Raw genomic sequence first — 72,089 nt, forward strand, 5'->3', positions numbered from 1 at the left:
CATCTTCAACAACAGTCAAAACAAGCGATCGATTTTGTTGAACTCCCAACCAACAAATTGGATTATAATTTATCGGAACGAAAACTTGGAAATTTCATACATCGAGTACAAACGAGGCCTTCCAACGAGGCATTCAATCAAAACTAAACTAAACGAAAAAAATATTCCGCCGAGTAAATCGAACATGTCATTTTCAATAAAATATTAAAATGTGTAAGACGATTGAGTGGAAAACGAATTAATCAAAAAATTGTGGAACAGCAAATTTCCAACTGAATTTTCGCATAAAAAGTAGAACGTCTTCCCTCATAAATATTGATGTGTAACATACATTTCATGTTGACGGTTTTATGTGGTTTGATAAAGCGTTGATAAATTATAAAATTACACATGAATTACGCGCGCCGTTGTGCAACGGAATCATTTAAACTAAACGAGCGCTAACAAACTGCTTGTGTTAACAATTAATTCGATGTGAATATTAAATGATTTCGCATTTCATTAGTCGCTTGAAGAGAAAACAAAAATTGCAAAGTTCGTGATATCGATGCGCGCACGACACAGTTTTTCGAATGGCACAAAAATAATCAGGCAGCGGCAACAATGAGAAAATTCATATCGAATATTACTTTGTAATAAAGTTCGTTGAATAAATAATGTGTGGAAATAACAATAAATATTACGGTATAATTGCGTGCAATTAATTTTCGATTAGGAAATATTCGTAGCAGTGAATGGTATGATACGGCTCAAAAGGAGTTTCCAATAATGAATATGTTAATGCTTGAAACATTGGCCGCTTTGTAAATTCTTATGCTTCGAATGAAATCTCGAAGCCCAGACCACGCAAAAATGCTTATACAATGTGCAATCATGACGCAATTTCTTAACGGGAATTAGTACACAACGGATCGAAGGGTTCCTTTTCGCATACAAATCGTCGTTGCGTGCAATCAGCTGAGAAAATGCTCATGATTACAACATAATATGTATGAGATGCCAGGTGTGTCTTTTGCCATAAATCACTTATGACCGATGATTTCACATTTCGCGCAATGTTTCAACGAAGCCGGTTGCTGGACAGCACTGTACAGAAATTTCAGGACAAAGATGAAAGGGAAAACCACATTGCGGCACAATCGAGACATTTTGTCATGAATAAATTCGAAACGACAATCGGCGCAGTTCGATTGTCGCAAATGAGTTTTAATGACATTATCAACGAATATTACCATCGTCTTTAAATGAAGGCTTTACGTCAACTAATCGCCTGGATAAAAAGCATCGGCGTGACATGCTTCATACAAACGGAATTTCGTACAAGCAGCGCCCGTGTACTTCGTAGTGGAAAAAAAGTGAAGCTTGCTTGTCACCAATATTGATGTTCACGAACATCAAATTGTTTATGCGTTATTTCGCCCATTTTATGAACTGGAAATGAAAAGTTCTTCAATTTCTAGCAAATTTCACATATGAATTCATAAACACATCGAGAAAACACAACTTTTTTTCACATAAAAAGCAAAAGCAAGATGATTTTTTCGTTGATGGTTGTTCGATCCTGGATCGTTTGTGATTCATTAATGATTTGCAACACATCCATTTTTGATTTCGATATTCCAACTGAATACGATGTTTTGTATTCATTAAACAATTCCATTTTGATCAGAAAATAATTTTTTATTGAAATGGCTGTGACGAAAAACCACGCGAACGATTGCAAACGATAGCACAAACATTAATGTCTAGGAACATCAAATACGGAAGATTAATGATTTTATCATTCAATTTCTTCCTTTGGCGTCGATTTCGCAATACAATGGGACGGTTGATTAATTTTGTCATGTCGATTTAGGCCCCAATGCTTGATGCCTTCCAAATGTTTTTCGATTACACTGCGTTTGCCCTTATTGGAATGTTGAATGGCAAAATTTAAATTATCACGGAAATTAGTTTGTCTTCTTCGACATCGGTGGTGGGCACTGGGCACTTCGTCGGTCGATTCGGGGAACATCAGCAAACCGGCAGGCTGAAAATTATTTTATGTTCGATTAAATGCGTTCGATTAATTGTTTGTCGCCAATAACAAATTATATTACATTCAAAGTTGATTTTTGAAGATATCTTTTATAAATGTATACTTAAAAATCACAATAGAGATTTTATTTGGAATGAAACAATAAAATACAAAAAAATTACCGTTTTTATTCTGGAAAAATATAAAACTTGCAGATTAGATCAACACAAAATGTTTGTTTGCTTGTATTTTTATTTATTTTGTTTTGTTGCTTCACATCGGCGAATTAATTTGACATTTGTGTCGAACTTCAAGTCAGTGTTTCCCGATGAATTCGCTTTGACAATAATGTCAATTCGAATTTGATGTTCCTAGACATTAATGTTTGTGCTATCGTTTGCAATCGTTCGCGTGGTTTTTCGTCACAGCCATTTCAATAAAAAATTATTTTCTGATCAAAATGGAATTGTTTAATGAATACAAAACATCGTATTCAGTTGGAATATCGAAATCAAAAATGGATGTGTTGCAAATCGTTGATGAATCACAAACGATCCAGGATCGAACAACCATCAACGAAAAAATCATCTTGCTTATGCTTTTTATGTGAAAAAATAGTTGTGTTTTCTCGATGTGTTTATGAATTCATATGTGAAATTTGCTAGAAATTGAAGAACTTTTTATTTCCAGTGCATAAAGTGGGCGAAATAACGCATAAACAATTTGATGTTCGTGAACATCAATATTGGTGACAAGCAAGCTTCACTTTTTTTCCACTACGAAGTACACGGGCGCTGTACCCATGTGGCTGCATGTCACGCCCATGATAAAAAGCGGTGCTCATTTTTATCCAGGCGATGAGCCGTGGCGAATGTGCCAAATCACTTTGCGTTAAATATGAAATTCAACTGGTGCACTAGCGTTTCGTCGTTCAAAAGTGTGCGATCAAATGAAATAAAGAGGTTGGCTACGAATGTGATTCAATTAACAGTAACGAGCAAAGTAATACTTGATTTCGTTGTGCAGTTTCAAACAAAAAAAATTCAATATCAAACATGGTTCGTCGAGTGATTGGTAATCACGCGAAGCGAAGCCCATAGCGTGTCTATTCCAAATTTAATGCAATTAAAGTCAATTTATTTGCCATTTCCTTCTTTGGGTCGAGAAAAGTTGTGTGCTCGTGTGTGTGATTGGTTGCGGCTGCTTGACGTAAACGATGTTCACTTGAACTCGATACTTTTTTTTTCACTCTTCGTTCAACTAATTATATCCATTTTTGGAACCATCACATTGGACATCATTGAAATTTTTCATTTCTTCGCTCTTCGGTCGACTTGAGTTTCCAAACGAAATTTCGAATTGCGATTCCAGCCAAACCAAAATCAAACAACCATCTATACTGTGATTAGCTCCGTAAAAGTTTTACAAGATTTTTTTTTATTGGTTTAACTTTTGGCGTTTCAAAATTCATCCCGAATTATTTAAGTTCGGCAACTGTTGTTACTTTTTGCTGGTCGCGCGTAAAATTCTGGTTTTATTTGTGCTTGTTAGCGTCACAAATTATCGCTGCAAGCAAATATGATGAGCATTTCTAGATTTGTGTTGATGTGTTTACAAGTTAATTCAGCTCTCGATCTCTCTCTCTCTCTCTCTCTCTCTCTCTCTCACCTGTTCGGTCAAAACGGCGCAGTGGAAAATGTCTGCGATTCTTTTATGGTCTTAAGCTGACACCATCCTAATATAGTCATTTTAGTTGGAAAGATTCATTAAAATCACTGATTTTATGGCGTAATATAGCCGCTGCAACCAGCACAAACAAACTGGGTTCACGTGAAAGCATGAGAATGAGCAATGGTGAATTTGTTGTTCGATGTGCACTGCTGCATCGTTAAAATGTAGTTGAATTGAATCAGTTCAGTTCAGATGAGACGGTGTGTGGAAAAAAAATAACACAAACAATTTATGACGTCGTAAAAAAGGAGCAAATGCGGTCTTCATAAAATATTTTCTTAGGAAATTAGATTGGGAATTCGACTGGAGCTCTCCCCAATGCGAACGAACTAACTACATACGTATGTATACCAATGGAACATCCAGAAGTCTGAATATAATTTAAAATCGCTAATAATTTCTCCGCAGCGAAAATAAAGTGTGAATAATTTAAGGCGAAATTGAAAATTTTGTATGTTTCGAATGTGGCCAAATTGTTTTTTTTTTCTTCTCATTCTTGTAAATTTGCTTGCTGCCAATGAGCCAAAGCACCGACAATTCGCCAACAATCAACGCCGGACTCGATATACTTTATTCATGGTTCGCACATTCACATCGCAATAGCCGAAATGCATTCGGCAACTCTCAAACAACACACTAACAGGATAGAAATGCAGGCGAGAGAGTGTGTCTTGCCTTTAACTTTAGGCTAATTCAGATGTTTTTTTTTCGTTCGTAATTTAGTGTAATTTAAATGTCAGAACGGGTTATTAAGATATCATGAAAAGAAAATGAAGTTACCATAAATGATGTTGTTTTCTTAGTTTTGGTTGGATACATTGGGCGTATGTTAAGTTGTGGTCAAGCTGTGTGCAAGTAATTCGTTGATTGTTGTGTGTTGTTGATGTTAGTTTTTTTTCAGGGCCAAGGAAAGTGTTTTCATTTGACGGTTATAAGGTGTTTTATGGGCCACATGTTTCGCATTTATGAATAAAACATTTTTGATTTGTTCCTTTTCGTTTCTTAGGCGAAGCGCTGCTCTGTCGCTGAATCCGATAGATAAATTCCTTTAATGTTGAAATGCCGTTTCAGTTAGTTTTCTCTTCGCTCCAATATCTTGCATATTTAATCTGGTCTTCGCTTTGCTTTGGTTTCCATTTGAGATCGTAGCACGAGTAAAGTGCAAAATATTTCCATTGCATCGCAATTTGGGCGGCTGACAAAAGACGACTCAAGTCGGCCCAAGGAATTCCTCAAAAACATATTTCACTCTTCAGTCCATACCTTAGTTTTTATTTTTTACCTGCCACAAGATACATCGACTTTGGCCCGATCAACCGTCTCTCTTCCTCTCTCGCTCTCTCTCACTCTGTGTGAGTGTTGTGTTTTCAGACTTTGTTATTGCGGTGTTACTTTATTTACGTTTCGCACCTTCATTTCTCATTTCACGTCTTAATCGGTAGGCATGCATTCACATAAAGCGAACAGTAAAGAGCGGCATAAAAGGAAACCCCGGCTCACCGAACAACATGAGAGAGAGAGAGAGAGAAACGCCAAAGCAAAACGTGAAGAGAGAAAAAAAAAAGCTATTTATCAATCACACGCAAATTTTTATTTTAACTGATTTTAATTGAATTTGCCCGTTGAAGCCGTTGTTACCATTTCGAAAATCGGCCGACGTAAGCGGAATGGAAGACAACAGAGAAAAATATGAAATAATTAATATTTATGTAAATGTAATTTCTGTGCTCGTTCGAAATTTATTTATTTTTCTACAGCAACGAAATTCGTTGTTGGCCTTTTTTTCGTATCTCCTTAAATGGCATTTAAATTGAAAATTCCGAGCGAGTGCTCCGGTTTTGCTGTTATCTTTAATGCTCTTGTTGATCAGCGGATGGTTTTTTTTTTCGGTTTTCTGGTGAACAAGTCATAATTTGCTATTTTTATGCCATTCAACGGTGCATCGGAACCGAATTTTAAATGTTAATTTATTGGAATACATAAATTAATACGAGCTTTTGCACTGTCCTTCGTCGAATGTCTTCTCCATCTTCAGTGTTCCTTATTAGCTTGCCGGCAGATGACATTCGCTTCGTTAGCTCGTTGCGGTGGTGTGAATCGGCTTACTTTACTGCCACCGTTACCAAACATTGTCTCATTTTATTAATTACATACTATTAATGTGAGCGTGAAATATGGCTGGTTGTATTTTATAATCTTTTTGCTAACCATCGGTTGATGCTGTTATTGCTGCTGCTGCTGCTGCTGTTCATTTCATGCGATTTATGTTGGCACTCGTTTCGCCTCGTTTTGTTCTCGTCTGCTTTTATTGGTTGTCATTGTGTGCTCAGATTTAAACTGGGGAATCACTGAGCAATTATGTTTAACACATTACTCTCCCAACACATTTTTAAAAAAAGCCAACGTTGATTTAATGTCGGAAATTAGCAATAATTAAATTGATCAAAATGGCATTTGGAACATGTGACAGACGATTTGTGATGATATGCAACACAGAAGCACACTTTAAATGTACAGCTATTTGGCTTATTAGTTTTCAACACGAAACTATTTCAACATTAATGGCTTTACGTTTAGGTGGAAAATGGTGGCTTGTTTTCTTCTCGTTTTAAATGAAAGCTGTGGGCAAAGTATAACAAGTATAAGTTTTTTCCAGTGGAAAATGACATTTTCTAAAATTCTAATCGCTTTTTGATTCAAATCGATTGCATTGCATCGATTTTGAGCACCATTTGAAAGTCATAGAAAATCCGCCCAAAAGACAATAACAACGACAACAACACAAAACACTGTAATTACACCAACTTGGAATGTGTTCATTAAATTAGATTCGAATTCGAATCGGTCGCCATTTAATATACCATCATCATCATTAGTCATTCAGTATATTCATGGCAAACGAAATTGATGCGCATCTTTCACATTTAATCGAGGCCTCGCGCACGAAACGCGGCATAAAAAAAAAACCCCGAAAACGTGAAGGAAAAATTAATTTCTAAATCGCATTAATTACACCATATTCAATAGAGTCGTCATAAATTTAACTATTATTGACATTCCATGTATACAATCAGCCACAAGCCAACACAAAAATGTGCGTACGGCAGGTACGCTTGTTCTTCGATTATTTATGAAATTGAATTATGGGCGATTGAATATGGAAACAAGTTGGGATGCATTTTATATATAGGTAGGTATATGTATATCTGGTTATTCACTTGTTGTTTTTTTCTCTCTCTCTCTCTCTCGCCTGTGCATGAGAATGTTTGTGTGGAATTGAAATGCTGGCTACTTTAACGGCAAATATTTGCCGTCAAAACCATTTATAACTAGCGCACAGCATGAGTACGATATCTCGGAATATATTCCACATTATTTGGTTTTTCTTTCAGTTTTGAAGCGATGAAGCGACGAAGCGACGAAACGCCGATTGTCGAAATGAAAAACGAAAGAAAAAAAAAAACCAACGAACGAACCAGGCAAACACACAAATTAATTAACATAAATTCAAATAATCTCGAATTTATGTCTCTCTTTTGTCAGATTTGCTTTCATATTGAGCGCGCTCTTTTCGGAATATATTCTATTAAAAAAAAAAGTTTGGAACCCAATCCTGTTTTCACACCGAAATCATCAACGTTTAACACCAAATTTATTCATAATTTTTTTTTTTATTTATCGGGCAACCAGTGACGAAAGAAGCGGCTCGATTAAGCTATAAAATGCGTTCTTTTCTCGATTGTGTAAATGTTTATGTTACTGGTTGTAGATTCAAACACATTGAATCGTTGACCATAAGAAGAACCTCTGCAGTACAGTGAACCATGAATGAAAATTCGTTCACAAAAAGGACACTTTTTCTCGGATAAGATTTCATTTTCTCTTTAAACAGGAACTTGATACAATTCTGAAAAGAAATATTGAATCGCTCCTTAAATGCGCATGTTCTGTCCCATCCTGAGACCTTCGGAGCACGGTGTTTGTTTTGATGTTTCGCTGAATGGACCTGCTAATTTATTTGTTTTGTCCATCTATTCGAAATGACTTTCATTCAACAGACAAAAAAAGCGCAATAAATAGCACCTTACATGGATTTTTCGAAATATTTTCGGACATTGTGTTGCGTGTGAAAAGAAAGTCGATTTCGGCATTGTGCCGCATTTCGGTTTGTCTATTCAATTTCCAAACGGCATATTGTCCGTGCATTGAAAATGTCTTTTCAATCGATAATTTAAACACACATTCTAGTTCATTATTGAGGTATTATTGCTCGAATCGTATTCAATAAATTTTCTTTTCTTCAACCAAAATCCCAAATAAAGAATCATTAATGCAGCACAAATCTCCGTTGATATTCTTCCAATAATGACGCGACAGAAAAAAAAACACACTACTAACGAATATCATAATCATAAACATTTTGATGTCTCATTTCATCGGCACAAATACATTTCAACACATTATACCAAATCCGTGATGCTCATACATACCTTAGCTTCTTGGCTTTATTCCTCAATAGTCTGATGTGTGGACTTGGGTTCAAGAGAAGAAAAACCAACAGATTAATACCATTCAGTGTGTGAGTGTGTGTGTGTTACTATGCAAAGGCAAGAACCGAAAAGTGTGAAAGAAAAATACAAATTCATGTCAGAATCTATAAATAACTCAGCAAAAAGAATTCAATGTTTATGAGCTAAATTTAATGGTTCATAAACTATTGCTCAAGAGCGAGAAAGCGAGAAAGAGAAAGAGAGAAAAAAGAAGAAGAATTGGTGTAAAGAAAACGCGTTCAGTGTTGTTTGAATCATTTAAATTATTATTTATGACTACGGGAAAATGTAATAGAAAAACTGTGCCAGACTTTGTGGAGCAGTTTTACGTCGATAGTAAATTATTATGCTCAGGTGCTTTACATATCTTCTTATTTCTTTTTAGTTTCCAAAGACCTTGTTTGTTTCGGGCAGCGATTAAAAAAAAAAATCGGGAGAAGAAAAAACACATTTCAACAATGGAAAAAAGTATCTTGAAAACAGGTTGCAAGTTATGATGTAGTTTCGCCTTTCCTTTTCTTACCTCATCCAATACAACGAACATCCTAATAAATTTGCTAGAAAAAAAAAGACATTCAATTCAATAGTAAACGAAATGAAAAGAAATTCGAATTGTTATTTCATTAGTTTTATACTTTATTGGTATCAATCAATAAACTTTCTCTCTTTGTCGCATATTCTGAGTGTATTTTTTGTTGTTGATTTTTTGTTTTTAGTACAGAAACACATTTGTTTTGCTTCCAATGCTAAAATGATAATAGGTTTTTCATTTGCTTTAACTTTATATAATATTGTAAATTGGTTTTTTGTTGTCTAATGTAATAATTCTACTGCTTTCACAAAAAAAGACTGTTTCATGTCTACATTAGGTTTTCTTTTTCTTCTTCGATGTTTCGGTTTCTATTTGTAATTGGCTACAATCAATGGGTGTTTACAGATAAAACCAAGGAATAAATACATACTGTTGTTTCTCTCATCAATGGGCAAATATTTTATTTACAAATATAGTTTTTTATGAACAGACTCTTGATATGATGCCTCTTTTTTTCTCTTCTTTCTCGTGATTATATCGAATTTGCTGCATGAATGCTCGTGTTTAAAATGCAAAAAAAAAAGATAAAATGAAAGGTTTCTCTCGTGCTTCAAACGACTGCTACAGTCACACAGTGTGAAGACAACAGAGAGATAAATTGAAATAAATGCAGTAGAGTGTAAACGCTTAAGTCAATTCGATATTTTACATTTTATTCACTGTTCTTGTACAATGTACAATTATTCTATAGTGTTTATAAGTAATAGGAAATTAATAGGAAATCATATTCACAGAATGCTTGTTTTTATTTATTTTTTCAATTAATCTTCAAATAAATACTAATTCAATTTCGAATGTTTTTATATTTATATTGCAATTGAGTTGTTTTATTTTTTGTTTTTGTTTTTTTTGTCTTCTTTCATTTCATATACGATTTACCAAGTTAAAGTTATTGAGAACAGAGAAAAAAGTCAGAATCGAGTTCAATGTGAGGTGAGCGCACAAATGAATCGATGTTCTCCACGCCACTGTTCCATTTATAGAACTTTAGTTGGGTAGATATAGTCTTAGTTTAAACTTACATGCACCAGAAAAAAAAAAACAAAATACTACTCTACATTCTTACACTGGTGAATAGGAGCTTCAATATATAGCTATTTACATTACATGTCTCTGGATTGTGATTTTTTTTACAACGTTTTCCTCCCCACTCCCTTTGTTTTTCTCTAAATCTCTACTTCATTTACCCCAACGAAAAAGAAAAGTGTAATCGATTGACACAGAGTGGATCGATTTCAATTCCACACTTCTTAAGTTAGTTGATAAAAATCCGGTTTCTCGCGATTTAAAGAGTCCAAAACATTTTTCCAGAGAGGAAAAAAAAATAAACACTAAAACGAAAAACGTGAGAGTTTCTTTTGCAACAAGATAAAAAAAAACTAGGATTCAAATGCAGGAGAAACAAGACCGCAGATCGTCGTTTCGCTCCGCTTCTGCGTTCTTGAAGCTTGTAAATTTAAAGGGTTTTAATTAATTTGATGTTTCTCTTCAAATTATTATCGTAAGCACTACATGGAATGTAGTTTTAATCGTTGGAAATGTCTGTTTCACAAGTTTTATCTATAAATCATTTTTATGTTGTCAAAAATAATTAAATAAATTTATATTATGTGATATTGTATTCTTCACTTATGTGTTCTAATGTACATTCAATGTTAACGGTCATTGTACATTATTTCACATTGGGAACGAAAACAATGAAAACATTTTTTTTTGAGTTATCTCAAAAGTGAATTACGTGAACATGATTTTATTTCATTTTTGCAATTAGGCGTAATTGTTTGATTTGAAATAAAAAACATGGACAATAAAATGAATAAATTTCGGTCCAAAAAAATGGCCTAAAGATTCTTAAAATTTTCTTGGAAAAAAAAAAAATAACCACAACAGTAGCCTACATTCCATGTAGTGCTAAAAATCTCGACAAAATCGATAATCTAATCAATGGTCCTCTGCATATCACGAAAGCTACGCGTAAATGATATTCCTTTTCTTCTTGTCTTGTTGGCATTAATCTGTACTATGCTTGGAGTGGCAATCGTCTGTGGTTTGCTTAAAAGATTGCGTGCGTTGAAAAATTCTCAACATTTCGTTGATGTTTCGTTGGGGTGCGGGCAGCGGTGGCGGCGGTGGTGGTGGCGGTACAATAACGACGTCTCACGTGTTATTGTAGAGCAATGATTCTATGGAAAATGGATTCGACCGGATGCTGATCTTTGGTGGTGCGTCACTGTCGCCGCTACTTTCACGACCGTCCGTGCTATCGCGTCGCGTCATTGAGCAATCTTCTGGTTCATCGTCATCGCTAACCTCGCCGACAACATCAATTTGAATGTCGTCATCTTCCAAATCGGATTCACTGTTAATTCGATGCTGTGCCAAGTATTCCGCTTTTAGCGTTTCAATATCCACGGTGATGCCCTTTGCACGTAATTTTCGCGCTTGACGCTCCAACGCTTTGGCCAATTTCTTACGGCGACGAGCTCTGCTTAGAGAAAGAAACAAACACAAACACACGGATTAGCCCAATGGATTTTTGTTTTTTCATTCAAAGCAACACACTCCAACGGAAAATGTTGATAAAAACGCCGGATGAAAACGAAAGAGAAAACAAGAAGCGGCAAACTGGTGCAATTAATTAGTGTACAATAGTCGATACTCACTTTTCCTTGGCTTTCAGTTCGTTCGGTGGAATGGGTTCGCCCGAGCATGATTGCGGGTGTGCATTGTGAGCTGGTCGACCAGGACCCTTCTTTGTGTGCTCCTTCTTTCGCCATTTAGCTCTTCGATTCTGAAACCAAACCTGTAAATAGACAACAAACCAACAACTCTTATTAGTCTCAATTTCGTTCGAGAATAAATTCCAAGTGGGACTTTGGTCATTTGACCGTCGTCTGAACTTATTAATCAAAACAAGGCAAAATGTCATCACGAGATGCGCAACGAGACCACCTTCAATTATCAAAATTAAGGTGTGCAAAGCACCATTCGGGGTGAAACTAATAAACATCCGAATAAACTGAAGTGGAAAATGGAAACTATAAATATCAATTAGATTCCATCCGATTTCTGTCTAATTTCATCTAATTTATTCTACAAGCATACGCTTGCCTTTTTTACTCCGATTCTCTTCACGCTAACCCTTCTGCACACCAAAAGTTTAACGCTAGCTAGTTTCTACGTTGTTGTGGTTTTGTTTTATTTAGTTTTCCTTTTTCCCAGTGAACGAACAGAAAAAAAACGCTTTGTACAAAGCCCCAGCATAAAGTTCGGCACCAACTTATCTGCATGTGCGAGAGCTGAGCACAGATTCCCTTTGCAATGAGTCGAGTCGAGACAGTAATGGATGTGGAACAAAGGAACAAACCTAGTAACAAAGACCACCACAACAACATACGATTATTGATCCAATTTCAGATTTCTCGTTCCGTTACATTCTTCGTGCTGTGATTTTTTTGCTGTTGCTCTTACTCTCTCACCCCGGTTCGTCTGTACCGTGGCCGTTAACTGATTTTCGTCGCTAGACAAGCGAACCGCATTCGTTTTCAATGAAGCATCCAAAACGAGTTAAATAATGAAGAGGAAAAATGCATAAAACAGATCCCGAACAAAAGGTGTGTAATGATATTGCCTCGAGTAAATCGATATCGCCATGTACAAAATTGAAACGGAAGGTAGAGAGCATGTGTGTGTGTATCTCTCCTCATGCTCTATCTATGTGTGTATGCGAGTAATTTTGGTGTTGCTATTACCCGTCATATAGGTGAAATTCATTGCTCATAAAATGGCGTGTATTTGGTAACAACCTCGGCCCGTGTCATTCTCGTTTTTTTATCATTCTAATCCAATTTGTTTTCTTCTTCACTTCATCCGAACATTATGTGGTCATATAATCAGTAATGTTGTCGTTTATGACACTGAAACCAACTTTATACGGAAGCTGACACACACAAAAAACCAACGTTGAATTGAATCCATAACATTTTCACTCTGATTAACTCGCAAATTGCTGCTAATGAAATTTTATCTTTTGATTCGAAACGGAAAAAACAGTGACATTTTTCATGATGAAGAAGAAAAAAACACTGTGTGGTTTGAAAATGAATTTTGCCTGAACCAGAACAAAGTCATAATAAATTGAAATCAAATATTGATAAACAATTTGCGTTGTGTATAAAAAAAAACAGCGTATATCGTTTTCGTTAGATTGTTTCTTGATATGTTTGTAACTGAATATAGAGTACATTTTGTGTGTCTATCCGTTATTGCAAGCGATATCAATATGCTCGTTTATTTTCATATTCCCCGTACATTGTTTGGCGAGTACACAGTCTCTCTGTGTGTGTGTCGATGCACAAACCACAACGTTGTGCGGAGCAATATGCGTGTGTGTGTGTGTATGTGTTCGTGTAATGACACCCGTGCGCGACTCTGTGTATCGTATGTTGGTGCTAGTCGCTGAGCAGAGTAATTTATGGGCGGAGCCAAATCATAAAGCGAACGATGTTGTATATAAATGTAGAAGAAGAAAATCAATCGTTGTTCAAGAGTGCGTTCCACAGACGACGGCTGCGATGGCTGGATGGTTTTGTCTGAGGCGCATACGCGGTTACCGTTTTCGATTTTACATCAACAACCGCATCTTTTTCAATTGAAATAGCAAATTATTTTATTGGGTTCATTCTTGTCGGTTAACATTTTGATTCATTTATTATTATTGTATTCACGCTTTTCGCTTCGCTTCTCATCTGCGCGCTATCGCGCATTTTCTATCCCATGCTTACTCATACATATGTCAATAAAAGTTCAGACGTCTTTCGTTTTTTTTTTGTTCTTCATCAATGGAGTTTCTAAGACAATGCGAAAATAATATAGCATTCACAATATACGTAATGAATGTGAAAATGTGTAATTTTCAAAAATTCCACATCAAGGAAATTAATGCTGATTTGAGCGAAATCATTTTTCAAATCTCAATAATCGTGATTCAAACAAGAGAGAGAAAAACTACAAGATCGATTGCAATTGAAGGCAAATTGAAATGTATGAGCAAAAAAGTGACAGCTCTCTGATCGTAAATTTTTCAATCATATCAAGCGTTGAAAAAAAAGAAACAACAACCCAACTGCTTTAATGATTAAGTTATTTTCGATCATAATGGCTAGAGAGACAGTTTTGAGTTGGCAGCGCAATTATTTTGATGAATGGCTTTTTCGGTATATGTATTATAATGGCGCGTTATGCGAACTAAAAAAGACTCAATTGAAATGCTGAAAAGAGTTCCGACGGTAAAATATTGTGAAATACTACGATATGATGTGGAAAAAGGAGGAAAAAACGCGCAGCAATATAACCAACGAACCAGACGCCTGCATGTAGAACTATTTTTTTTTTGTTGGATAAAGCACTTTACACGAAACAGGATTTTAATTGCGACATGATACAGTCTAATGTCTGTTTGGGAAAAAATGGTTGTTGAAGCAAAACGAGGAAAATCACGATCTCTCTCCCTTTCTCTCTCTCTCTGTCGGCTGGAGAGGTAGACAGTCGATGTGATTGTAAACACTAGCAATTTATTTTAACTATTGGCTTGTTTTGATTGTACTGCGGTTACATTTGTCTTTGGAGCGTACACTCGATTTCAAATCCAACCGAAAGAACATCGAAAATCATGAATTATTTGCGCACATTATGAAATGTGCGCTCCATTGCCAGTCGAAAATTGAAATTGGTGAAAATGCGCACATGTGTCAAAAAATGCGAATACTTTTATTGAACCATTGCATTGGTAAGCAATTTGTGTGCGTCATTCAATGTGTTTTATGGCCCGTAGTTTTCGTAGGCTTCTTCCCCATTTGCCTGTAAATATTCACATTAACGGTCGATTCGATTCCACACCCACACCGACGCCGTTTCGTGTGCATTCAATGCGATATGGAATGAAACAAAATAAGAATGGCAAAAGACACACAATCAAAAGTTACCAATGAATGTTGGCTCGAGAACAGGCAAAGTGAATTGGAAACATGGACACACAAAACCATAATATTTATTAGAAAAATAGGCGTTTGTAAGCAAACAGGAGCATTTGTGTCAAACCGCAATAATAAAAAAAGGCAACAACACGCACAAAATGATTCAACTAAGCAAAAAAAATGACACGATTAGAAAGTAAATAAAAAAAACAAAAGAAAAGGGAATCAAAACGAAATGTTGCACATATCATTGTATGCTTATCTCGTTTTCTCCACTTCGAAGGCCATTAAAGGAGGCAATTGCGTTCATCATACACTTCAAGAGGTTGCAAAAGAAAGAAAGAGAAGCGTAAAGAAAATCGATTGTATCGGTCGACTTATGACATTTGATTCGAATAAATATTCATTCCGCACTGAAGGATTTCGATTTCCTTTTCTCGATCGACAAAACAACTAAATAAAACCACAACCAAATCGAATATTGACTAACACTTAATATACTATTTGTTCGAATGCTGTTGATTGCTCTTCGCTCCGCTCGCATGCTCTTGCTAGTTTGCCATGTGATTTGTTTTGGTTTTTGGCCGTTTGGTGCCCTCAGCACACAAACCGAAAAACGACTCATAAACTATCATGGGATTTGACTTTGATTGTGTTTTATGTTCACTACTTATGTTCATCCGTTTTTCACAGTTCAACTGTGTGTACAGTTCGACACCAGAAAAGAAACCCAAATCTCGACCATATGTTACATTCGTTTTGCACTTGACGATGGTATCACGATTAAAACGATGTGTAATCGGCCTGTGTACGATGTCATTTGAAAAGGTCTGCGTGTAAGTGTATGTATGCTTTTTTTCTGTGCTGTTTCTGTCTTCCTCCCCCCGGTTTGGAATGAACCGTCTTCATTGTGTTCAGCGGGCCTGTTGTTCAAATGTAAGGGCGACAAGGACCGAGCATATATTGTATTAGATTAGTTTCAATCAGTCTCTGTGGAATTTTTCTGTTAGCGTAATTTCATGTTTCCCTTTTGTATTGCGTTTGCATTGCAACGCAAACAGAAATTTCATACGTGAGTTATAACGTATTCGCTCCGCTCAGCGACCGTTGGATGTGTAATAATTTTTCTATTTGACGCTTTGCGCCACCGATTTATTTATTATACTTCTGAGATTGGCTCTTTCAAATTAAAACTAATGAAAACACACAGACACTCGCTCGCCCGCTCGCCACATACAAGAACCTGCTTTGTCGACAAGTTTTGCCTGTGCCAAAGAGAAGAATGACCCAAAATAGTTTATTCCATTCGGAAAGGTCGTAAATATTTAATTTTCAGACTTTCAATGTTACGACTCTTTCTCGGAACGTCGTCAAAAGGTGAGAGATTCGCCATGCAATAAATGAAGATTAAGTCGATTCGTATTTGTTTTAATACATTTCATTTGAATGAGAAAATCTTATTACATTCGTAGTGCCTGTCAAAATAGAAACGAAACATGTTACACAAGCCATTAGCCACATTCTATTAATTTTCTTGAACATTTCCATCAAAATACACGGCTAATGTGCGGACATGAACTGCCGAATTTCACTGTTATATTCGTATGGCTTCGGCAGTAATCATCGAAAATACTTTTTTTTCCTGACCACATGCGGCGAGGGTTGACATTCACAAAACATAAACACACAATCGGTCGGCACACAACAAAAGAACAACCGATTACATAAATGCACACATCAAAATTTCACCAGGCAAATAATCACCTCACATTATGTTTTATTATCGTCAAAATTACTAGCCGTTTCATTTATTTCGTTTTTTTGTTGTTGATTTTCGTATTCAGTGTTATATTTCGTCGATTCGTTCGTTCGCTGGTTGGCTGGAATGAAAATGGCCGAACTTTCTTTTGCAGCCAATTTGAATTTATTTTCCACATTTGATTGATTATTACGTCTCTCAAATGCCGACTTTTATGCAAATAAGCAATTATCGCTGCGGTCCGGAAAGGACAGAATTTTCCCTTTTCCACCCGCCGGAAACCAAGTGGAGCATAATTTTCTATAGATTTCAATTTGAGTTTCCTCCATCTACCGACTAAAATGCATGCAACACAAACAACAATTTCTCCACCGAAATCATTATTATGCCGGATCAATAAAGGATGTTATTTTTTCGGCTTGGATTTAATTTGCTTGTAGCACATAAAACGGAATGATGTGCTCAAGTTGTTTTTATGAAGCACGAAATATGCAAATTTTTATTTGTTTGTGCTAAAAATTCAACTTCATGTTTTATCGCAAAGCAAATGTTTTTTCTTTTATTGCAACAACAAAACTGCAGGAATTTTTCATTTGATTGAAACATCAACAAATTTTCGTAGCTTGTCGAATTTGTCAACAAGGGAAGAAAGAGAGAAAGAGAAATAGAGAGATGCATATAAGAGCCCGAAAGATACGACAATGTAATTAAAAATGAAAATGTCCATCAAAAAGTTCTCCGGTTGCCACTTTCATTGCTTTTTACCTTCCGAATTACGTGAAACACGTCTCCATCAATGTTAATGGCCTTTAAAAAAAACACACATCTATATACGTGTGTGCATTTTGCCGATCGTATCAGTTTTGCTCTGGCATTTTATACGAGTTTTGTTAATCATTTTGTTGCACAGTTAAGTACCCAAAATGTGCTACTACATTTTTCTTCGCTGTCCAGCCGTGTAACCACGACGGCAGCGGTAATGATCGATCCGTGCGTAGATTGTGCGTGCGATAGGTTTGAGCATTCTTATGTACATATAGCAACGGTGCAAATGACCAAACATGAACGACACTTTTTTTTTGGCTCGACCATTTTTTTCTGTGGGAAGTGATTATTATTTAACGTATTAATTTCTTCATTTCATTCAATTCACTCTCTTGATTTGTATGGTCGCAACGAAAATTGATGTGTATGTTGTTGTTTTTTCCTCTCGTTGCCAGTCTCTAAACTATTGTCGCATTGTGTTTTTTGAACTGTGATTGCCTTTCATTTGAATGTGTATTTAGTTGTATTTTCGTTGTATATTTTGAGGTGGAGTATGTAATTAAGCTTTCGGTTGTCGTTATTATTTTATTCCCATTTTTGGGTGTTTTTGGTTTGTTCTCATTGTTTTTTTTTTTCAGTTCTCTTTGGGCGGACAGCAAAAATCGCTGGACATTTCATTCTAGTCGTTCGCCAGTCGCCACACCATTGTGATGAATGAATGGTGAGTGATTACTTGCGCATTTGTAACGCTTGATTTCTTGGGCCAGACACATACACACATTCATTAAATGCGTGTATGTACGAACACAAAATAAATGAATTCCGTGTGGGAGACACTTACCGCTACACGACTCTCTTTCAAATCCAGACGCATAGCCAGCGCTTCACGCATGAACACATCTGGATAGTGACTTGCCGCAAATGCTGAAAACAGAAGAAAAAAAAACGTTTGTATTTTTTGCAGCATGGTATGACGACATCAATAACACCTACCACGTTCTAATTCCTCCAATTGCCATGAATTGAAATTGGTTCGTGATCGTCGACGCTTTGATGCGTTGCTTTCGTCATCGCCATCGCCATCTGTAACCAGAAGAAAAAAGAGCAACGTTATCATTAAAATTCGCCAATATTTATTTTTGCAACGGCACGAAAAAAAAATCGAAACTGAAGAAAAACCCTAAGCCAAAATGCCAAGTGCGAAAGGAGCCACTTGTTTCATTGTTTGGCTGTTCAATTTCACTCCTTTTGCGAAAACCAAACTGATTAAATTTGTCCGAACCCAACGCCAACAAAAAAAAAATACATTCTGTAAACTCATTTTCGTGATTATTCTGTAATTTGGATGCCGCACTCAAAAACCGACCACAAAGAACTAAATTTAAACATAAACTTTCCATCAGCCTCAATTATCAGCCGAAAACCGCATTCTTCACGGACACAAGGGCGTCCACAATATTTTCTTCGTTCAGCTTTTTTTCGGCCATGTTCAAATGCATTCACATTCGACCGATTCAGAATCTCAAAATTGTACACAATGCGCACGTTGTTTTTTTTGCTTCATTGAGTTTGCACTAAACACCCATTGCTTTGGATACCCTACCATTACCGTTGCATTTTCGATGCTTTTGCAGCATATTGTTGTGTGCAGAAAGCACGTAAACGGAATCACTTAATCAATTACACCGCATTACTGTTCCTCCCAAGCAGAGACTCATGTACAACCAGGCACACCGTGCAACGCACACACTGCAAACAATGTAGTTTACTTTCAATTCATTTAAAATAATATAATTTCAAATTACATTGCTGTTGTTCAAATGGTCAGACTGGATTTGATATCAAAACGTAGGACAAAAGCTACAAATCATTTTCTAGAGAGAGAGAGATAGAGATCAGATTTAGTACTCTACTATTGAGAGTTTGGGTTTTTGAAATTGGTGTGCATTCTGTGTGTTGCCGTTGCTTTTGGCTGTTGGCGACGACCAAGTGGACGGTGCTTTAATAACTTTATTCAATTTGTATCGGGCATCAGCTGCAGAAATCTTTTACGCGTTTACTTTTTTCTCCGTTTTATTTTCTGTTCTTTTGCTCGATGTGTGTAGCGTGCCCAAAGCATTGGCCATATTTTTTTTCCAAGCAACCGGTAATTATTAATTTTGTTGTATATGTGCCTCAACGGACAAATCCGTTGCGTTCTCTTCTTTTCATTCTCTTCAGCAAAGCATTTCCAAACAACTCAATTTTCTTGTTATGGAAAAACTGTCGAATTCTTTTAGTTCTTTTCTTGTTCTGCATGTTTGTCGTCGACGTCACTGGCTGGAAGCATAAAATTCAATCACATCTTCGGAAATTTTCACTTATTTATCAATAAGTGTTATGGAGCCCATGTACGATGATCGACAGATCTCTTTCATTTCATGTGACTCGCTCACATTTTCCTGGTATGCAATCAAAATGTGCCTTCAGCTGCAATCTCTTTTTGTAACTCTTTGCTTCGGTTCTTTCTTCTTCATTTTGTTTTTGGTCCCAGCATTTCTCGCCGATGATATTGAATCGCTGAGCACACACATATATTTATGATGATAGACATAATTATATGAATCATAAGTAAAAAAGAATTTTCGCAACGAAAAAAAAAACGATGACGACGACGAGATGTGCATAAATTATTATGAAAACACACATTGGATCGTTTGCATGAGTTCCGAAAAAGAGCACGCAGCACTCTTTTTATTTTTTGAGGTTTGTTTTTTTATTAACGCTGAAATGATGATGGCAAAGCCACGTTATTGCAATCAATAAACTAAAACATAACAATCCGAACACTGTGCGCGGATCGAGGTTCTGGTGATTTCGTTTGGTACTAAAAACGAACGAAATGAAAATCTTGTTGTCCATAAACAGACTTAAACATCTAATTAACTTTTGTGGTTGTCTTCTCCGATGCTGATTCGATGATTTTAAGACGCTTTTTTGCGAAATGTCTAGCTTCTTCATCGAGAGAAAGAGAGAGAGCGCTAAAGAAATGCTCTTTTAATGTGTAAGCTCACACAGAGCTCTTAGCTGTGTTACGCTTAACAAATTGAAAAATTGAATTTTTCGGCAAAAAGAGATATTCTTCTTTTTGCCGCATGCGTTTTTTTTTCTCCTGTGAAATCCTCATTCACGCTCGTTGTGTGTACGACGCGTCTTCTTTTATGAATTTATGAAGAGATTTGTTTTATGTTCAACAAAATTATATAATGATTAGCATGCTGACCGCGAAAAGGGAGAACAAAGTGAATTTCAGGCAGCATCAAGAGAGAAAAAAAAACGAAGAAAAAAAAAGGTATACGCAGCTACATGTAACCGATTATTTTGTAAATTCACCGATTCTTGAACTCAGCATGCTGTATCTTTTTTTCTCGTTCGTTTTCACTCTGCAGCCTTTCAAAACGCAGCAAATTGATTTATAAAACTGGAAAAAAGAATCCGAAATAAGCAAAAACAATTTATTATACACGCTCAATAGAGGGCCTCGTTTTTTATTTGCCGTTGAAAATTTCCTTTGAGGCAAAACATTAAGACGGAAGAGAAGCACAACAATAAAAACTCATTTACACACAAACATACACACACTGAGAAAGGAGACAACGGCCAGAGACGGAACGAGAGAAGACGAGAAAGAAAACACATGAACCAAAGAGATAAATTATAATTTTAAGCTCAAAAATTAAGACATTTTCATCATTTTCGGTCGAAGTCATCATCAAAAGAAGTCTTTCATTTCGACTTATTCCCTTGGTAATTTATATTTGTTCTGGTTTCGTTTTTATTACTTCGTTGCTGATTTCGTCTACCTGCAACCGATTTCATTCTGTAACGATATAACTCATTTTCGATCCTTTGTAGCGTTTGCTCGTTCTCGTTAGAATCAGACTTCTTTATTGAATAACATATTCGGCTACGAAATTTAGTTGTGAAGAGAGTTGATGAGATGATCCATTTGACGATCCTTTGATGGTCACGCTCAATTTGATTGCGGCCGCAGCGCAGCAGTGGTGCGCATGGAAACCCTGCAGCGATCTATACACAACAATATCCATCCATTGTAATAATCAACCGAGCCGATTTGACATAGTCACGCATCGATCACATTTCAATTGACTCGATGCATTTCATTTGCGCGGTGTGATCGCGCTACGTGTTCGTATTGGTTCGGTCTCGACTATTAATAAACCACTTAATAAATCGGTAGTAATTAGAAATTATCACTTTAATTAAAAATTAATTGCAACTGATCGAAAGCAACAGAAATAATTAATTAAAAACAGAACAATCACGCTGCTAATGTTGATATTGTTTTTAATGGGGTTTCATGGTTGATATTAGCCAACGCCACGTAGTGACGGCGGCTGATTAAATCCCCAATAAAGATATCCAAATCAACGAGACCTGATTGACAGTGAAATGGATGTATTGCGCCTGCAGCGGCACACATTGTGTACGCATATTGAGAGCAGAGAGAAAACAAGCTACGGAAAAAAAAAGCCGCTCAGATTTTTGCACATATTTCCATTGAGTTGGAAACTATGCTTTCGTACGCAGTTTTAATATAGCCATTTGTTTGGGACACAGTTGTGCCTGACGCATTTGCATATCTGTAAATTGTGGCAACTTCAAAGCCTCTATCTTGTAATTTATTCATTTTCATTTTCCTTGTGTGCATTTTTTTTCTTCGTTCGCCGTGTTTTACATGCGCTACGCACTGCTCTGCATGTTTAAATTGTTGCAAGTCAATTTTCATTTTGTTCACTTTTGGTTGTGTGTACTACACTGTGCCTACTCTGTGTGTTTTTTTTTTCGTCTGTTTGTTCGTTCGCCTGTCGTTGTTGCGCCTTTAACGCAATACTAACGTGTAATCATTAGTTTACGCGGTAATTGATTGAAAGTATAGCATTTTACGAGCACAATGCACATTGCAAACAGCTCGCCTTATTGTTCCCCGATTGAATATTCAATGTATCAAGTAAACCATATCATTGTACGGCTCGTTTTTTTTTTGTCTTCTTCTCTGTGTGCTTCTTTTGCTTTCATTATTTTGACATTTCGTAACTTACGAATCATAAGCTATGTTTACCGAGCCAAAAATGCTTCACATTTAATGAGCTGAAACACGTAAAAATTGGCAGGCGAATGAAAAAAAAAATGCCACGAAATTGATACAGCGCAGTTTACAATTATGATCCGAACAAAACGGGACATATTTTGGCTTTTGTGTAAACAGAAATTGTTGGTTTTTTTTCGTCTCCGAAACATAAACGTTGGCTTCGTTCGAAAGCATCTTATTTTCCATGCAACGACTTCTTTCGCATCTTGCGCATTGTGTGTTGGCATTTCGCAGAATTTTCGCATTGTGTTTTGTTCCTTTCAAGGTGTAAAACTCCATCAAAAATAATATCAATTTGAAGTATATTCTGTATCACATTTTATCGAGTCGAGTGTTGAGACGGTGGTGCTGTGCGTATTCGTTACGTCTTCCCATCATCATTAATATTATTAATGAAGATTCAGCTCATAAAACTTAAAATGTGATTACCATTCTGACTGCATAAATAATAATACGAGGGAAAGAGTTCTCTTTTTGCTCGTCTCTTTTTTATTGTGTCAATTTCAAAATAAGCCTTCTGTTTTCTGGGCAATTCCATCCGCAAAAAAAGAAGATGATTTCGGCGAAAAAATAATAATTGCCATTCGTTTGCGTTCTCGGTTTAAATCAACAATTTAAGTAGAAAAATTCACTTGGTGTCTTCATTACGTCTCGTTATACGGTCGCGACGGCAAAAAAAATGGGAAGTCATTTTTCGATAACGACAATTATTCAATTGCACAATTCTTACACCATTCTCAAGTTCAACCATCACCAATTACCTATAACACTGTCAACGATTATGCAAGCGAGTCCAAGATCCAGACGAAAACTCTTTTTTGTGTGTCGTATTTTCTTTTGGTTCCAACGAAAAGAACGATTTGCACGTAAATAATTGTGCATTTTTGTTGAGAACATAATATTAACGTCTTCATGTGTATGATTTTGTGTTATGGCATCCATGAACCATGAAAAATGCATCCAAGCACATTTAATAACTTCATTTGTTTGCTCCATACTTCATATGCGTTTGACAGTGGTCGAACAACCGAAACGAAATGCATGCAACAAATTGAAAATGAATGGAAAACATTGTAGTGAAAAGTGTTAAATTTTGAGTGCCTGTTACTAGTTACGGGGCAAACGTAAATTAACAAGACTTGAGCCCAGAATGTGTATACAAAACATTTCGCTTGTACGTCACTTTTTTGCGTGTATTGTCAACAACAGCAGAGCCAACACAGAGGGAGAGAGAGAGAGAGAGAGAGAGAGAGGAAGAGCGGAGGAAGCGAGCACACAATATAATATGCCGGTATATTGTGCACTTTAACGACCAGACATGAGCAACGTTTAAAATTCTGTAATTAAATATTCATTCGTTAGAATTTACAGAAAAAGCACATGTCGACTGCGAGTGCTAGCGCGCAATGTTGCAAATGCCTCGCTGCGTTAGTTAACTTTAGCGAAATAATGCTGTGATTAATTGTTCACAATGGTATGAAAGCATGAACTCTCTTCCTCTCGGCCAGTGATTTGGTGAATACAAAGTGTGACATACACGAATATCCATGCGCTTTCTCTTCGCTTGCACGCCGCAACTACATTGTGTGCTCTACGAAACAGACAATGAATTTTTTAAACAACATCTCAACCCCTTTTTTTCTGCATACACAAAATAAAAACAGTGTGCGACGCAACACCAACGCCCAAATACAAATGCCAATTAAACTATTCCCTGTTGCTCTTGTTAAAATGTCAACACCATAATTATGATTAACACGAATTAAAAAATGACCATCGAAACGGTTGGAGGTGCTCTCTCGCTCTTTGCCATTAGTTTTGCATAAATATTTTTCTCTGTGTTTTGTTTCACTGAGCAAAATCACATTCGAGTGGATTATTTCAAAACAAATCATGTGCTGAATTATGAGAAATGAAAAAAAGAATTTTAAATGGCCCAACCATTTCAATACCATACGAATTTCAAACGATGGAATTATGATTTTTCAAAAGCTAAATTTGAAAAGAAGTAAATTAATCGTCTTGAGATATCGACAAATCATTAATAACGTGTTATTATATATTGCATGGGGTGCAAGGAGAAAGAGAAACAACGAAACGGAAAATAAATGAAATAATAGCGTTCAATGGGAATGATTGGGTGAATGGCATACAGGCAACGACAAAATGCGATTTATTTAGTTAAATCAATCAATCATTTCAATGGAGGAATCATGCAACACTTCGCATTCAATGCACTTGGTACGTTGTTTTTGCATTTATCTTTTGGTCGGTTCGGTCGGCCTTTTTCGGTTCTGAAAAGTCATAGCCATTGACACGATTATGATACATTTTGGTTGTGAGTTGAAAGATTCAATTTTAAGAACCCGCTGCGTGTGCCACTTTGTTTGGAAATGCGTGTGAAATATAAGCGATTCCAGTCCTCTGGGCACTTTTGAACCCGGACATTTCATGCATAAGCACTTTTTGCATTGATTTTATTTTTCAATGGAACTGACAAAAAACTGAAAGGATTAAATCAGTGGTGATTATCTCGTTAATATTCAACTTATTGAATATTAATCAAAATCACAGATTCAAAATTATAAAAAAAAAAACCCGTCGACCAAATCAAAAGCTAAGCTGAGTAATAATGTGACGTCACATATTTCAATTACATTTATTTATATATTTAGCCAGGCCATAATCTTCCTCATCATAATCAGTTTAATTGTTTACAATTACGTTAATATGGAGAAACATTGGTTGGTTGGCCACTTAAATGTGGCACATCGAATCAAGTGGCAAATGGTAAATGTGCAAATTGCCTACACATTACATAATGCAAGTGTGTATACTGCACTTACGTTATTCTCGCCGTTCGTTTGTTCGCTCACTTGCTCGCTCACCCGCCTGCCTGCCTGTTTGTACAAGATATTCAGCGGCCGGTAAATGCCTTCATCCATGTTGATTACATGGTATTAATAAATGCATATTGAAGCTAGGTGCTTTGTTCATAGTTTGTACTAACTACTGCCTAGTTCAATCGATAGAAGCGAGAAAAAACAACAGAAACAAAGTGTTGCCACGAACTCTTGAAAATATGATTGACGCTTCGTTGTTGATGTCCTGCAGCTGATTGAATTTGTTTCGCGCGCCATCAATCTGTAATTATCTGTTTGTTGGCTTTGATTAACTAGCCGTTTATCGTCAATTGAAATCAAACTGATTTCTGATGAAATGCACGTCGTCGCAACAAAAAATCATCTGAATACTCAATGCCGTTTCACTCAATGTAAAAAAAAAAATCGTTTGACGAACGAAACAGTTGGCTACTTCACCTTTTTTTTTATTGCTCTTAGATTATTTCGGTAGCGTGTTTAACGTTGATGCATATATTTATTGGATGAAATTAACACATTAGCACACACACACACAAATACGGCTAATAAATTCAAGCAATCTGCTATTCGTTTATACCGATTATGGCCAATTTAGTCGATCGAATACAAACAGAAGAAGAAAAAAAACGCATTCGAATGAATTTAAATCACAAAAAAAAAATTGGTTTTGATGATTTCCGTTCATAATTTTGCATTTTGTATCTTCATAAATCACGAAACAAACTCAACGCTGTTTCGACTCAAATGTGTCATTGTTAAAATTGGCGGCGCTTTTTTTCGTGCTCTTTTGTTATTGGATTTTGTTGGTTGTGTCGGAAAACGAGAAATTGAAATGGCTCCCACCAAACGGGATCCGTGCGTTCGCATGCATGCAAAAATTACAAACTAAAGATATCCGTTAAAATTCAATTTGCATAAAAGCAATTTGTTTTGCTTTGTTTAGTATTTTCGCTCTCTTTCATTTTTTTTTCACTCGCTGCGCGCATGTTTTTTTCAATTTCCAAACAACTACTAATTATGTCATTATTTTATATTTCATTTGAAACGAAGTAATTGTTTTCTCTCTCGTTTGTTGTACGCATTTGCACATTTGCTCCTTTTTTCGTTCGTCTGACCGGTGATTTAAATCCATTTTCGTTCGTTTGAATATCAAAAAGTTTTCACATTTCGTCGAATACTGCCTTGAGTTCGACATATCCAAAATGAAATTAAAAGAGAAAGACTGAAAATTGTTTGTGATGTTGTTCAAGTGAAGTGAAACGGCCGAAGAGGAGCAGTGTACGTATTGTTTGTGGTATTGTTAGATTTATGCTTTTTCAGATGTGTTGTAAAATTGTGGTAATTTAATGAATGAGCGGCAGCATTAAATTGCGGTTTTTTTTCTCTATGTATTTTACAGTGAAGCCGGCCACTTCTTCAAGTTCCGAACAACAACAACAACAATAACGACGATGACGACTAAGAAATCAGTTTCTTCTGCTCATACATACAGACCAAATGAAGTCATTTCAAGTTAATTTGATGGATTCCGTGCCGTTGCAATCCATTCATGTTTTCTTTCTCCCGCTCGTCCATTTGCCAACTTGGACTGTGTGCCATTTCCTTTGCGATAAAATCAGTCTTTTGGCGTTTGGGGTTTCTCGACAAAATTGAGACATCATCGTTAATTATTGCCCATATGGCGAGAAATGAAAGAAATATCAAGTTATTACTTGATATGTTTGCATATGTTTATGGCTATTTATGCGTTTACCTCAAGTCAAACCGAAGCCACATTGCCAAAAACATTTGTATTTTCAACAATTACTGGGTTTCGTGATTGTATTACATGGCTCCAGTAGTATTGTGTTTTATATTTTCAAATTAACAGTAGAATGCACCGTATTTTCTTAGACGCTCGAGCAAAGGGTTAGAATGAATGTGCAATCGTCATCCCGCGTGCGAATATTTCCGTTTGTATCGATCAATTTAACACTTTCGTGATCCGAATCAATGGAAAATGATTGATGATTTCGACTTCAATCCGTGTCCATAATAATCAATGAAATGACAGAATTTATTAAAAAAAAATTTCAACGTTCCTTTAAAAAGAAACCAGTTTAAATATTTGAAAATGAGTTTTCAAGTCAAATCACTGCGCCGTCAAATTGAAAAAGTAATTTATCATTTTACGCACGTCAAAATGTAGTTAAAACTCAGCAATGTATCGCTGAGCGCTTTATGTAAACGCATTTGTTGTGCTAAATGGTGAGCATAGTCCGTGAGAGAATGTATGCGATCCGACATGCGAATCACTATGCAAACACCGCGCCGCGCCGGAGTAAATAGCACAAGAGTAATGGATTGTTTTGATAGGCGGTGATTTTAAATGGTTTGATTACACTTTCGAAAAGCCGCCTGCAAATGTATCTATTTCTCACATTAAATTACGATAAATTCGTGTTCAGCGTCTGCTGTGCGCTTTGTTTTCCCGTGTAAAGTAGTTGTAAGCGAGAGAGCAAATTTTTTGGAGACGAAACAAATGAACCCTCTCTTGTCGCGCCTCAACAACAAACAAACATCGAAGGGAGCGATTGATTCATCTCCGCCAATAAGCTGGTGTGTGTAGTGTAGTGTGTTATTTGCCCTTGGTGAACAGCAGCAGCAGCAAAGCGATTGAGACGAGAAATCATGAGCACGTGCCCTTAAATTGAACGCTGCACAAATCAAATGCGCTTAAGGTCACGTGCAATGCACCATGTCAAAGTGAATTTAACAGCTACTTACGCTTCGATTTCAACAGCTCTCGTCGACTTTCGTTTTGATTGTTATCAACACGGTTGCGTTGTGCGCAGGAGAAAAGGACAGTCAATGTTTGTGCGGGCACTTAATCTTCTTTAAGTAATACATAACTAATAGCGGGCTGAACAATGCATGTGATTCCACACAACAACAACAACAACATTTAGCGGGACTATCAAATGATCAAAAATTAAAGAATTAAGGCTTTGTATCTGTTTATATCGTGTGCCATTGTTGCTACTGCAGCAGAAGCAGCGGCCAATAACTCTGATGGGATAATTTTTATGAATTTGAGTCACATCACGACAAACACGCCAGTGAGAAGTTGCATGGATTTAGATTATTTGTTTGGATAAAAAGGTGGTTTGTTTGATGTCAAACAGATACTGCAGAAACTATTGTCATCCGACACTGCGGAGTTCATTAAATTTTGAGCATATGATTTATGAATTATTGCGGGAACGTCTGGGCGCACACGATACATAATTCCGTCACGCTGTCGCATGCCAGAAAATATACTCTCCACTTAATGGTTTTCTGAAAGACTCATCTCCCAGCGCAAGTCTATCTATTTGCGTTTGCAATAGATAATATTTTAATTCGAAATTCTATTTTGCGTTGGTCGCAATCGAAACAACGAAATAAAATCAAATTGGATCGCTATCAATTCCATTTTATTCTGCATCGATTTCGGCTACAGCGAATCGAATTTATTGCCGCAGAAATAGATTTCAATGTGACTTTTTTTCTATTAATCCGAACATTTCAATGCATTTATATTTTCAATCTTGACGGCATAAATCACATTTCAATTTATAAGAATTTATGAGATTGTACAATTCGTGTCGGCAATTCGTTGAAAATCACATGATTGTCAATACAAATATGCGACGGCGGAGAAAAAAAAATCAATTTTTCGCGCTCGAATGTGAAAAGCCGTTTTATTTTTCCCATCATTTTGCACAGTCGACGAATGGTGAATCTGTTTATTGTGTCGTCATGTATGCCGTTCGACTTATTGAATTCTTTTTTTGTCGCGTTACTATTTGTGTTGTATCGTTCAATAGAAAAAATGACATTGATGCGCAACGTTCATGTCAAAATGTATTCAATAACATGGAAGTGTGATGAATTTCAAGTCAATTTTTATTTGTTCGCATTGCACAATATCGTTCGCTACGTTCGTTGGTTCGGTTGGTTGCTGTCGTTATTATTTTCGATTATCACACGTTATTTTATGTGCTGGCAATCAATTTGAACCTTTGATTTCACATATATATTGGCTTTTGCTGCTGTTTTTTATGAATGTGTTTTGATGAGCGCGTTAAAATGACATTTAAATTCTAATGCAAAATGGAGGAGAGAATAGTATCACACGGCGCTTATTAAATCGAATTCAATGAATAGAAATGGGAGAATTATGAAAGGTATTGAGCATCTATGGTTTGCGTGTGTGTTTGTGTCATAGTCGCGAGAGTATCGACCAATATTATTCAATTATTTGTGAAATAAATTTTCACATTGACAGCCAGAAAAGCAATAAATCTTGACACGGATGGCTTTCGATCGAGGCGATTTTGCGGAAACGAATCACATATTCAAAACATACCGCAATCGGATCCTCCTCTTTCCCACTTTTCAGAACTTGTTCATTCGCAAAAACAAAACGAGAGAAAAAAGAATAAAATGTAAAACGATATAAATTATTTATTCCGATGGAGAGCAAGTAAAAGAGATCAGAAAGTGGGCAGAAAGATATTTTCCGAATCGAAGGCAGAGTTCACTTCAATTGTGTGTGTGTGTGTGTGTGTGTGAGTGTGTTTGTGTGGATCGGGTGATTTAATTCTGTGTGCGCATTTGTGTGCAGTGTCAAAAATCGATATGCAATTTTAAATTTTCCGTCCGTATCTCGTGTTCCTTTTCGGTTTTGGCTATGAGAATTTATGTTTTGAGCAATATTTGTGTATTTATTTTTCTTGCACGAGAGCGTGCGTGCACGCGTCCGCTCATTCGGACTCGGCGCATAAATAATGTGGAGATGGCAGAGAAAAAAAAAATCATAGAATCAAGCAATCTGTGACCGAACGTGTCAATAAATAAATTTATAGACGGCATTTGGCATTTTTTTTTGTGTGTGCACAGGTCATAAATATTTTCCGATTCAGTGTGCGTCTGGGCATATGGGCCGATTGTGGTTTTCGGTGAATGCGACTGCTACCGATGCTGGCGATGCAAAAGTTTTCGGGGAAAATTTTAAATGAGCTACACGTACTTTGTATCGTTTTGAATGTGGCGTGCGCGCTAGTGAGTCACATTTTCCGATTCAGATACCGTCGCTCTCGTCTGAAATGTGCTATCACTTATCTCTCGCCTGTTTGCTCGCTTCTCTGGCGCAATCGAAACAATTTTCCTTTGTCAAGTGCTCGGTGTTGTCGCCATTATTCCAAAAAATCTATGGCTTCGCATGCATGGTGTGCGCGCATTCGCAAATCCCAGGAGCCAACGCTCTCTCGCTCTCTCCCCTCTCTCTCTCTTACTCTCATACATACAAACATGGATACACTGTGTCGTTTGCAACATATTCATTAAACGAGAGATGGTGTCACACATAAATAATTCCATTATTTTGCATTCATATTCTTACGATGAATCCGGTACAGCCGCGGCACCACTTGTACACGGATGAAACGTGATTTGGATTATCGCAGAAAACAACCGCAGTCGTTTAATTATATTGTTTAAAACGATGCCTTGTTATGCGGTTATTATAAATGCGTCAAATAACAACACTAATTGAGAAAATTTAATAGATATTAATACTACCGCCATAATTGGTGGGGCCTTTGTGTTGATCCAGCTGCCCTGGTTTTACGCTTCGCATTCGGTATCTGTCTTTGGATTTTCGCATGCGGCGGCTCATCACTCATGTTTTTTAATGGGAATTGGGAAAAGGCTGTACCATCAACTGAATCTCTCGCTCGCACTGCTTAATGCTTTTAATTTTATTAGACATTTAATTTTCGGTCATGTGAATACAAGTTAAATCAAGTCAGTGGCAATAACGAGAATTGTTCGCGCGCGTTCAGCTTGCGCAACGGCGAAAATGGGAAATGGCTGTGAAATCACTGAAAAACGAAAATGCCGAAATAATGAACATTTCCCTTCAATGGCAACTTTGTGATAAAGGACGAACAAGCGCATCGAAAATTTACGCCACTCCAGGGAAAAACCTTTTTTTTCATCTCGCTCTGTCAGTCTCCCATTCCCTTTGCGTTTGAGTTAATTTCCTGTTTGCTCTTTAAAATGCCAAATTGCCTTTCTTGACATTGTACAAGGATTATTTATTCACTTGTTTATTTATTTTCTTCATGTTTTTCGACATTTCTTAGCGGCTACTAGGAAATAAGCCAGATTAGAAGTTGGTTGAAAAAGAAGTTAATGGAATAACATGAAAACGCACATTCGGCGCATAAAGTTTCAATTTCAAGTCCTGGGAAAATTCTCAGTACCGTGAAATTATTCTTGACGGAAAAAAAATCGTACCCACACATTTTTTTTCAAATTACAAAAAAACGTGTTCAATCCTCGCTTTTATTTCATTAAAACATAATCCCACAGTCGATGTTATGAAGAGAAAAAAAAAGAGTTGAAACTAATTGAGTCATGACTTGTCATTTTTGAATCGATTACACCATTGCCAATGACACACTCATATTTTTTTCTTCTTGTAATTCGCTTTGGATCGAACCCCTTTTATCAACAGTTTTGCTTGAGCATCAAATCAATATAGAAAAAATTGTGTGTTTACTACTAATAGAAAAAAATGGAATAGGTCGTTGCTAATAAATTTAAATAAGTAATTGGCCGGCGCTGTTCACGCAATCGATTTTGATGTCAAACAAAAAATGTCACCCCTCGTAATTTTTTCTGTTCATGTCTTATGCAAAGAATAATAAGAAACTTATTCATGGGCATTAGTAGTTCGTTTTGATCTAGATGAGAAGCGATTGGCAGTGGATATGGATAAAAATAATAAAGTTCACAGCGAAAGTTATAAAGTGAATGGATCGCAACGTTGATTTTTTCCCTCAGTTTGTGAAGACAACAAGTTGACTCGAGCGTTCACGTGGAAAACCAATAAGAATGCATGATATACATATCGGAATATAATGTTCCTATACGAACGTATACTTTCCCATTAATTTGCATTGGAACAATTCCATTCGCGACGCAAAAATAAAATCGAATGGCTTGATTAAACACTTTTTTTTTTTGGAAAAAAATTATTTGAAAATTTTGTCATAAATTTGCTTTTCAAAGGCTGATTCCTCTTTATAAATAATTATTTTCGATCATAAATTCGTGGTGTTCACCACTGAAAATTACATTTAAATTTCAAATTAATTCGGTTATCGATTTTTTCCCTTGTTTTATTCAAACCGTGAAATATTTCACACGAAGAATGTCGGGCTAAATGGAAAATAAATTTTAATTAGTGTTCGATAGGCGCGAATTTTGCCTCCATTTCGTTGAATATAGATAACAACACAACAGAATGGAGAGAAACAAAAAAGCACGAGAATATATTCGGCTGTTCGGTTGGTATATTGCCATTGTATCGACCGGACTGGTTCGGGTGTATTGAAATGTCAGTAAATTATTATTAATTTGCTTATTTTAATTAATAATTTTCGGGCCATTTGCTACCTCGAAAAAATCAGCTTGGTCCAATGAGCTCAACTAATTTTCGAAACAGAGCAAAAAAGAGAGAACGATGTGGCTTTTATAAATGGTCGAGAATGATACACCGCAATTATTCGGGTGTTCGTTGTCACTGGCAATATATTGGGTCATAATTATGCGCAGCTTCTATACACCAAAATATGCCATAACAAATAATGGTGAAGTAGTTGTGTTGACCTGTGCATTTTTTTCCCGTGTTTGCCGTCGTTGCTCCAGACTCTATTCTCTCATTTACCAAAAATTGTTTAAATTTGCATAAATTTTCAATTAATGCGGTTTTTCACTAGCAAATAAAATTCGAACCATTTTGTAAATCGCTACCAGCTTGCCACAGCTGCTGTTGCTGCTGTTGCTGCAATGACAAACGGTGGTTTACCGTTATCGATTGATACAAATGGTTATTAGCCGATGTTTTTTCTCTCATTCGCTGAGTTGCGTCCACAGTGTTAGTTAGAATCCAAGCGCTAATTTGATTTTGCGCACCATTCCGATAAATTCATTAAGGTTTCGCTGGCAAAAAGCGTACAGTGTGTCTACATTTTTATGGGCCGCATCGCGTTCTTCTTTTTTCATTTTCTCGTTAAATAAAAGCAAAAATATCAATTGCGATGCGACCAACGAGAAATGGATGCCAAGTTATTAAATTTAAAGCAACAACAAAATTCAATATCCATTAATTAGATTGGTGTTAAAAACTGTTTTTGCTATTCGATTTAGCCCATCAGACACATGTGTACACACACAACGAATATTGAAAACCGAACGGCTGGCAATTTTGCAATGACGCTATGCGCATGTATCAGAACACTGAGGTGGTGAGTTTTTAGAGTGCTTAATTACAATTTGGCGCGGATATGAAAACGACAAGCAGAAAAAACGGCAGCCAATATGCAGCCATATTGAATATAAATTAATTTATTTCAACTGAATGTGCATGGCTTCCGTTGAAATTGACCATGTGATGCGACCACCGGAACAAGTGCTCACAAACAACAGTCCAATTGTTTAAATCCGCTGACAATATCTTTTATTTCATGCATTCGTCGTGGATTTTCCAATATATACACTCAGTTGTGAAAATTAAGAATGAAACAACTATTGTAGAAATTCATTATTTTGCGAAAGACAAAAGTTCAATATCAAGATTTCGAGACATTTAATCAAAATATGGAAATTCATAGAAATTTGCATTCATCTAGCACTTGTTGTGAAGGTCGGATACAAACATTTTTTTTAATGTGACTTTTTATCGAAGAATTGCTATCGTTATTATATTTGATACTCGATTTGGTTATTGTTTTCGATTTTAATTTTAATTCAATTTTAATTAAAATGTCATTTGTTCGGGGTTTTAATTACAATGTTACCAAAATGGATTTTGCGGTTGATACGTGGCTTTTTCAGATGTGCTCGGGTTTATTTATTAGTTTGATCCATTTGTCGCTTGAAAATAGGGCGAAAACATTGTTTCTAATTCGATTCGTTTGTGAAAAAAGAATCGAAGCTCATTCGAATGGTTCTACAAGGTGAAAATGGTGGTAATCAATTGATTGGTGTGTGTGTGTGTGTGTGTGTGTGTGTGTGTGAAATAGAAGACGATGATGCGGAAACGGCGAAAAAGGTTAACGAATCGTGGCAAATTCTTAATACCTTTATGGTCGCATATAATCAGGCAGAGCGAACTCGATTGAGTCAATAAGCCGTGATAATAGTAGTAACAGTAAAGGTTAATTCTATTTGTTCATCAGTTTGTACTATTTGTTCGGAAATGCTTGTTTGAGTTATTTTCGGACGATAATCTGATGAAAGAAATTGGTTCGCGTAAAGAGTGGCTTAGTTTCGGCAACGTCATTTATTTGCCATATAATTAATTGTTTAAGACGATTTATTACTCTACGTAGAAGAGTCCATGATATCAAGCAAAGAACATGAAGCGAATGAAATACACACAGTCAAAATTTGTATCGTAATACTCTCATTGTGTTTCTTTTTCTCATAAAATTTACCAAGAAAATTGTAGAAAAAAAACCAAAAGCGAATGGTAGTCGATGACGATCGCGCTTCATTTCATTTTATTGAAATAACAAATATAGTCGCGCGAAACGTTTTAAAAAATGAATTCTATTCATTGCAAACAAAAGGATGGCCATCGAGAGAAATATGATAATAAAACGAAATTTATGATAATCTAGCGCGGTGAGAAAATAAACTCAACCGAAACGGAACCAGTTCGAATGGAGACGATGAAAATAACGCCATTTTTCTTAAAAACATTAAAAGGAATATAACAAAACTCGCTGCGTTACTTAATACACGGCATCGAAATGTGCGTACCCAAGCGAATACACCAAATGTTTCTCTTCGTCTAATTTTCTGTTCGCCTTTTGAAATTCATATTTTGTCTTGAAATATATTCTGTTTTATGATTATGATCGTATTCAGATGTAAATTCTCCAGCATCGTGTTGAATAAAACACGGTGCTCGGGAATCAATAGCGACACACCGAATCGCGATGATAAAAACAATTTTCAAAAGGCATTTAAATTTATTATATTGTGTTATAGTTTACGTTATCTTACATTTCTCACTTTGTATATCAAATTTTTGTGTAAATCATCGCCCTCTCTCTCTCTCTCCTTCTCGCTCGATCAAATCACAAATTTATGAATCTTTAATTTGCATGTTTTTTTTTCAATAAGCCATTTTTTTGGTGGTGAAACAATGGCAATTCCAGTTCATTAGCTTCGATTCTGAATTAATATATTGAAGCCGATGCTTGATTTACTACGCTCCACGTTTTGAATCAAAACATAATTAGCAAACGGCAACTGTCGAATCGAAGGAATTTGTCAAGCTATTTCTTTTTTTTTGTTGCATTGAACTAGATTTCAAAATGGGGTCTCTCTCGTATGTCTCTTCTAATTGTTATTAATGCACGAGTTTATAATACTCGAATAATTTGCTGTGGTCAAACATATATACGTATCGCCAAATGATTTTGGAATTATGTGACGAAGCGAAAAACGTTCCCCACAGCGCAAGAAAAAGACATTAAACTTCGATTAATTCTTTCGAAAATTGGTCACATTAAAATATTGATGACCTAATACCGGACCATCGATTTTAGTGGCCCTCTCGCCGACTGGAATGCGTCGCTCCAGTTCAACGGGTGATTTAATTTAATGAAGACAATTTTCAAAATGGAATTTCCATAAACTGCCATATGTGTGATTGTGTGACTCATAGATCGAAAACATAATTCGAAACTACTTAAACTCAACTCAATTGTTAATTTTCGTGCTGTTAGTATTGATCAATTGTTTTTAAGTCTTTGCAATTAGTCGACATGTTCGAAGTTAAACGCTCGATTCACAAACACACACACACACACAAAAAACTGGTGTGAGTCAAAAGTAGTTGAAGAATGTTTGGAATTCCAGCGTTTTTGTAAGCAGATTACATTTTTTGCTAACGAAAAAAAAACCCTAATTGAATCGATCAGGTAATTCATTACGGTGGAATGTTGATTGGGCGCCATTAGAGTGTTTTTTTTTCTGTGTGAATTGAAAAGCATCGGAAGTTCGTCTCATAGCATTTCTTCGAGAAGAAGTGCGTTCTTGTGTAGCGCTTCTCTGCTCAAAATCGAGTGGCTGATGAAAGACACCGACAATGGTTCACTTGCTGTGACTTATGGAATTCGGTGTCATATTTTTTTTTTGTCGGAAAATATTCCATGTTTCTCTTGAGGCTTTTTTTCTTCCAATAAATGCCATTTACATTGGCCGTTGTTTATTTTATTGATACTTATGTCTATTAAATTTGATGCTGCGTCGAACATTAAGTACGGAATTTATTGCGTTATCGTTGTCACCATTGGCTAAAGCGCAACGAAAGGAAAAAAAAAACACTCGCTTCGAACGCCATTCAAGTCAAAAGAGAGTAAAATAGCCGATCTGTTTGCACAGTAAACCGTTTACATTCTGTCTGTGTACGCGTCTTATGCCGCGAAACGAGAAGCGAGAAAATGTTCTTTTTTTTTATCGATTTTAATGGCACGCATAATATCACCGCAAGCGAATGAGCACACATCCAATTTCATTATGTAAATATGTTCGACAAGAGGGAAAAAAAATCTAATTAAATTGTTATGATTTCGGGTCCGTTTCGGTGAATTGATTAAAACGTTGCAGATGGGAAAACAGCAAACAGCATTCAAAATCGAAAGTTAAATTGTATTTTGCACATAGTTTAAAATGCGCACGCACAGATACGCTGATGGTGTGTACCTGTGGGCCAGCCAAACAAGACCCGAATAAAGCGGCAGCCATGTGGCAAAAACAGAACCGGATTGAATTTTCAATTTTCTTGAGCAGAAACAGAGCAACGAAACAACGACGTGGCTGCCAAACGAAGCGTATTGCCTAAATGTCGCATAACGAACGACAAAAAAAAAGAAGAACACTGAAGTGTACACACAGAGAAGGAAATAACATGAGGGAAACAAGCCACGATGATCTACTCGCGTCAAGAATTTATGACACCCATGAGACTATATCTCGTATGCGTTGCGTTCTTGTATTCGATGCTGCGAGCTGACGATATGGCGCTCATGTTTGCCTTTAAATAGGCATACATTTTCCAGCGTTAGCATAATACAACCATAAGCTACTATCATTCCAGTCTATTCAGCACTCATATATTTTCGATTATCTCCTATTGTTTGCTTCGTTCACTTGATTCGTAGGCATCAAGTCTTTATACACATTTTTCATCCGGACAAACTGTGGCAACGCTCTTTTCATACGATATAGTTCATGTTCTCTTGCAATGAATCCGATTTTTCATTTTTATGACATAAAAAAATTTATGATTTTTTTACATGTTCCATGTATTTAATCTTTTGCGACATCTCAAATCACTCAGTTTTTTTTTTATTATTCCATCGATCGTTAGAGCATTTCGGCAAAATGGATTTGTTTGTCCTTTTCTCCGCTGAAAATGAATTTTGGTCTCAAGGCTTCGAGGGTTTTGTCATTCGATAAAAAAGAAATAACAATCAAACCAAGTGAAATGATTTTTGCATAATTGAAACAGAAAACAATGCGCTCGCTTTCTTGCGGTAACATTTCGAGTGTGCATATAATTGAAACAGCATCCGTGTAGAATTGAACAAAACGCAAACCGTATTCGGTTGATAACGAAGCAGATGTCACTTTCCGTCTCATTTAATTTGAGCTGTTTTCCATGAAGTTCCACACCAATCCTTTTCATACGCCATAAATTTACATCGTTCTTTTGGTTGAATCCAGCATTTCAAGTGCTAAATACGTTTAAAATATGCTAGTTGCAATGACAAAAATCCAATTTTCTGTCTAATTAATTCTACGCCAAATGAATGGCTTGTTGGTTTCTGTTTATAGATACAAACATTTGTTTTAACCCTTTTTTGGACGGGAGGTGCGAGCGCAAGCAGCAGCAACAAAACAAACGTACGTGATCAATTTTTATCAGTCTTGTTACGCATACCATTCGATTTGTATCGAATGGATTTGGGCGTTGTTGCAATTATTGTTCGACACGCGCAACGATTCGATGTGCTCGCTGGTTGAAAATAGAAGAAGGAACAAGAAAAAAAAATCGGGATAAACGACAATTTGTTTGGAAATTCCATGCAACGATAAATTAGCCAGCGAAAAAACAACCAACACTTTGACTTTTTCCCCTCTAGCTTTGATTTTGTTTGTTCATGTTTTTTTTCGTCGCCTTTCAATTCATAAACAATTTCTTTGAATTGCATTCGTTCCATTTGTTTGTTAAATTCACCCGTGAAATTGTATTGTTTAATCTCGAGATATCCTTTTTTCTCTCCAATACCAAAACGTGGCATTTCAAACAATCGATTTGGTGTTTCGACGCGTTCTGGCGGTATTCAACGGTGCAAAAATTACGTTTGCTATGGAGTGTGGAAAATGAGTATAAATCATAAAACTGTCACCATTTTTACCAGTTCAAAAACCCTTTCGTGCTATTTCTCGCTTTGTTTTCTATTAGCTGCGAATATCAGCCGCCTGGATGCCATTAAAATAATGTTACATATTTTTTAAGTGAAAACAATATTTATTTTCATTAGAAACGGCAAACCGCCCCAAAACGAACCCATGCACACGCGTCGTGGTCTAAAAACTACGATTACCACACATATGTCAACATATATGAACCGAGTAACAGTGCAGTGCTGTGTATGTGGCAAGCACGCGACACAAGAATCACATTTAGTGCACCGAACACTAACAGATTGTGCGTATAAATTTAAATTAATAAAACCTGAATAATAATTATTAATTATTTTAATTTTAATGGGCGAATGCGGTTTTCATTCTGGTTTTTTGACATCAATTTTCAATTAACCGACTGATGCGTGTGTGTGTGTATGAAGCAAAATCAAAGCAGATAAATAGCTGTTGATTTTATTTTTGCGGCATGAAAATCGAATCAGAAAAGCATATTTCGATTCGATGAGCTTAAAATGGGTCATTCGAAGTGGCCAAAGGGAGTAAAATTGGGGAATTTGCGGAATATTCCATCGGTAATGGTTATCAATTTGCTGAAATTGTTGTGCCGAATGACAAAGAATGGAAATTGATAGCGCACCGATTTAGACAAAAAAAAAGAGGAGAAGAAGAAACCACTTGTCATCTCGTCTTGCAACAGCAATTCGATTTTATGGAACGCCTGTTATGGTTTTAGTGGTGAAAACAATTGATCGTTCAAAGAGGCAGACAAAGCGCGCGCAGCAGCGCAAACCCAAAATTGATATAGTAATAGAATTTCATATTCCGCCCTGACGAATCGCAATTCCCTCACACACTCGAAATGTTATTATAGAATAAATAACCCCCATGAGCATCATTACTTTTCCTTTGCACATATTCGTTCACTTCGAGTCTCGACTGCTTCGGTTTTCGGGCGATATTTTTTTTTTTCGTTGATTGTTCGTTGGCTCTCATCTGTATACATTTCATTCGGAATCGTAGATTGATGACGAACGCAGTCCCCCTTTTTGTGGGATCTGATTTTCCTTCGTTTCGAGCGACTGAAATTCAAAGCACAAATGTCCCTTTTTTCACAGTATTATGCAACATTTTGTCGAGTAGATAAAAAATAAACCCGGAATCGCTGTAATTGTCTCGATTCTTATCTTTTCTAACCTATTTTAGTTTTCATTTGATGCGGTTTTTATTCGCCGAATTTCAACTTCCATTTGAATTGTTAATTAAAACATCGAATGGTTTACTTTTACACCAAAATTGACACACATTATGTAACTGAATTTAAGTTTGTTTGTTTGCTTTTTCTGTCTTCCCCAACCGTGATTTTACTATGGAAAAAAAAAAAGTGAAACGTGACATGTGCAAGGCAGTGTGGCATATCAGAGTGTGAGCTCCAATTGTGCTCATGTTTATCGAACCACATCGAATAATCAAAAGTTAGGATGCCGTGAAATTATTTGGTGAGCATTCGTCTGCGTTCGACTGTTTTCTTTTTTTGTTCATTTTTCCATTTTTGTTGAAACTTTGTTCGGCTTTTTTGGTCTTGTGAAAATAGAGTAAATAAAAGACAATGTAATCGATTTACGCCTTGTGACAACTTTGCTGCTGACAATTGTTCGCTACTGTTTCAGCCTTACGTTTCTAAACGAAAGTCTTTTTTGTTGTGTGCACCAGAGTTCAAAGCTAAATCCTTTGTGCAACAATGTTTTTGATAACGACAATCAGAACGAGCAACAAAGCAACTATTTTGGGGAACTTTATGTTGTCTATACATGTTGGGTACGGCTTATGATTATAAAATGTGGGAAATTCACTATGAACAAGCGGATTATTAATAGCTGTTCAACGAATCATCACAAAATCGTTCGAATATACAGATTAAACGGCAGTATTAATCACAATGGAGATAATATGCTCATGAGAGCAGTGAGCATAACGATTGAGTGTTAATGCTAGTTCAGAAAAGCCTCATCCGGTGATTAAATAACACGCATCTATTTATTTCCATTGGAAGAAGAGTCAAAATAGATGCGTGGATTGATTCAGATAAAACAAACACATTGAGTGTCTTTCAATCAAAATGATTTGACATTTCTCTCTCTCTCTCTCTTTCTCTGTTCTCTCTCGGCTGTCGTTAACGATAAATCAATTGTGTTCGTTATTTCGCACACTGATTGATTCACCCAATGAGACCCATTGCATATTTTTTTTTTTGTAAAAATGAAATGAAACTGTCTGAACAATGAAGCATGGATTAAATTAGCACAAGCGAAAAAAAGACCACATCGAACAAATAAAAATGTCAAAATTTGATTTACTGATTGAAAACGACGCTGTACAACGAACGATCATAACTCACAGTAATTGTCCATTCAAATTTATAAATTGTTGTGTTATTTGCAATGAGTTTGCATATTATTCACGAGAAATGTCTGTGCATGACATGAATTTGGAATTGCAACGCAACGCGGATTGAACAACATTTAACGGATACATCATTAAGAACGGGTCAAAAGTGGCGAATGCAAGAAAGGAATTGGTGGAAAAAAACAACTTATTGAAAATGCTGTGTATTTGTGATAAAGGCAAGAAAAATGGTATTTAGAAAGGTTTTCGCTCGGTGGGAAACCAAACAAGAAGTATACTTTTGACGCGAAGCTCATCCATCACGGAAATTATTACATATCCATGGATTTCAATCGCCTTTCTTGGCTAGAATAAAGCGATAGAAAGCACAAAGTATGTTGATCATTGAACTATTCATGGAAATTAATGCCATTGATCCGCGTCAATTCTTTCAAACACTTCAATGACAATGCAGTTATTTTAGGCATATTTCTGGCGTTTCGAATTAATATTTTTTTTTTTTTGGCTTGTTTTCACATAGTTATCAGAATAAATTATAATGAGAAAGGCGGCAATCAAAGAAAATATGCAAAACCGGTCAGAAAACGGCACAAAAATGGCCAAATCACGACTCACACATTCATTTATCAAATTGTTTGTAAATATTTAGATCGGCAATCTTCTTCTTTTGTTTTTTGCGGCTTACAAATTGGTTGAAAAGTTTGTCAAAGGCTCAACTCTTTTGTCAGACCATTTTCGGTATTCAACACGATTAAAATAGATCATCAATCAAAACAAACATATAAAAGCCCAATAGAAAACAGTGTCGAACTAAAAATGGGCCGTGAAAAAAATGTTTCGTTACAAAAATGGTAAGTTAATTGAAGTCGGTTTTTTTTTTGTTTCGAGCGAACACAATGCAAAGATAGCTTTTACACGATTTCACTGATTTGCTGATTTTTTTTTTTACAATCACGTGAGTGAAATGCGATGTAACGCAAACGCGTGCGCGCAAGCGTCACATGAGAACCCATCTAAATATAGATGAGAAGGTAATTTAAAGTAGAGAACATGATGAGATGAAATTTATGTGTGAACTAAAAATGGGCCGAACAACGGTCGACATCAATTAAAAAACACTAAACACCTTTTTTTACTTGCTCCAAACACAGTTACCGCTTACAATTTATTCAATAGGCTTGGGCGGTGCGAACAAACAAAAATGATTTGGTCATCAAAGAATCGGAAAAGGAGTAGAAACACCCGAAAAAAATAGCATTAGCTTCACTCGGCTAGCCCCATATGCTTTTTCATCTTTATCATCGAAAATCTTTCAAGCAAATGTCCTTAATCAATCATTATTATTCTTGTGTCATGTACAACGGTGCGAGTGGCATTTCTTCAAACGGCTTCTGTCCAAAATTATAAACTGTCGTAATGATTTCATTTCGATGTGGCTGGTGTGAACCATGAATAACAATGAACATTGTAGCAGTTCGAAAACAACAATAAATCATTTGAACATCATTTTGTCGTCTTCTTCCGTACCCGATATATATATATATATATACATATATTTCTATTCGCTGTGACGAAGGTTATGTGGGCCGAACGCCATCATCGAGTCGACTCGATTCAATTTCCTTTGGCACACGATTTTGTCGAGAGATTAAAACGACATTTATTTCGAATGGAACTTTCGAATTCGAATTTAAATAAATTTTCGCCAATCATTCTCAGCCTACTTTATATGAAACTCCTTCTCTTTTTTCGCCTGCATCCAAAGCGAAAAAAAAAATCAATTATTTATTCAATTACATTGGCTGCGGGCCAGTGTGCCCGAAAATGAATTTGATTGAAGGTGTTTGCCGTTGTGAATGAGTGAAGAAATAAAAAAACAAATGCCATTGTCCCGTTTTGTTGTGATCGTTAATGATCTATTGTTTTAGAAAACAAATTAAAATGCGGACGGAATCAGGTGAAACAGTAGTGATGTTGTCGAAGTAAAGAAAATGAAAGAAACAAAAACGAAATGAATTCAACGGAACCAATAATTTGGGCTTCAAATTAAAAGAATAGAAATTGCTTTGCAGCGTGTGGCAAACAATCTTTGGCCCAAGAATGTTTACACCACTCTTGCACGGCAAGCACCACCTCGCAAGTGCATCTGCTCGGCCATAAAGAAAATGAAAGAAGGAAACTATCATTTATTCGAAAAATTGTCTATTCCCTTGTGGCAAATGAGCATCCATTTTTCCTTGTTGCGTGAGGAAACGATGTTATTTTCCAAGCGAAAATTATTATAATCCATCTCCGCAAGAGCTTCGCGTCGCAAGTAATAATTAAATAAGTCAAAATTAAGAGATGCTGTGAGGGGGTATCAAAGTGTCTTGGCATCAGTGTTTTTATGACGGATTTCATTAGATAAATCGGTTGTTGTGTTTTTTTTTCTCGCTTCAGCTTGATCTTAACCTTGAAACTTGTTAACAACGGGTAGGAAAATTAATAAAGTTGCCAATAATAAAAAGAAGAAGAAGAAAACGAAGTGCGGTTTTAATTTAGCCAGCAAGAAACTAAAATGGTATCTCTCAGTGATCGAGTAATTTAAGAGTGGTAATCTGGTGATCAGAGCTAAGTATTTCGTTGGAGTCGGAAGATGGCTCGTTAGCAATTTTAAATAGCAAGAATATGGGCGAATGAGCCAGGGAGAACATTGCTTAAAATATGATTGGCTGCTGTTGGCCTGCTTGGTGATGATGATGATGATGACGACGATATCACAACACGTTTTATTTATTTATTTACGATTTTTTTTTTCGCTGTACGCCGTAGCGTTATATTTGCTGTCTCGATTTTGTTTTTCGTTGGATTCGCACTCGGATAGTTTGGCTAAAAGCATGCGCATGGATAAACTATACAAATGTTCTTCTAGCCCCACAAATTATGTTGTTTGAACGAAACGCGTTCGCTCTCTACCTGATTATTATCATTTACGATTATTATTCATTTTCATGTGCTTATTAAAATGTGTAATACACGATTTTTTCACTCTCTCTCTCTCTCTGTCTTCCTCTGTGGTTTTTTTTTCTGTTCGTTGGCTGGTTTGCAGATTGAATATGATGGTGGTGTTCGTGCATGGCAATTTGAGCGCTTTAAGTTCAACCATGTTTGACTCTAAAAGTGTTTTATTGTTTTTTTTTTCTGTCGTTCGTACCCCGTGTGAGTGCGTTGCTTAACTTTTATTCGAGCATTTTTATTCACTTTGAGAACTACTTACAATTAAAGATTTCTTTTCCAGCGATTCAGAATTTTTGCTGCTATTTTGTTCGCAAGTTTGTGTGTTTGTGAACGGCAAGCGAGAAGGTGAAAAAAAAAGAGCCGAAGTACAAATAAGTCAAATGGCTGGAACATGGAAAGAAATTGAACTGAATTTATTATAATGATAATTGCCTATAGTGCAACCACAAACACATTCTTGATAGCAGCTCATACTTCAGTGTCACTTTAGTGCCAGCGGCAAGAGCTCGAATTATATGCGCGTCTCTTTCCCGTCTCTCTGTTGCTCTTTCTCTCCCTGCTCTATGCCCATTCATTCATTCATTCCATTCAATAATTACCAGCTTTTGAGTAATTCAATAGCCATGCACTTTTCTGCATTGAGCCAATGTAAATTCACGAGCTGGCGTTTTCGTGTGCAAGTGCGATAAATGAAATTAGTGACAGCGAGCGCGACAAAGAGAAGGGAATGAACAGTAGAGAAAAAAAATGAAGAAAAATCACCCAAAATGGATATCAGGCATTTTGCAATTGCACGAAGACGCTGAAATGAGCAACATTCGGTGTGCGCGCTGTCGGTTTTGGGAAAGGAATTGCTCATGGTATCCTTAGTATCAGCGTTCATTTTTCAGTGCGAATTGTGTGTGTGTGTGTGTGTAGTTTGCGACGACTGACGATGGTCTCTCTTTCTTTTCTGCCACGGCATAAACGATAAAATTGTACACTTTTTCTGCGGCATTTAGTAAATGCCGTGAATATTGTTGTTGGCTTTTTAACGATCGTCTTCCTTTTGTGCATTTTCTGCCTGCCATTGTTATTGCTGTTCATCGTTTAATTTCACGTTTCGCACCAGTCACGCACACCAATACCCGAACGCTCAAACCATTCGTTCGTTCGTTCGATTTCTGTGTGTATGTACTCACTCACTCACTTCGGCACCGCTACGACTTTGCCACAACTGATTTTCTTTTTTTTTTACTTCTTTAAATTGAAAAAAAAAGTGTGAACCTGAGCCGTATGCAAGTCACCTAAAGTGAAGTAATAAACACTATTCTCTGCTTTCCTCGTAATCGCACCACAACACTCTTGATTTCTCTGCCACGCCAATGGAATAAAAACATTACAGAAATTAACAAAAGGCAATCGTACTTCATTCGGTTCGTTCGTTTTGTTGTGCTGCCCAAGCATAAATCGATGAATTGCATTACGTTCCATGTGTTCAGTGCTTGTGCTGGCCGTGCTCAATTTACCATTCGATGCGCGCAACCAATAAGTATATTTATCGAATTATTCGGCGAAAAAAAAAAATATTGTATTTATCGTATAATAATCGTATTTATTTATTAAGAATGATTCTGGTTTTGCACGATTTGTGTGCAACGCGATGCGCCATTGATATAATTATGATGTTGGTCAATGATAATGACTTTGCTATACGATGAAGGTGTGAATTATTTTTCGCTTTGTTATTGAGTCTGTACACATTATTTTCGCTACGAGGCGGAATAGATCTGCGCTCATCATGGAGACATTTGTCAACGCATTTTTTTTTCTCTCTTCATTCTTTCTCTCGCGCGCTACTTAATTTGTGAAAAATAGCCATCGATATAAGAATATATCCGCGAAGATAAATCGATCGATATGTAATTACCCCATTGAAAATGTCAATGCGCTTGACAAATTGATTAGCGATACCTTGCAATTTGGCTTATAATCATAATTATGACGAAGAATCGCAGTGAAAAGATAACGATTTTTGCCGTTTAAAAGACACATTTTTTATCTGTTGTTATTTAAATGTATCTGTTTCCTATTTTGGAATAGTCGCCAATTATAAGCCATCGTATGAATAAACTTTAAACGGTTCACTTGTGAAAAATTGTTTGAATAAAAAAAAAGGAATGAAAAACCGTATTCATATTGCATGAATCGATAATCGGGTAGGAACGAAAAGCACCCTTTATATACAATCATATTTATTGACAATGAAAATGGGTGAAATTGGCAATTTTCTCGAGGCGTGCAATAAATATGGCATTTGATTGACGAAAAATATCAATGATTCAATGAAAGGTTCTTGTGTGCGGATAATGCTGTCAATACGAATTTATTTCATATGCGAATTAATCGATTGAAATTGAAAACGGTAAATAACACAACCCATTAACAATTCGTTTTGCATACACGAAACTGAAATAGCGCACACATTCTTTCTTCGGTGCTCTTGTTGCTTACTTTTCAACTGTCAAATTCGCGTTTTTTTTTCTCTTCACGTAATAAATTCGTGATAATAATTTTCGTGCACTTAAATGAAAACAGAACACATCATCGATTAGAGAGAGAGAGAACCGTTTTTTTTTTTCAATATCGAATATGTGCCGAAAGAACCTAGATTCTATTGACTGCTTTTGGTGATTGACAAAAATGAATGACAATACCAAAAAATAAAGTTGTTTCAATTCCGTGTAGGCAATGCCTACTTGGCATAATAATTGGCATATTTGAAGGAGTCGAATATTCTTTATCGTTGGAAGAAAAAATGTTGACAAACACACACACAGACACATACACACATGAAGCGAGTGGCACAGCGACAACATTACACATATGCCATTGGGTAATTGAAGAATGAATTTGTGTATTTATGAACATCGGATTAGTGAAAGAAGCTAAATTAAATAACTATGTAAGCAAAACATGCAAAATTTCAATGAATCACGCTATGCGGTTCACTTGTGAAACAGGAAGAGAGATAGAGAACAAAAAAAAATACAAAACCATTTTCTGCATTCATCGAACAACGAGTTTACCGTCAATTTGTCATTGTTGAAAAAATAATAATACTTTGGGAGAATTTTTCGAATATAGTAGAGAGGTTGTTTTGTGTGTTCATTCTCTCTCTCTCTCTCGCTTTTCATTTTGCCCCGCCATTTATTTACCATGTTGAACGAAATAGTTTAATAATTGATTTAATCGAAATGTGTTTTAAGGCACAAACAATGTTAAAATGTCAAAGCCATTGTGACTGATTGGGTTTTATGAGCTGTGTGTTTGTATGTATTTTTTCTGTTTTTTTTTTTTTTCATTGGTAAAACGAAAAGCTTTCTCGTTATGAAGTCAATCAAGAGATTAATAAAGCAATTATCCACCGATAAATGTGGAAAAAAAAGGAACTAAACACACTGACTGAGAGATGGTATGGAAATGTTGAATTATGGCATTTTAAAAAGGCCACTTACTGGATCGCCAACAATATAATAAATCATTTAGCGAGTCTAATCGAGGTAAACGACGCTTTTTACGACAACGACGATAACGATAAATAATCGAATTCAGAATTGAATCGTTTTTTTCATTTGTTTTTTACCATGGAAATAGAAAAATTGATATCTTTTATTATTCGACTGTGGTTTGCAATAGTTTTTGATTCTTTTGTTAGTTTGGCTGTCCTTTAACTTTGGCTGGACGGGAATCGGTTGGTTTTTGAATTTTAAACGATACTAAAATGACTTACCACCTTCGTCATTTGAGCATTCACTGGGTGGACCTTGTGCTGTGCGATTAGCTCCGCTGAGATTGTGTTGTCCTAAACTTAAGCCGTTTGCATTGCCGATCGCATTCAGACCGCTCAAACCGACTAGCGACGGCTGATTTGGCGGTGATCCTGTGACTGATGGTGCAAATCGCGGTCGTGATAAAAATGGACTACCGAAAACGCCAGGCATTCCAAACTGCAGAAATGGTGCCCATGGTGCAACGGCTCCACGATTTCGCGGTGCCAAATGAGCAGCGGCCGCTGCATACAATTGCAACGCTGGCTGCAGACCAGCATTCTGGAAATTCGGTAAACCTTGATGCTCAAGCACCATCTTTTTGATTTCGTTCAAATTGAACAATGTTCCTGAATTCGTCTTACAAACTTGGTTGCTTAAAAAAGTTTTGATTTGGAAGTTTCACACACCTCCAAATGTGATACAAGTGTTTTTTGTTACTTTTTAAACTTGATTACTTGAACCGTAAATTCATTTTTGTTTCAAGATTTGCGAATAAGTATGTTTTATTTTATCTAGTTCAAATATTTAAAGGTCCTTGAGTTGATTGTAGCTTTACGTATGAGCATGCTGGTTTTGGTTTATGCCGTCGGTAAAAACACTGTCCACATTTTCTAACTTTTTTGAACTGTGAAGCGGCTCTCAATTGTGCCGATCCTCGCAACTTTTTTTAACTAACTGATATGTGAAGTTCAAGCACGTGAATGAGGTTTGATACATTTTTTTTTGCACTTGTCATATGTGTCTGTTTTTCTCCTTTCTGTTCTTAAACAATTGAACCGCTAGTTGCTATGGCGAAAAATATGCATAAATTTACACAAGATTAATTTCGTTGTAATTAAAATAGAATGTCTCACTGTTTAAGCTCAAAATTTCAGCTTTTATTGATACAGTTGAGCAAATTGATCGTGCGCTCAATATATCGAATTGAGAAATAAAATGAATGTTCCTTTTCTCTCAGATCGAATACTACCGATATCGTAGAAATTACGTGTAAAACGTTCTAACGCCACACAGCTGGTACAGCACAGTGTCTACACGCATCGAATATTCACCAAGAACTGAATCGAAAAATGTGGTAATGCACACACGGTATCAACGAAAAACTTGAAATTTTCAACCCGTCGCTCGCGCCGTTGTTGTTATTGTTGCTGCTGCCGTTCATTTCGGTTGTGGTTCAACGGCAAAGGAGAAGCAACAAAAGCATACACGAAGCGGGAGAGAAAGAGAGAATAACATGAAAAAAGTGGTTCCTTTAAACAACAAAAGCAGCACAACAACAACACCATCAGCAGCAGCAACAACAACATTCAAACCGCATATATCGTAATATTGCGTTCGCTTTTCAGAATTGAAATATAACAAGCACAAAATGATTCTCTGTGCCTGCCACTCGATGTTCTCCTTCTTTTTCTTTTTCGTTAACATGATTGTTTATTATTTTAAGTTTGTCTGCACACACCAATACATTTGCACGGTGCTTCTGCACACATACACATACACAGAGACACACACTTGCTCACGCATACACACTCTCGCACGGCGACTGCTCGATAGAGTCAGCACGAGCGAATAACTTATATGAAAAATGGAATTTATGGTGTTGTGTGTATCGCTCTTTTTTTCTCTCGTTCTCTTCTTGAGCTCGATACAGTTGTCGTTTTCCCATTTCTTGTATGAATGACTACCAGCTGCTTGTCTCTCCCTATTTCATTCGAACACACATACACACTCATGCGATTCGCTCATATTTTGGGTGTTTATTATTTTCCACTGTTCGCTTGTTCAATTTCTATTTGCTTGCTGTGTTTTTTTTTCCACTTGCTGCTGCTCTGTTGACTTTTACTTGGTCTTTGATGGTGTGCGTATTGGTTAAGTGAATAAGAATTGATTTTCGTTCGTTTTCTTATAGGAGTACGGTTTGCATGTAGATGTTTGAGCAAAAATACACGAAACACACATACATTCAGCTTCACTTATTCTCTGTCCGACTGAACGCAGTTCGTGCATGCATGTGTATTGGTGTGCATTTGGAGAAATTGTAGGCGGAGCTAATTCAATTAAATTCAATTCAACTTATTTCTCAGCATGAGCTCCTGATGTATGTGTGCGTGCGCGAGTGAATGAGTGTGAGTATCGGCTCGATTCTTGTGTTTGCTTATGCATTATACATTCTCGAGCAAACGGAGACTGGTGAGCTGCTTAAGCGTGATGAAGAGCGGGAAATACACTTCTCCAGAAAATATGTCTTGGTATATATGAGCTGTGTGGTATGGCTACCGTCTGCGTGCTGATTGGTTCATTTAATAACCATCCCAAATGGCAAACGATTGGCTGAATAAAATATACATGTTCATTAAATTATCGCTGTAACGTGGTGTTACCCCAACATTACAATTACACACAAACACTTTGTATGCTGTCTGTATACACACAGCTAGCCACAATTGCTCCAAACTTATGCGACCGTGTATGGGTTCTTGTGTGTTTTTGTAGCCATTTCGCTTTGGACTATCAAGTTCTTGGTGATTTCGATTCGAAATGGGAAAAAAAGACGTGGAAACTATGTCGCATACACGCAACGTAGTAATATCAGCATCAACGAAATTGATTGTCATGCCACTCTCATCCCAGAATTCTCTCTGCGTCTAATTGAAGAAGTGGGATCAACTGATGGAGCATTTTATTCTCTTCGGTATTAGTATATGTGTGTGAATAATTTCTGTAGGTGTATGTGTGTATGTGTGTGAGATTGTGCACTCTACACAACGACAGCGAACAATTTTTGCTTTCATTTCAATCAGAAGAAAAAAAAAACCAAAACAATGTATTGAATATATTTTCGGCACTTTGATGTGTTAGTGAAGCGAAGCTCATCGGCTTTTTGATCGCCACAAAATGTGTACACATAATGTGCACACTCCACACATTTGATGATGGAAACACACATAGAGAGCGGATATTATTTGCTTGGAATTGATTTTAAGTTGGAAGTAAATTTGTTTGTAATATTTACGGTAAATACAAGCTGGCCCAAACCGTGTACGTCGCGCGCAAACTATGTAAACGCTCACTATATACAGTGGGTTTTTTTTCTCCACAGCACACTCGTTTGCGTGGGGGAAAATGGGATGGAGAGCAAATAAGATGTGTGAAAATTGCTGAAGATTTTTCGTTTTCGGTGCAAAACAAAGACGGCATACAATCAAGATAAAAATAAGGCAAAAAGATGGTTTGCCATCTTTGAATCCAACTCAGTGAATCCCTCAAACAAATATGTTAAGCGCTTGAATACTATTTCAACCCAGTGGTTGTATGCGTTTTTCTGATGGATTTTGATTAAAATCTCCAATTTGGTGGTTTACTACCATTCAACTGCCACTGTTATTCGGCACATAGCCTCCTCGTTCCCTTGCATAGCACTTGCCATCCACACAGAGACTTCATTATTTCAGTATTCATGCTGTCGCTTCACTCCACGCACAATGATGATGATGCTTATTTCCATGCGACCAAGAACTATGCTGCTGCTGTAAACGAAAATTATTTTCCTTTTTGACATTTGCCTTCATACGCTCTTGCGCACATTTTATTGAAATAATGATGAGAATCTTCTAGTGATTACATCGAATAGCTCATACATAAATTTTTAATTTTTTTCTCTCTTCTCTTTTAACAGCTTTTGGCTGCTTTCGACATTTTCACATTATGTGCGGTATTGCGTCATGGCATTACTTTGATAAAATTATAATTTTCGCGCAAATAGAATAGTTCTTCTTAATTAGAAAACACGAAGAGTTAGTTGATGACAAGCTTTCTAACACATTCATAACCTAAATGCCACCAACGACTTTTTCCAGTGCATCCATTTTGCTTATTCAGTGACGAGAGATGTATATATGGTTAATGCTCTGCCTCATGAACTCATGAATTATAGATCAAATGTGTGTCTATAGTCGTTATGTTTTTATTGCCATATTAATGTTTGCACTAATTGGGATTAATGCGATCAGATTTTTCTTGAATATCAGCTGCTTCAACCACTTCCTGTTGCACTGATAGCGAAGTGATTCATGTTTGCGTACATGCGCATTTTTGCAAGATTGCGTGAATCATCTTTCGACCAAATTTAAGCAATGAGACGATTTCTTTTGTTTTTATTCTGGATTTTGACTGAACTATGCGTTTTATTCTCGAGAAAAAATGTTTTTTTGTTGAAAATTTATGAAATGAATAAAAATTTAGTGAAATTTAAAAAGAGGAATGACAACGAATTTTAAAGAAGTTTTAAAGAACGAGAATTTGTTTTTGGAATTGCGTTTTTTTAACCGACGAATCAAAAAAATATTAATATATAAAACTGTCTGAAAAAATTTCAACTTTTTCCTTTCTACTGTCATTAATATTGTCCATGATCGAAAAGACTTCAACATTTTTTAACTGTCGTCATTATTCTTGCATCAATCATTGCCGCCAGAGTGTTTTCGTTCACGATTTGCGCAATAGTGCCCAAAGCCTCATGATTCAATATCGCTGATTTGGTTTTAATTTGGGCCCTGTCTGACGATTTCAAGTACGCCATTCATAATAATTTTCTTTGATTTTTCTTTCTGCAGCGTGATGTTTGATTCAATCACGCAATTAAAGTCATTTATGTATGTACGACGAAGTAAATTGTTGGCGACAGTCGGCACCGATCAAACGTCCAGAGCAATTTTGCGAGAGAAAAAAAAACCCAATTTTTCTGCTCTCTTTGTACAAAACTTATCTACGAAAAGTCGTATTTTTCTCGGTGCGCTTGGGTCGCGCTGTTTCTTGGAATCGTTTTCGTTATCAATTTTCTTCGAGCCAATCAACAAACAAAAGTCAGCAATTTAAATTAATGAGCTAATTTGTTATGATTTATGATTGGATTGGTTCAATGTGTTCTCGATGTTAATTAGTAGATTTCAGGCCGTTAATTATTTCAAATGGAATATTTATTTCGGTATGAAGTCCAGGGTATTTCATTATATCAAGTGGTTTTTACGATGAATCTTGATGCCCATTAAATTTTGAGGCCAAACAAAGAGCATGCGTAGTTGTGGACAGGGCGAAAAAAAAACACAAATCACGTCAAACGAAAATATCTTGGAGCTGTTAGCAATTTGATGCTAAGCCCCAATGTAATACAGCCAATTTTCCACATAAAATCAGAAATGGTAATTTTATTTCCATCGCCAGCACTATCCGAATGTCTCTCCATATTTATAATGTGTCGTTTATTATCGCATTTTTTCCCCTCTCATCCAGCGTCACGAAAATGTCGACAGCAAAAATACAAGAAAAAGCAAAGCGAATGACAAAAAAGCCAAAGTCAACATGAACGACAAAATCAGTAATAAGCTAAACTAATTCACTCGAAATTATGGGTCTGACCGTAAAAATATGACAAAATTATTAAATTTTTCCTCTGGCTCTAAATTATATTAAGCCCAACATTATCAATATTGACGCCATTGTTGCTTTTCCTCGTTGGAAAATGTTGGCTTTTTTTTTTTTACTTTTTGTTGGAATGGAGTTTCCAGGCACGCACACATTACGCGTGAAAAGAGAGAGACAACAGAGCATCGAGATGAAATTTATCACGCTCATTGTGAGCACTGCACGTAATATTTATGGATGTGCACTATGATTTTGGTTGGTTCGTCGTCGTCGTCGTCGTCGTCGATGTTGAATTTATTTTTTTACGTTCATTCGTTTGTTTCTGTTTCGGCCGTTATTTTTCGGGAGCCTGGACTGTGTTAACTTTTCGCTGTTCGGCGATTGAGCCCCTAATACTACATGTTCGTACTATAAATTACAAATAAATTTGTTGCGCGAGAGCTCTATTGCGCCAAAAAGAAATAACGAAAGACTTTTGGTTCGCACTTTTTTTTCCTCGCACGCTAAATGGTGATACTTTATATCGTTTAAAGTTTTGCTCGTTTCCTCCGAACAGAACAAAAAAAAAGAGAAAAGAATACGAAAAAAGAAGAACCAACGACGAGAAAAAGTTGCAAACGGTGCAGAAAAGCTGATGGCAAACTTCCGTTTTGATTCTCTCTCTCTCTCTCGATGTGAAAATTTATGTGCACAGCATGTGCTTGGGCGATGTAAAATGTTTCATAATTATATTAGGAAATATCACTTGAAAAATAACGGGCGAAATGAAGTACGGAATATGTAATGCATGCCGCTGGTGGTTTTTTCGTCTTTTTTTTCTACAACATAAATAAAATTACACTTTTGGTTCCGGTCTTCCGGAACAAACAAAAGAAGTATACCGTCTACGGCAGCCGAGAGAGAGAGAGGGAGAGAGAGAGAGATAGTTCATTGAAAAGCGAGCAAAAATATGCATGTGGATTTAGTTCGAGCACGTTCTTTTCGCCTGTGATATTTATTTTATTAGTGCCAGCTACTGGGCGCTATTTATTCTGGATCCAAAATTTCAAATGCACGTCAAATATGCATATAAGAGTAATAAAAACACGACAAAGTATATGAATTTGAGCTCAATTCAACAAACTCGACGAACTGCTGAGCTTTTCCATTGGTTCCAATTTGTGCGAGAGTCGAAACTGAAAGAGAAGTGGATGCGAAAAAAGAGACTCTGTCTTCGCCATAAACGGAGACTTTTCTCAATTGTGTTGTGTTTGCGCGTATATACAAGTAAGCGAAAGATGCGTCGTTTAGTAAAATGGTTCGTGAAAAGAGCATTAAGATGTTCAGATATCATTTTATGGTTTTTGCAAAGTGAATCACCATTTACCATGCAGTCATCCGATGTCGGTATCTGTGCTGAATTTGTAGTACAAATGCTCATTGTGTCTATGCCATGGTAAATGTGGCCTTTTTGCGATCAAACATTGTGCTTCCTGATGCGGAAATCATATTTTTTATGCTCATACTCTAGTTTACATTGAATGAAAATCGGATCAATGGAAAATCTTCCGTTTTTTTTGTGTGTTCATAAATTTTTGATACGCCGATAAATCTCAATTTGAAATACTTTTTAAGCAACTCCATCGATCGACATTTCATCTCAAGAAATTCATTTTCGAATAAATGAACCATACGATTTTTTCCAGTCATATTTGGATCGAAATCTTTTCTATTAAAAACGTGCACTGTGTTCTGAGTAAATGAAACCGCGAAATTCTCCGAGCTCCGATTGCGCCACAAAATAAAAATGTAAACAATGATTGTTTTTTCCTTTGCTCGGTATGATTTTAACGGTAATTGAACAATAATTGCCGATAATTTTCCACATTTTATTGAACATTTTGTGCGTCAAAAATTGAGTTCAATTACTCAATGACTTTTTAATCACACTGCGGAAAGTGATCGCACGTATTTGATCTGTGTTGGTTTCGAAGTTTTTCTCTTCCTCTCTCTCCCTTGGTTTCGGCAACCGAATGAAAAAAAAAAAACGTATTTTTCACTTGGTTGCTTTGCAAAGATCATGGTTTAATAAAAATAAATCGTTTTTAAAATACGTTCAATTATTCGATTAGTTATGGTCACTTTTCTGGGCTAAAAACAACGACGATCCATCATTGAAAGCAGCTCCGCAAAATGAAATATATGCCGAAATCCCAAATATACCCAAAAAAAATGTAAACATTTGTGGCAAATAAAAATATGTAGATTGAGATAATTTCGTATTTAATACACAATTTCGATGTGCGATGTTATCGTGGTGGCTCAATTTTTTTTGTTTGTTCATAAGGAGTCGAAATGAATAACATGTTGAATAAATTGATGTGCGCAGTATAAAATGGTTGGAACACCTAGTGTGCTTCCTATTGTTCATCATCATCATCATCATGATTCACATCAGTGTTATCTGTTTGCACATCAATTTATTAATGACCGTATTATGCGTGAATTGACTGTGTGTCCATTGTTGTGTGCACGCCAAGTCCAACGCCAACCGTATGTGATATTGTCAAACGGCAAAATCAAGTTAGATGAGAGTAAATTAAATACAGCCAAAGCATCATTCACCACAATCCCTCAAATTCCCGACACATTTGTACGGTACCTGTTTTCGGGGCAATATATACATACTCGAGCGCGCGCGTGTGTGTGTGTGTGTGTTGACAAAGCGTTCGATCGGAGTCGAGAGAGTAAATACATTAATGTTTGGCTGGTGCTACATCAACGTTCACCCCAGTTCAAATTACATAATTTTCTATTTTTGCTCTTTTCACTGCGCACTGCGCCACTGTCTTCACCATACCAAACACAAACACACACACACATTTAATCTCCCCTTGTCAATTTTAGGATTCACAGCATTTATAGGTGGTGTAGTTAGTGTTGTGAGCGCACAGCTACTGCACGAGAACACACCGAACAACATTTTAATCAGATTGTCATCATTGCCGATTCATCACCGTCTTGTAAACATTATTCAAAAGCTGTGTATTACATTCGAGTCATAATTTTCTAGGATTTGCCGAACAATGAATGCCTCCTGCATATCGAGTCTCGAACAACAGAGAGAAATCTATATTAAACGACATGTAATTTATTTCGATTATTTGATATCATTTTTTTTCTTCTCCCTCTCTCCCTTTCTTCCTCTCTTTCTCTCTCTCTCTCGATATTCGAATCATACATATGGCGGTGAATCACTGCGGCGATGTTGAATTTCTGGGCAACATTTGTGGCATTGACTTTTTATGGCGGCCCTTTTGTTCCGATTTGCGGTATAAAGTGTGGCCTATGACTAGTGTCAACACCGATTCGCAACTAATATAATTTGTTATTGAGATCAACAAAGTTACTCGAATTAATAAGGAATTAATTCAGATCAAATAGACCCAGACACCTTTTTTCCATTCGAACCGAACACTCATTTGCTATATGAGTGTGACAATTGGCGTCATATGTTACAATTAGGTTTTTTTTTTTTGGAAAACTCAAATTTACTGCATAATTTTCGTTTGTTCTTTCTTGCCAAAAAGAGAGAGACAAAAAAGGAGAACGACAAGTCGTCGGTAACAACAGCAGCAGCAGCAGCAGCAGCAGCAATAATTTATGGACTACGCGCCAGTCGAAACTTTTATTGGCCAATATAAGGATAATATTGTTTCGCCGCAAAAATATACAACGACTTTCAAATTTATATATCGAAATGTTTCCGCTTGACTTCAACGAACCAACTGGTTTCAGTTGAGCGCTTCTGTTCATTTTCTTCGTTACGTGTGTGTGTGTTTGTGTCTGTGGAAAAACTGCAAAAATGAAATAGATATTTATTGTATATAATAATAATGTCGAGAGAGGAACTACGGAGCACCATTCTAACGAATGGAAGCCCATCTATGCAAACCAACCACCACCATCACCGCCACTCGAAATGGCATGAATCAAAAACCCAGCAGCAACAGAATATTGTGAACGTGCTCATCGTACATATTGCCACATAAAATCCAATTTATTCACATATTAATCAAAAAAATATCAATCTTAAATCCCTTCTGGAACATATTTCCTAATAAATTTCACTTAAAAAATGCGATTCAAGTATACGTTGAGTTATTATGACTTTGACTATATGTTCAACATTTTTTCGGATCGGCAGTTTTTTTTCTCTCTCACATTCAGCTTGGGTTCTTTTTTCATCAGCCGAAATGTTGTTTGCATCAGATCTTTATTTTCGTTCTGGCTTTGCAATTGGGCGCCGTTCTACTCTCAGAAGCAATGTATTTTATTTCGCATTTCGACGATTTCTCATTCATTTTTTTCTCGGATTTCATTTCTACTTTGGAGAATTATAAATTATAAATTCGCAAAGAACAAGCACATTTTGGCAAGACGCATTCATTTTGATTCTAATGTAATTTATTTTTTTCGCTCTCTTTCTCTTTCTCATAAATAAACATTCCACATGTTCCAATGGTTTAATAGAAGGTGCTTGAGTTTTTTTTTTGCATTTATGCAAAATGATATGTGATTCCGTAAAATTTGGTTCCTCTGAACATTCTAAAATTTACCACCTGTCCAAATTCAGTTCAGACGTCACAGAAAGCCAACACCAGACACATTTGATTTATTTGTACTCGCCAAATGCGAATTTGCCACTTGAAAACAAAGAGAAAAAATGTGCAAATTGTGCTCAAAGGAATAATTCATAAATAAATATTTCAATCAATTGCATGTGTCAGCGTTAGTAACATTGATGAAAACAAATCACATCGATTTCACATTGTTGTTGCATGTTCGTGATTCATATTAATGCAGAGAAAATGGTTTCTGATTGAATGACAGTTGGAAAGTTTTTTATGGTGATACGCTTAATAAAAACGAGACTATGGCATTTCGCCAATGAATCTTCGCATAGAAAAAATGACATTTGCAACAGTCGAATAAGTGATGAATTGTATTCAATGTAAATCGACTCAGTGTCGTCTAGACAGTCAGCGTTTAATCATGGTATTTGAAAAATCGTATTGATGATCTCGAATCGGAATTCAAATTATGATGTTAACTGCATTTGAGCCTAGATGTCGAACGCCCATCAAACTAATCAATTATGAATGATGCGCATGAATGAACCGACAATCGTCTACCAGAGCTTCAATCAAATCACAAAAAAATACCTTAAATTTTGAATGAATTTTTTATTTTCCTATGAGATGCGAAAACTTTTCTGAAAATTGCTTCACGCAAAATATCATTGGCGGTTTGTTAAAGCATTAACTTGAAAGTTTCTATCTCTTTTCCACTTGCTAATGTTACGTTTATTGACGCAATTTGTGGGCGGAAAGAACTGTTAAGTGATGCATTTGTATTCATGTCGTGTTTCACAGGCGCTCACATCTGTGTGAACGTAAAATACAATTTTCGTTTCCACCACATTGAATCTCATCACGCATTAAGTTAGCTCGGAGTACTTTTTTGCTTCTCTTCACAAACAGAAGTGCTGATGTGTGGCGAACAATAGCAAGCAAGGAAATAACTTTTATGCTACACATGTTTTTCTTTCCTAACATTTTATCATTGTTCGATAGAGATTGTTAAAAGTATATTTCAGTTAATTGTGAATTAAATGAAAATAGGAGAAGAAAATGAAGACAGCAATATACATTGATAGAAGAAAAATACGTTTCTTTGTGTTTTTCTTTATTTTTAGCATGACGAAAATGTAGACTGAAGCACAATATCGATTTTCCATTTCAAATAGCCATTGCTAACGATGATTTGAAGCCTTGAAAGTACACATTCTTGCTTTTCCATCACACGTACATTCTGCTAACGGATATGCTTCCAAAGTATATTTGCTCATTGACTTCAGTGCATTTGTCAACGAATGGGGTTTCGATGCGTGGATGATTCTTACTACAAAATCGATAGTAATCATTGCATATTCGAATCAAAAACTTGATTCCATTTAAAGCGTAAAATGTTCGGATAACGAGGAACACGTGGTAGCTTAAGTGCGAATGTAGGCTATCTCATGATATTTTTGGACTTCAAAGATACAAATGACGGCACACTTTAGCTCCAAATATCGGTCAAGCACAAAACCACCGTTGTTAGACGTTAGACAATGAATAAAGGACGTTGTTCATAAACAAATGTGGTTTAGAGTGGTTTTTAATCGTCCACTAACGACGAAATGCTTAGTTCTCCTAAATATGGATGGACAGAAACTAAAAAGGAAACGCAGTAAAGTGTTTCGGGGCAAATAAATGTTGGGATTCGATGCCATTACCATCAGTTGAATTTTTTAATCGAAGAGTGCAACATTCAATATCGTATTCTTCAAAAAAAAACCATACTAAGCATACATTCTTGACAAACGTGATTTAAATTCAAAGAAAATCAAAATCAAGTTTCAGAAAAGCAACGTAAACAATTCGTAGGTTTTTATCCAAATTTTTGTGTATGGGCTTGCCTTGAAAACTTCGAAAAATGTATCCCCTTTGGCTCATAATACCTAAAAAAATTCCAAAGCAGTATGATTGTTCTGAGAAATAATTCAAAGACAATAACAATTAAAATGATTCTTGATTTTTTTCTTCAAATTTTGTGCAATTAGGTTTGATGTGAAACGTGGCTTACTACATATATGCTACGGAGATATTGTTTGCTGCCATGTGAAAAAGGACAATGAAAAGTCATTTCTCCAAGTAGAGAAAAGACTTTGAACCAGTTCAAAGGAGATTTTTTCCCTTACAAGAATTATTTTTCAATCTATTTTCATGTAAAAAAAATCAACATATTAAATTGCACATTGTTTAAAACTCACTTTGCAATTTGTGAAAACTTGAAAATTCGACTGTTGTTCATTATTATTTATTCTAATAATGGAGCCATTTCATAATAATAAGTTGATGCTTACTTGGCTTTGTATTTATCCACCCGCGAAAAGTTCTAGTCAAAAAAGAAAGTGGGCTTATGCTACATTCAGCACACTTGTGTATTTGGTAAATTTTCTTGGAATGCTTGATAGTGGCTTCGTTTTTTATCGTTTCTTCGGTCTTGATTTTGTGTTCGCTGTGTACGGAGTTCTTCAATTCTCAGCTATGCTAAATGCGGTCTACTCAGCGATCATTGCGTTCATTTTGCGTCCAAAATTGATTGAAATTATGCAATACAACAACAAAAATGTATATAGATATTGTTTATTGCCATGTGAAGGACAAACCATGTGTGGTAATTCTGTTGAGAAAAAAGAGAAATTTTTAATCAAGTCGATGTTGTTTTGTGTGGGTGATATTCAAATTTAATGAATGAGCAAAGTTTCCATCAATCGTTTGCGTTTGGCCACGGAAAGTTGTTGAAAATGTTTCAGGAATTATGAGCAGAGTTTTGTAAACTTGAAAAATCTACAGAATATTTATAAACATGTGGAAAACCGTTCGCGTAACCGATTCTTATTCATATGAATTATTTAAATTGTGTGTATGCGCATTTGCCGTTATCATATGCAAATGTGCGAAAAACCAGCGGAAAACTGGAAAATTAGAAAGATTAAAGCAATTTTATTAAAAGATTTATCAGAATTTTAATTGCTTTTTAATTTGTGGACGCTGCTGTGGTTCAGCGTTTGAAATGTTAATTCTGACGCCAACGTATGTGGAAAAATCATTTGCATTAATTTCAAGATGCGCATAAAAAGGACACGTAAATCAAAAATTAAATACCCGTAACAAATTGATATTTGATGGATTTTCAAATGACTTTGGCACACATTGGAATTAGGAGTAAAAAAAGGTGGTGCGCCATCGTCAGATCGCATCAAATAATAGAATTGTTTTGGACCACAACAAATGTCAAAGTGCTAAATCGATTTTCATCCATAATTTTATCATTTTGCCATTAATTTTATGTATGAAAGTGATTCAGCCCGGCAACACAACCACCGCAATAATCGTTTGCACATCTCTCGAGATAGATTCTAATTTAAGCAATCTGTTCAAATTTTCGGTAGTGACAATGCCCAGCGAAGTGTACCAGCACAGTGCGCACGGTGCAAATGGAACGCGCGCCCTTTTAATAAACCAAAAACACACAGTGATGCTGCATATATATGGTGCTCGGTTGCTCACTATTCATGCACAATGTATGAATGCGACAGTGCCATTGCCAAGTAAAACGGAGGGACGCGCGACTCTTTTTATTTCGAGTTTATTTATTTATTTTCGCATTTTTTTTAATGTGTAATTTCGGTTTGTCACTGAGCAATTTATGAATTTTGATGAACTCGACACCGCTGCTTTTGTTGCCGTTGCGTTTTGTCAGCACGGCAACTTTTCCAGAATCAAGTTCAACGGGAATTTATGACTTTGCATTATATTGCCAGGGTGCGTGTTTCAACATATTTAAGCGTATCCCTTGTTGACGCCAAACGAAAACGAGGTAACAATGAATTATTCCTCAATTATGAGCACTGTTACACTTTACAATTTTAATTTCTCGTTTTATCCCATTGTGTTATCTATTCTTTTTTGGTTGATGTTGTTGCGTCGAGCATTGTTTAAGGTATCTTGTTGACAACAGTGTTGAACATGAGTGTTGACACATTCGTTGTTGTAGTTGTTTTCTAATGATTCATCTGTTGGTAAAAGTTGCCATTGTAATAGAAAATCGATAAGCATCTTTCGCTTGCAACCGTAACCCTTAACTGAATTCGTGTTCACAATATCGTTCGTTTTCTGTCATTTCATTTTCTTCCAGCAAACTGGAAATACTTTGCCAAGCACATTGAAAGAAGTAGCTGTAGTATCTACTTGTATGGTCTGATTTTGATCAATCAAAGAAAATATCGTTAAATGAATACCAAGAGGTCGGTAGCTTGAAATGACCACATTACAAGATACAAGCACGTTTATAAACGAATTATTTATTGATGCGGCGATCATGGCTGGCACAGCAATGACAATCGAATCATAATAAAAAGAAGGAAAAATCATTTGTCCAAAATGTGAGCATTTGGCTTATCATCGAATGATTTTTCATGGGGATAAAAAGTAAATGAATTTTATTGCTCATATTTATGAATTGTATCATCGTATGCGCACCACAACGCACCAGTGTGCCACCGTATAGAATGCCACAAGTGAGATGCCTCGAAAGTGGAAAAAATTGATTCCATTCACTTCAATGGCAATCTGGTTTATAAACGTTTCTCTGGGGCTGGATGCTTCGCAGTCTGTACACAAAACATGAACATTCAGTGTTGTCGTACGCAATCTCAAATGGAATCAAATATTTTCCTGGTTTCGTATAAACCAGAAGGAATCGTGTATTTACGCTTACTTGCGGTCTCAACACACCAAACATCAATGATAAATAATGAAGAGCTTCCCAACCCCTTTTTTTAACGGACCATAAGATTCGTTTTTTATGCTAGTTGAGTTCTTTTCATTGACGCGTCGCTCGCTGGGTATTTATGCGTTTTAGATTGGTGCATAATATTATCATTTGATTTTATTGTTGAAATCAGATACTTTTTTGTTCGATTCAAGTGGCGATTATTGTTTTACTCCCGGAAAAAAAAACGAAGTGTTGAACATGTTTTGGCACCTATTAAAAAGAGACTGGTAAAATGAAAACAACTATTCAATTAAGTCATTTCGTTTAACAGCAATATGATCAAAATACCCAAAATCCACTTATCCAAAGCCACACCATACAAAGCATAGTTTTAATGCTTTCATTCAAAAAGACACGTCTAATCATTTAATGGCCTCGCTTACCAAAAAATTAGCAGCCAGGAAATTAGCAAACGGATCGGATTTCCGCAAACATTTTCGAAATCAGGGTGTCTTAATGGGCTACACCGAAAATTCATAATTTTCACCATTTTCACGCAAATCATCATCAAGATAGTGACTTTCACATTTTATTGTATTTAATTTAATTCGTGGTTCCTTCGTTCGTGTGCCAACTATTTCTGATGTCACACCTCTCGTAATTCTATAAACATCCGGTAGGCATGCGATTCCATTTTATAAGAGCCGAGTCTTTTTCATTTTCCATGTGGTTCGGTATGCAGTATCGCCCAGCCCGTGGCCTGAATATTTTGAAATTTATTTGAATTCTTTTCGGAAAAGAATGGAAATCGGTAGCGGTACTTTTTCGTTTTCTGAAGAGTTTCGCTCAATTAAATGATTCATATCTAAATTGGTTGGTGTTGTCGTCCGTGCATTTTGTCGGCAGCCGCAGCTAACTTTATTCTCGGCAGTTAATTCATTTAATTAAAATACAGTCATAAATTTTGTGCGGCTTGACAACATTTTTGGACGGATGAAAACCCATTTTGGGAAACTTTTCACACTGGAAATTCATTTGGCAAGCTAAAAACTTCACAAAACGAAAAACAAAAAGTTTCTTCATCGTCCCTCGCCCCGCCTGCACCACTCTACCACTCAGAAGTGTGCTATTTAGCTCGAGGCCAAAAAGGAAATTAAGCAAATTTACCACTCTTTTTTTCGAGCACATTTGATGACTTTGAATTCTTTGTGGTGTGTGTGTGTGTGTGTGTGTCTGTGTCGTATACACACTGTATTCAACCTGAAAGCGACGATAAAATGTCTTCCCTGCGATGGCAAATATATACAAAACAAAAGTTTTTATGACAACAACAAGTAATCCAAACTTATGGGAAAATTTGCATATAAATAAATTTCGGTCGAGTGAGAGCTTACGATGCGAAAAAAATATAGTTTCGACCAAACGATACCTTCTGTGTCCCTTTTTGCTGTCAATTCGATTCGATTCCTATGAGAATATTTTCCTTTAAGGATTTCGTATGTCAATTAAATTTTCATTTGATTGACCTCCAATAAAAAAAAAAATACCGTACAGTTCAGAAGAGAAACATTTTCGATTTTTACAACGCAACATAGATGTTTGTTGCTTTATTTACGATTTGTTATGTCAATTGCATCGATTTGCATTTAATTTTTTTTTTTTCGTTTGCGTTTTTCTGTTTGGGAAAAAGAAAACATTGCCTCTTTAGCATAATGTGAACGTCATCACAAAATATACGCACCATTCGAAAATGGTATGAACATGAAATAAAATCACCGCTACAAATATGTGTCGATGTGAAATTTACACGCTCATTTCGGGCAAAAGTGGTGTATAAAGCCCAAATTGATCACACTTGAAATGGAAAGCGAAAGTCTTCATTGATCGCCAATATTTTTCGACTTGTCGACTCTGCCTGCTTCTCATTTCGTTCGATTTCAAGTCTCCGAAGGCAATTGAAGAATTCCCCATTCGCATTTTACGTGTGTATCGAGTCGATAAAGTGTGCTGTGTGCCTTTGGAGAGAAAAACAAAATTATTGTGGTAGAAAAAAAAGTGAATAAAAAAAAAATCCAGCCATTGGATTGGTTTTCCAAAAGTGCCAATTGATATCAACATTTTGTGTGTATATTTGCCTTCATCTCGCCTGCTAGCCCCTTTCATACCCACCAACGCATGGAAACATTCGATTTGGATGCGGAAAATTTGAATTTTAGTGCCAATGTTTACGGTGAACCGTTTCAATCCTTTTGATTCAGTCGCAAATATGTCAGCAGAAAAAGGTTAACTCCAACGAAATGTGAAATGAGCGTAAATATCCGTTCGTTTTTCGCCGTTTGTGTTTTATACCTTACTCATCAGCACATAAACAATTGCGCCCTGAGTTTTGCTTCCGTTGAATTGCTTGATAAGCGATTTTTTGACGACGACAACGACAACGAATACCTTTCGAATTTTCAAACTGTGGAAAAGGGAGCGATTTGACTTCCCAAACTTAATACAATAACGTAGTTTTGTGTTTTCCTTTCAAAAGTAAGTAACTTTAAGGTTGGTTTTTCGCATTTACCTTACAACCATGATCCATTCTGTCGCTCTTTACCAAAATGACAGGCTTTGCGGCAAACCAATGAAAATGTACCAGCCAAAAAATCATTTACAATTCAAAGCACGTGCCATTTGAATAATCGAGAGCTGTATATTCGGTACAAAGCGCACAATGAACGAGCAACGACAGATTTAAGAAAGCAATCCAAAAAGGAAATGTCTGCTTTGGATTTTGTGAATCAAATTATTTCGTTTGTCAATCTTCCACGCTAAACCTTTTCGTCATGTACGCGTACACAGCACTGCGCTTTATTTTATTGATAATATAAATTTGATCTTTTACCATCGCTGCCGAGACTGTCGTTCGCATAGTAAATCTGTTTTGATTTACTTTTGGGCGTTTTATTTTTCGTAAAAAAAAAACACATTTTACTTAAGCTCGCCTCAATAAACCGCAATTTTATTCCAGAAAAATATCATTACAACCGATCTCGGTATCTTTCTTCTGGGAACAAAATTCGATTTAATTCACTGCGTCAACTCGAATTCGATTCCCCAGTTGGGAACAAAATTAGTATGCATGTCAAAAGCGCTAATAATTTACTTTGCTTTATGTAATCATTTAATCAAATCGATTGATGAAATCATCACACGAATTGTAATCCCCCAAAAGGACAACCGACCCACTCTCCGTGTTCGTAAATCCGTTGAAGCACGTGGCTCAAATGGAAAACAACCAATTTCATTCTCACTCTCATCGTGTTTCCGATTGGTGGTATCGATGTTATCTGCGTGGAAGGTGGCCACGATTGCGATGCGTCACTGTCACCATTAAACAGTTACATTCATCAAGAAGACATAATTCCGTAATCACAGCGGATTAAATAAACACAAACAAAAAAAAAGCCGTTCGAAAGTTAGAAAAATTGGTTGCCAACAGCAGTACATACGAAAAAAAGACTCCCATTGACTGGTTACATGCATTGACAAACGCACACTCGGGAAGTGTGAGTATGAGGCGAGCGAAGGCTACGGGCAAACATCGCATTTGATATATAAACGATGGCATAGTATCAAAATGCAATTCCCACCTTCGTTTGACGCAAAACGTGCATCAGATTTGTTTGGATTCACGTCGGTCGCTTTTTATGCCACGAACGGCATTGGCTTTATGGAAATATTATCTATGCTCTTCGGGTTCTATTGCCAAATAATTTGTCAGATATATGAATTGTAATAGTATTTTAGGGAACAATATTTTGCAAGTGAACGATGGCAACCAAAGCGGCAAGAGAGACCGAAAAAAAAAATCGCAGAAGCAGTCAGAAGAGAAGCGAATGGAAAAAGAACAACGACTTATGTGATCATGGGATATTTTATTTAGTGGCGCAGCAATTGACACACAACAATAATACACATGAGCATAATCCCTGGCATAGATTTGACACCGTATGCAAAACGTGATGTTCGCATTTTGTGCCATGACACCGAAAAACAAAACGGCTCAACTCGTTGAGCTCACGCGCGCGCGTCCTCACTCGTACACACTCAATTTGCTGGCAATTTTTCCTATGTGAACACGTACTTCCGAGTGGCGCGCCTATCTAAAGGGACTTTGTACTTTTTTTTGTCGTTGGTCGCTTTACAATGTATGGAAATAAATTGCATCGAATTTATTTGCACACGCATTTTGTATGCGAAAATAACCGGCAGGCAAGAAAATAAACTTCATAAACAGTTTTATACGCAGACAAATATGTTGAGTAATGTTGGAATGTGCAGAGGAAAAACTATTTCGCGTCATAAGCCAAAGTCGTAAATAAATGGTTGCATTGTTTCGTGCTGGATTATCTTTTTGGCTGGCATTAGGCGCTTTGCAAAACTCCAGCGAAAAACATTCTAGATGCTACATTTGAGAAAAGTGGATGCGCGCGCGCGCAATTCTGTTTCGATGACGTAATGAAATTTGAAATTTTCACAAATTTTAGCTTGAAATCTTGGTCCATTAATAAAGGTTGTTATTAATTTAGTGACACAAGTGCTTTGATATTTCGATTAAACATCACACAGATTAAATCAAAGTAATGGAATGCTCGTTTGAAGCGCCTACTCTCGGATTGGCGAAATGTCGCACAATTTCTCGGCATTTCAAGAAGCAAAAAAAGTTGTTGAACATGCCACACGAAAATGAGACACTCGCCAGACGTTTCAAGTGCTACACGCGAAGGAATAAAAGAAAAAGAAAACCAACAAGTCAAAGTAAGCACATAATATGAATTTGTTGCAACAAAACACCGCAAGCAATACGTTTGAGATAATTTCAATGAGATTGTAGCCGGAGCAGTGGCGCGGCGGTAGCGGCGATGTGATGAGAGAAAAATAAATATACAATCTATTTGCGAGTACTCGTCCCTCTACTCTATGTCACAATCTGGTTTAGCAAAATGGCGTTTCATTTGCGGCTCTTCCTTCATTTCATTACTATCGTTGGCATCATCTCGTGTACAATGTACATCTCTGGTGCCACTTTCGTTAAATATTTTCGGTCGGTACATCATTCTATTTAACTTGGAAACCATTTATAAGGACGGCAAATGGCATGGTACGTAGTGCGTTGTGCCAAAATTACACGGCGAAGAATTGATTCGAAGGAGCCAAATAAAACATCATCAGTCAGTGCTAATTCTCAAATGAATTCTCGAGAAAATTTGTCGGTTGTTGTTGTTGGCAATACTCTTGGTTTCGGCGGCATAAGTTTTCTTTGAGTGTTTCCCTTCGTGAATTCGAGATTATGCTCGATGTGATTGTCGTCATCAGAGCCGTTGTTGTTTATAAATTATGGCAGGCGGCCATGGATTTAGATTGAATCCGTGAAACGTGGTTGGGCATCAGAAAACCAACGACACTCACAGTCAGAATGATATTGGGTATGAGTATACGACAACGAGATATTTTCCCTTCCACTCAAGTCACAAAGACAATGACGATGAACCATGATACCAACGATGAAATTCTATTCGCCGAACCAAAATAAAGACAGGAAGGCAAAACTTTTCTCCATTCGTAAAATGGCAACGGTGAACAAAGCCCGAACATTGTTTCTATATTTCATCAAGCACTTCGTTTCTCATTCCGCCTCTCATTTAATAACTGTTTTTATTCATTTGCTGTGAATTATTTTTCCTCTCGTTTTGTGTGCGCGCCTTTGCACAACGCACGTATACTGGGAAGAGATATGAATTCGATTATGCGCGAGTCACCGTCGAGCCGTGCAAGGGAGAAGAAGAACCATACAAAAGGAAGAAAAGGAAAAATAACCGAAAATCTATAATAATCCTCGTGATTGTATTTGGCATTAGGTTTGCTTTATTCTGTTATCTGCCAATTCATTCTATCACTTTGAGTTTTGTCGCTACTTTTTTCTCGGTTCTCACACCACAACCAGTTTGGCCATGCGAAAAAAAAACACACACACCATTTATACGCACTTCTCCCGCTCTTGACGCATACACCAACAGCAGAGATCAAGAAGCGAGCGAACGAGAGAGTGAAAAAAAAATTATGTATTTCATTTGGATTCGTTTAACGTATCTATAGCGTCGTGTGTATCGTAAGCCAGGACAAGCGTGAAAGATGAAAATTGAACAACGCAACACAATAAATTAGGAAGGGATTTACAACGTAAAATTTGTTTTATATGATAATTGGTTTAATATTGTATTTTATTATTGTTATTGTTATTTATTTCGTGGCATCCAATTCAAGGTACTTGATACTCCTGCGTTGCGTCGCTTTCGCTACAATTTCGCTTTCTTCTCGGGATCAACACATTTTGTCTAATACCATTTCACAGTGTGACAACCCGCCTTCCTTCGCTCGGGTATATTATTTGGTTCAATAGGATTTTTGGCTTTAGTTAAATGTCTTTGCGCCATTACGGGCCATACTTTTGTGCATTCTATTGTTGATTGTAATGTTCACACATTCATTTTAGGTGGCTCCGTTATTTGTGTGGTTTGAGCTGTGCTTTGCTAAACCAATAAAATCATTTAATATATTCAACAGTTTCATCCTTTTCCATTGTCATGACTTTTTCTCTCGTTGGCTCCATCGCATTTTATACAATCGCATTTATTCTCGTTTCTTTTGAAACAATTTCTGGAATAAAAATGTTGATCTCATTTTAAATATGTTTATTTCTCGCTTTCCATTTTCACTTGAATTGCCACTGTATGGATGATGTTTACGGTCGTTTTTTTTTGCTTCTTCTTCGTCTTAGCCATCAAATTACATCATTCCGTCACACTGAAAACAGAAATGGTAATTCGATCTTGTCTTCTTATTATTCTTGTGAAAACCATATTTCCATTGCAGCTTTCGAAATAAAGTGTTTTTTTTTTGTTTTTTTTTTCTTCTTCAGCTTGACAAGACAATAACAAGCAACTCTCTGCCATATTTTTTTTATCCGCATTGAACTGAATTTTCCATTTGAAACAAAAGGAAAACCATGACAACAACAAAATTAAATCTCCGTATTTTTACGCTTATTTGGCATAATAATATTTATACATTGTTGCAATTTTCGCCCCATGAAAATTCATCGCTTTCATATCGTTTGTCATTGAGGTCGATTGCCGAATACAGACTCTAAAAACAAATCGTAAAAATGCGCGTAAATTTATTTGCAAACAATTCAATCTGTTTTATTACGGTGATTTCAATGGTCTATTTCATATTTTGTAAAATCGCATCGAAATTTTGTTACATTCGACGTAAATTCATATTACGGTTGAATTGGTTTGGTAGAAAGTGTGTCATTTTCAGTTTTTCATGCGATTCAAAGATAGATTTGGAGAGTATGAGAAGAATAGACAAGAAAAATTCCCATAAACTAGATCTGACTTAAGGTTTTGGTGCAGGTTGCAATAACACTTCTTTCAAGGCTTCATTTTTTCATCACTTTTCAATTTACACCAAAATTCACGTCTTTTGATTTATGTGGAATAATTTTGAAAACAGTACGGGCTGTTGCACTGTAGAGTTAAAAGTTTGAAAAAAAAATTGTGAACTTGTAAATATTGTATCTGTACGGTGCAATACTCTGTGAGCTATGTCACATATCTCAAGGCGATTCGTTGCAGGATGAAATCGATCGAAAACTGATGAGTGTGTGAGAAAATTGTTGTCATAATTCTTATTTTCCAATCGATACTACATGAGTGAATGAATGAATGAATGTATGGGAAAACTTGAGACAAGGTGAAAAGTTGAACGAGCACATGTTTCTGGCCCCGTAAACTCGTTCACTAAATGCAAACTCTCCAGAGACCACATGTTTATTAAATAAGCGTGCGACTCACATTGAAAAACGTGTAAGGAGCAGCCTTTCTCAAGAGGCTACGATATGTTGTGAGATATTTTTGAAATTCATTTTTTTCGCTTCTTCTTGTTTTTACTCAAGAATCGTCTGTTTACCTCTAACATTCAAGCACGGTATTCACCGTAAGACGAATAGAATGTATTTTGTCCATGAAGTTATTAATGGAAAAATAGTCTTGATACTTACCAAATGAAAAAAAAAAAAACTAGTTTCAGCCAAGAAAATGTGTTGCGTACGATGGATCTCATTTGTTGCATCATCAACACTACATGCCTTCCACAGATACGAATTTGAATGAAAAATAGCCAAAGTAATTAAATTAATAATTGTTAACAATTTATTTATCATAATCAAGTGCTGTAAATTCACTTCACGAACAAAGCGAAAACAGAATCATCAGTGGAGAGTAGACATAATGACGAAACGAAATTGAATGATTAATTCAATGAGAAATAGCTTATTAGCAAAAAAAATAAAATGGGTCATTTACCGCATCCAGTGCGCCGAGGTAAAATGTTCAATTGACGATCAAAAATAAATTGTAGTTTGGTTAATCGATGTGTAGCTCATTTCGTTCGCATATATGCATATCCATACAACATACACGCGTGACAAAATGAACATTCGAATCATTTTCCACTTCTGTTTTTTTCCACAGACTCGCAGATCATGTTGTTTGCTTTATTATTTAATTACGAACATATCCTTGCTGAAGTGGCGAGCACAAGATGAAATACATAGAGTACTGAAAATGAGCGTCGTTGATGAAGTACATAAAGTTGTTGAGTGTCCGTCTCTTATTTTGCAGCGTAGCGTATTTGTACCTGCTTAATGATCGTAACCAACGCAATTCAGCCAAATGGGATCTGCTTATCTTTTGGACAATTTGATATAATTATTTATTAAAAACATTTTTCTGTACATTCTCCTCTTCTGGCTTCGTCGATGCAAAGAGAATGGCCGTTAAGAAATAATTCACTTCTCATTGTTGTCTTCGCTACAGTAGATCTGGCTCAATTTGCAGAGTAAATATATTTATGTTCTGTAAACATGTTTTGCTTCTCTTTTCTTCTCCATTAAAGGAAATTATAGAATTTAAAATTATCAACGAATATTATTTTTAAATAAAGTTGCACCGCAATTGTTTCATTCCGTGCGCAATTTTACTCTTGGCCGATGAAAATTCATTTCATTTTTGCAAGTC

The 72,089-nt window shown here is 36.3% G+C and overlaps 1 protein-coding gene across 3 annotated transcripts; it reads right to left on the bottom strand.

Moving 5' to 3' along the window:
• Positions 1-8,910: 8,910 nt before the first annotated feature.
• LOC129580402 (homeobox protein unc-4-like) lies at positions 8,911-49,234 on the bottom strand. Of its 3 annotated transcripts, none has more exons than XM_055470778.1 (5): positions 48,135-49,234; positions 18,383-18,472; positions 18,231-18,313; positions 11,554-11,693; positions 8,911-11,375 (listed from the first exon to the last, which is right to left on the bottom strand). In XM_055470778.1, the coding sequence occupies exons 1-5, from the start codon at positions 48,487-48,489 to the stop codon at positions 11,048-11,050; spliced, it is 996 nt and encodes a 331-aa protein (XP_055326753.1). In that variant the 5' UTR covers positions 48,490-49,234; the 3' UTR covers positions 8,911-11,047. The 3 variants fall into 3 exon arrangements, with proteins under 3 accessions (XP_055326753.1, XP_055326752.1, XP_055326751.1); XM_055470777.1 differs by having other exon boundaries at positions 8,911-11,378; positions 48,138-49,214; XM_055470776.1 differs by having other exon boundaries at positions 8,911-11,378; positions 48,135-49,214.
• Positions 49,235-72,089: the final 22,855 nt, after the last annotated feature.

The sequence above is a fragment of the Sitodiplosis mosellana genome, unplaced genomic scaffold (assembly GCF_009176505.1).
Source record: "Sitodiplosis mosellana isolate CC-2019 unplaced genomic scaffold, AAFC_SMos_1.0 Smas_scaffold_1, whole genome shotgun sequence".
NCBI classification, from domain to species: Eukaryota; Metazoa; Arthropoda; class Insecta; order Diptera; family Cecidomyiidae; genus Sitodiplosis; species Sitodiplosis mosellana.

Bases quoted from the DNA above. Each gene is read 5' to 3' on its own strand.
- LOC129580402 (XM_055470776.1), bottom strand. From the start codon at position 48,489: ATGGTGCTTGAGCATCAAGGTTTACCGAATTTCCAGAATGCTGGTCTG. The intron at 18,473-48,134 runs GTAAGTCATTTT...TTCTGGTTACAG, and splicing joins ATGCTCAAATGACGAAGGTG to ATGGCGATGGCGATGACGAA. The intron at 11,694-18,230 runs GTAAGTGTCTCC...GTCTATTTACAG, and splicing joins TGAAAGAGAGTCGTGTAGCG to GTTTGGTTTCAGAATCGAAG.